General features: G+C 36.6%; 3 protein-coding genes across 8 annotated transcripts; 2 read left to right on the forward strand and 1 right to left on the reverse strand.

Moving 5' to 3' along the window:
* Positions 1-18,164: 18,164 nt before the first annotated feature.
* LOC147479584 (tetraketide alpha-pyrone reductase 2-like) lies at positions 18,165-20,268 on the forward strand. The gene is made up of 6 exons (XM_086580562.1): positions 18,165-18,452; positions 18,543-18,715; positions 18,826-19,014; positions 19,149-19,311; positions 19,464-19,653; positions 19,806-20,268. The coding sequence occupies exons 1-6, from the start codon at positions 18,347-18,349 to the stop codon at positions 19,945-19,947; spliced, it is 963 nt and encodes a 320-aa protein (XP_086436688.1). The 5' UTR covers positions 18,165-18,346; the 3' UTR covers positions 19,948-20,268.
* Positions 20,122-22,472, reverse strand: LOC147479585 (signal peptidase complex subunit 3B-like). Its single transcript, XM_086580563.1, has 6 exons — positions 22,249-22,472; positions 22,104-22,151; positions 21,859-21,921; positions 21,138-21,191; positions 20,548-20,634; positions 20,122-20,427 (listed from the first exon to the last, which is right to left on the reverse strand). The coding sequence occupies exons 1-6, from the start codon at positions 22,375-22,377 to the stop codon at positions 20,302-20,304; spliced, it is 507 nt and encodes a 168-aa protein (XP_086436689.1). The 5' UTR covers positions 22,378-22,472; the 3' UTR covers positions 20,122-20,301.
* A 1,970-nt stretch (positions 22,473-24,442) lies between these two features.
* Positions 24,443-33,554, forward strand: LOC147479586 (DNAse I-like superfamily protein). Of its 6 annotated transcripts, XM_086577799.1 has the most exons (15): positions 24,443-24,672; positions 24,703-24,760; positions 24,860-25,027; positions 25,183-25,244; positions 25,342-25,394; positions 26,638-26,719; positions 29,098-29,144; positions 30,100-30,172; positions 31,115-31,207; positions 31,316-31,348; positions 31,434-31,531; positions 31,647-31,743; positions 31,984-32,069; positions 32,159-32,243; positions 32,987-33,554. In XM_086577799.1, the coding sequence occupies exons 1-15, from the start codon at positions 24,520-24,522 to the stop codon at positions 33,053-33,055; spliced, it is 1,257 nt and encodes a 418-aa protein (XP_086433925.1). In that variant the 5' UTR covers positions 24,443-24,519; the 3' UTR covers positions 33,056-33,554. The 6 variants fall into 6 exon arrangements, 5 of the variants coding, with proteins under 5 accessions (XP_086433925.1, XP_086433924.1, XP_086433923.1 ...); XR_015204843.1 differs by having other exon boundaries at positions 24,443-24,760; positions 32,159-32,438; XM_086577798.1 differs by having other exon boundaries at positions 24,443-24,760; positions 24,860-25,023; positions 25,179-25,244.
* The last annotated feature ends 38,535 nt before the right edge of the window (positions 33,555-72,089 follow it).

A 72,089-nucleotide genomic window follows, 5' to 3' on the forward strand; every position in this document is an offset into this window, starting at 1 on the left:
TAAACAAAAATTAATTAGTTGCTTCCGAAAAGAAAAAGAAAAGAAGTTTCCATCCAAAGAAAAGAAAATAAAAATAAAAATAAAAACAAAATAAAAACTCCAAAAATAGAATAAAAGGAGTCAAAAAGCCAAAATAAAAGGCTAAGGATGGAAACAAAGTGTAGAAGTAAAAGAACAAAGGTTTCTCTAGTTAGAGAATATGAAGATTCTATTATCTCAGATTGGTTCTTTTTGAATATCCATTTCCTTCATTCTTAAACCATCACCTAATCCCCACAATACCTAATAAAGACCTCTAGCTCAATTAGGAATAGGTTAGTGTGATAGTAAGTGGCAGATGTGTTTAATCGACTTTGGCTTCCTTGTGTGTCATTGAGATTGTAAGGTAAAGTGTGTCCACTGCACATTGAAGTAGCTAAACTTGAGCGGAAAAATCAATGTTTTTGTGTTGACATTTATGTGAGGATCTACTTAAGGATGCTATTCCAAAGTTTTATAAACGGACCTGTTAGTGCATTTCATAGTATTACTCATTATATTTATGTTTATTCGTAGATGATTTATTATTATGCATATATTAGCTTAGGTTTTGACTTGATTATTCTGTATTTATTGCTAATGAAATGTATAGATTATTGAGACATAAATAAGAAAACAATAGTTTTATTTCTTAGTCGTTGTAGTATAGATGAAGTTTGTAAGTACCTTCACTAGAAAACTCTCACAAGGCTATAACTCGTCCACTAGGGAATTCCTAGTGGTTGAAGGCCTTGTTGCATATAGTCAATGAAATCGCACTCGGTGAAACGAGATTAGTTAGAACTCCATTTTTGGTCACTTATGCTAATTTCTCATATTTGCTTGAGGACAAGCAAAATGCTGTTTGGGGGTGGTTTGATAAGAGCCCAAAACTGTAGTTTTAACCCCCTTAACAATATCGTTTTTGACCAATTATGTGATTAATAAGTAAGAGTAGTTAGTGCTTTTTATCGTGTTCTTATGTATTTCAGGCATTGGAGTCGGATATGTGCAGAAATGCGCCCCTTTTGCGAGATAATGGAGCAAGGGTTGGTTGTTAAGAAGTTCTATGATTAAAGGCCATGATCCAAGGAGAAAAAGCCCATTTAAAGCCCGGTCAAAGCTAAAAAGGCAAAGTCAACGCAGGCCGAAACAGCGCACAAAAGTCAGCAGAACTTTCGAAGGCCATATATTTAAACTCCGACCTCGGAATTGGGCCTACCTTATGTCAAAATGGCCATCTTGGAAAGAGCTTTCCAATAGTCTAAGCCTTAACCTAATCAGAGGAGTAGAAGTGGACAAAAAGGCTATTGAAGTCAAATCTAGCTGAAAACCCCTCTGTGGACTGAAGAAATTAGGTTTTGGGCTCGATTTTTCGGCCCAAAACATGGCTCCTCAGCCCATGCACGAAAAAGTGGATCTTGTCTCCTCCATTTGAAGACACAAGACTTAGCTCTTAAGCATCTAGTTTTTTTAGTTAGCAATTATCCAATAACTTGTTGGAGACCTAGTTTTTACTTCATAGAATTAGTTTTTCCATTCCAATAGATTAGTTAGAACAAAGAATGAATATTATTTATAATCAGATTTAGTTTTATAATAAATTATTAGTTTTTTATTTCAATTTAGTTTATTGATTCAATTTTTATTTAGTTTTAGTTGTTTTAAATTCATAATTAGGTTGTCTTAATTTGATAATTAGTTAATCATCATCTTAGTTCTAAATTATTTTTAAATCTTGTTTTAATTCATTTAGAATCATTATTATTATTGTTAAATTAGATTTATAAGTTTAATCATTTATTCAATAATGGGTTGTTCTATGTGTTCTTGTATTAGAAATGATAATGTAATAATTCAAGGCTAAAACCTCAATTGGAGGGGTTTGAAGAAGCCTTGATGAAAACTTGATTGTTGTTAGCGTAGAATAGTTCGTAATATTCTATTCCATTCTAGAAAGTAATTAGTTCACCATAAGAATGGGTTTGATTGCTTCACATGCTAGTTGTTAGTTGGTAGAGATTACCATGAACAATTAGGGATTAGAAACACCCAATTTTTATGCGAAAGCATTACAATTCGGATTATGACAATTCCTCGCTAGTTGATTAAGTCGAATTAAGGTGGAATCAAATCCCCCTAATTCATTATCATATATTCAATTTAGTATTTCCATATTTTTTAATTATCGCATCTTGATTATTATAATTTCCATTGTTACTCTCATCGACTTTGATAGAACCGATAATCTTAGTTAACGTGAATTCTAAAGAACTAAGAGTGGAATGAACTTTCTATTCCAACTATATTGCAATAGCATCGAGAGTAGAGAACTTTGATAATATTAAGCGTAAGCTAGAAAATAGTTCTAGTTTTACTTGCGGTTGAGTCTCGTTACTTATTCATAGGTAAAAATATCGGTTTTACATTTTATCATTCATCCTTGAGATTCTTCAGAAAAAGTTAGACAGCAAGAAAGAGCAATGGCCGACATAACTCGAAAATGTCATATGGGCACTATGAACCACTACTCGGGCCAGCACAGGCGTATCCCCTTTCTCCCTATGCTTTGGAACCGAAGCCGTCATACCTTATGAAATCACAACGACACAATTCTTACATGCGACATCGATCTCCTTGAAGAAAAACACGACCAAGCAACCCTCCATCTGGCCTGCTACCAACAAATTTTGTGCAAATCATATAACCAGAAGGTACACCCACGACTCTTCCAAATCGGAGACCTGGCCCTCAAACGAACGCTGGAGGACACCAAGCTCGCCCCTAAATGGGAAGGCCCATACATCGTCCACAAAGTCGTTGGCAATGGCTCGTATTGGCTCCAAAAATCCACAGGTGAACTCCTTCCCCGCCCTTGGAATGCTGCCAGGCTCAAGTTATTATATGTTTAAGTAATCAATACTAATTTATCCATACATGCAAGACACATTTCTCAATCACCTTATTGCAGAATTTTCTCCTACTCATTATCGGCAATCCCTTTGAAAAATGCCCACACAATTCAACAATCTATTCGCAAAATGTCACAATTTCTATAGGTCTGCAATCCCTTCGAAAAATGCCCACACATTTCGACAATCTGTTCACAAAATATCACAAGTTCTATAGGTCGGCAATCCATTCGAAAAATGCCCACACAGTTCGACAATCTGTTCGCAAAATATCACAAGTTCTATGGGTCGACAAACCCTTCTAAAAATGTCCCACCAATCATACAGGTCTCAACAGCTCATGAACTCGACTGTTCCCCACAAGATGGGATCAGTCTCAATCTTCACCTGAAGCCTTCTAAATGACTTCTCCACAGAGTCGATCGACTATCATAATCTCAAGTCTTCCAAAGACCTCTCAAGAACTCGATCGTCCTCCACAAGGTAGACTATCACAATCTCAACTCATACAATACGACTTGCAAAGGCTATCCAGAAGATTCATAGTCTCAATTCATAAAATAAGTCCTACAACGACTTTTCAGGGATTCAGCCATTCCTCAACACACTGAGGGCTGCCACCCTTTCTTTTACATTCGTTCAGTCGAACCAGCCGACCACGCGATAACAAGTACTCAACAAACAACAGACAACTTGGACAACTACATTATTCATATACAAGCAGAAATTATTTTATCAAGCACATATAGAAGACACAAAAATTCTCGTATTATTTTCATAACATCATACATCTTTTAGATTACATCTCTCAGATTATATCCCTCATATTACATCTCTCAGATTACAAGTTAGCCCCTCACTTTTTACATACACTGAGGGCTAGTATCGTCGTGATCAAAAGTTAAAGATTCTCCCGCGATCGTCGACATGCATCACCAAGTCTAGCAACGCAAAATGGCCACCTCCCCAAAGCAAGTGAAGACTACGCCTTCATCCCAGACTCAATCGTATCCCGACGATCAAGTATCCCAACAAGCCAGTAGGAAGTGATTCAAAGGCATTATAACACCCCATTTATTTTCTTTATATTTTTCCCTATTTATTAGGGCTTAAAAAGTAATAATAATATTTTTTTTTTTAAAGATAAAGATAAAGATAAAATATGATAAGATAAAAACATGGGAGAGTTAGAAGGGTTTGGTTACAACCGAACTTTCCCTCTTTGTTAGTATTTTTCGGATTTTTGAAATATAAGAGAAAAACAGAGAGACGTACAAGAAAAAAAAACAGAGAGAGAGAGAGAGAGAGAGAGAGAGAGATTGAGAGAGAGAGAGGGCTTGAGAGGGCTTGAAAGAGAAAGGGGCGGAGGAAAATAGCACCTTGAAGTTAGTTTTCGAGTTCGCCGGATTTCGAGTTTGCTACGTAAATAAATGTTTTCGCTTTTCGATTAATTCCGGTAAGTAGTCTAAATCTTTTCTTTACAACTTTATTTGATTGATGAGCATATAACTTCTTTTATTATTTACTTAATTTATTAATTGGAATTTTGGGATGAAAAATTATTAATTTGATCAAAAGAGATAAATGGCGTTCTGAGTTACTAACTCAAGGTTTACTTCTGCTATATCTAGATATTCGTGGGTATGTTGTTGTAGTTGTGGGTGTTATGTAGGCTATTGGTTGCTTTGAAGTATTTCATTATATATGTGAGAAGTTTAGATTTCTTTCGTAAGGCTTTGACTATAGCTACTGTTGGAACTATTAATGAATTGTATGAGTGGTAATGATTGATATGAATGCTATGCATGAGATGGCTACAGGTGCAAACCTTACCGAATACTATTTCAAATAATGATATGTGATCATGAGTATAAATGATTTACTGATGTACATACATTTTATTCCGTTCCATGAATTTATTCAATGTTGTCTCTTTTATTTTGACACACCATATGGTAGAATGGCGCTAGTGAAGTTGTAAGTAATCATTCTACCAATTTCTTGTGGATTTTGAAATTTGAAATTTTGGGTTTACATATATCATTTGCCTTTACCTATATATGGTTACTGTCATACTGAAACGTGGATTGAGGTGGAGATGGTATTTGAATCAATGAATATTGCTTAGTTGGTTTAATTGTTTGAGTTCATACATATAGTTTCATCAAAACTGGAACATTTATACTTATGTCCTGTTTTGGAGCTGATTTTCTTATACTTCGAGCTTAAGTTAGATTTTCCTCTAAACACGAAAAAATAAGGTCTGAAAGTCTTCTTTCTAACCCAATTGACCTCGTTGCATTCTGAGGTTTGTGGATATGGTTACGGTGTTCGGAAGTTAGCATGTCAGAATTTTCTGACTGCAGAAGTCCGGTCTGGTTTGGAATCGAGTTTTCATATAGTTAGGGTCAGATTCAAACTCTTGCCAAAACATAAAAAAGTGAGTGTTCTGAGTCTTCTTTCCAACCCAATTGGCATCGTTGCATTCCGAGGTCTGTGGAGATAGATATAATGTCTGGAAATTTGGTTGACATAAAACAGTACGTTAGAAATCAGTTTATGTGCACTGTGTTCAAGTCCAGTTTTAAAATAATTAGGGTGAAAGTTAGAATTTTTATAAAACTTAAAAGAGTAAGATTTGGAAGTCTGATTTCTATTCCAATTGGCCTCATCACATTCGAAGGCCTATGGAATTAATTATGACATCTGGAAGTTTGACTGGCAGAAAATAGTGTATCAGAAATCAGTTTCTGTGCATTGTGTTCTAACCTAGTTTTCGTACACTTAGAATGAGAATGAGTATTTTTGTAAAACATAAAAAAGTAAGTTATGTGTGTTAGCTTTTCAACACAAAATTCCTCGATGCATTTGGATACTTGTGGAAAGAGTTGTGTCATTCAGAAGATAGTCTGTCAGAAATCCAATTTGCTAAAATTAGGATTTTTACCGTTTTCAACCTAAGTTTTCTTTTAGATAGGCTGAGGTTGGGACTTCGAGTTATACATGAAAAAGTATTTCTACATACTCTAGTTTCTAAATAATCAAGTTACATGTCATTTGGATGAATGTAGGAAAAACTATAGCATTGACAAGTTGGCTAGAAAACCTACCATGTTATCTTTTATGTGCATGAACCTATTTTGGGAAATATGTCTAGTAATGAACTAAGAGTCTCTTAAACTCTTCTTGGGTGTTTTATATAGTGTTTGTAGTCTACTTTTAGACTATGGTTTTATTTGGAACCGACATGATTCATAAAAATCGTTTTGTTTAGAATCAAAAGTAGAGAAATATCCATTTGTGAGTTTTTGGATTTAAAGGTTCATAGTGTATCTCTGAGATATGAAACTTTACGTACATGATTGTGGGAGTATTTGAAACTTATTGTATGTGATTCTATACATAGAAAAAAATATATCGCGATATGGCGAAATATCGACTCCTAAAAGTATGATATATATCGTGGATATTTCCCTTTCTTTGTCGATATTTAACACTGTATGATCTGCAAACTTCGATGATATGTTAACGATATACTGATAAATATCAATATTATCGTGATATTTTGATAAATATCAATTTGGTCGACATTTTCAAACAAATAGAAACGAGGGGTTTCAAACTTCCAATCCATTGAAGAAATCATGAATAACAATTCCATATTTTCTTCCATGTTACAAGTTGAAAACATACTATGGACACTCACCCCAAATTAAAATTGATTCTACTTACTCCCTCTCTTTTATATAAAAATGTTGTCACTATAAAACCATCTCAATTTTCTTCTTTGATTTCACTTCACAGTCTTCCATCTTGCATCTATTTTCTTTGAAACAAGTATTAAGAATGAGAAATAAGAAAGGAGGAAGATGAGCTATAGAAGAAGAAGTTTTTTTTATCTAAAAAACTCTTTTCTAGATAGTAAAGCCTCAAAAAACGACGTGGCTGTAACTTTCTCTCTCTCAATAAAGCATAGTGGGCAATTTCCCACGTCTTGTTATTAGTTAACAAAGTCAACATATCGTGGATATTTTGAATTTAGTAGGTTATCGCGAATTTATCGACGATATGTACAGTTTTTACATGAGATAATATCCTTGACATATCCTCGACAAAATCATATCTTTTCTTAAATACTCGATAAATATCGTGATATATCGCGATATTTTGTACTATGTTTCTATATAGTATAAATTGTTGTTTTCCTTAAAGGTACATACAAGGATGTTGATATTTATTGGTTAAAAGCTATGTAAGGCTTGATTCTAATCTTGAAAGATTAGATACGTAGGCAGCCTTATGTACAGGTGCAACCACTATATTATATATTAGCTTTTGTGATAACTATATGTGTATAATGTTATCATTTAATTGTGTACGTGATTGTGGTTGTTTGAATTGTATTTGATTGATGACCATTCGTGTTGCGTTCCATGATATTTAAATGTGTGATTGATTTGCATTGATGCGTGAAAATAACTATGCACGTGTGATCAATTATTGTGTATGATTAATGCTAGTACAATGATAAGTGAGCTGAGAATAATATTTTCAACAAGTCGACCACACCTTTAGAACTCTCCACGCCTCAGGATTTGGTAATGATATATTATAACTTGAGATGTCATGTGATAGGAAGGTATTCATTGAATGTGTCATGAATGACCTGTTAGTGTTATGATAGGTATTCCTTGAATGTGGCGGGAATGACCCAAGGTATTCATTGGATGTGCCATGAATGACCCAAGGTATTCATTGAATGTGCCATGAATGACCTGAGATATTGAATACCCATAAGAGGTTGTGATTATGCGAATGGAAAGCCCAGAGATGGCTATGACTCACAAGTTATGAGTTTGCAAGATGTAAATATGTTCTTGGAGGCGATATCCCCGCTTGGGACATATGTCTTGTAGTGGTAGTACTCGGTGTGAGAGAGGCACACGGGTATGTGTGATTTGACAAATGTGTGAAGTGCAAATTGTGGAGTAGGAACTAAAGCTGAGGTCAGTAAATAAGTGATTAATAAACAAGATGCATTGTGGAATTGAGCATACTAAAAGTATATGAATTTGTGTGATGTTATAGATGTGAAGTGTGACTGTGAATAATATTAGTGAATGTTGGTGATCTTTTATGTGATTGCGAAATGACTATAACTTGATATGTTATTATGAAAATATTAATGACTTGTGATAGTCTGAGATCTATGGTTATGCACACAGAAACTTTATGACGTAATGATGTCATGTGAATGACTACCATTGATATAGGTATTATGATAAGTGGTATTCCCCGAATATGCGAGAAGAACCAAGTTATATAAATTAGACTTAAATGTCTTAAATGAGGTTTGATTAAGAATGGAAATTTGACTGGCTAAGATAAATCATTTTATTGTGATGTCTAACTCTGTTTTGCAGGAGGGTAGGATCTATTAATCTTTTATGTAGGGACGTAAATATCCTACCCTACGACGACGTGTTGGCTTAAAAGTAAGGTGTATTAAACTCATATTTAATTAGGTTATCATATGTGCATTTACTAAGTGGTATTTATGTTGTGAGTTATTTTGGAAAGTGAAATGATGAGTACTGTTATATGAGATTCTTGAAATTATATATTGGGAGTAAAATCTTACTTAGGAAGAAACTACATGCCGTTTTGAGAAACATAACTAACTTGTCTTCCAAGTTGAAATGATTGTAATAATATATTCCTTTATTTGAAATATTGAACATATTGTTTTTATATTTAGTCTTACTCATACCAGCAAATTCAATTTGCTGACCCATATTTGCTTTGTTTTGCAACGTGGGTGTGTTCTTGGAAACATAGATGGTGGAGTGTAGTGGATGAGGACACATGATTTGGATTTTCTCTTGGAGTCTTTTGGTTTAAGTTTTTCTGAAGTGTACGGTTTTGTTTTTGAGACAGATATAATAAAGTTTGTTAGTTTCTTTGTAGTTTTATAATGTGATTGAAGGATTGTTCCTTTTGGTTTTAAATTTGATCTTAGATTTTAATATCGTGGTTGATAATAGGCTATTAGGGTTTCGTTTCATCCTAAGTTTTCAGATGATTGAATAGGGTGACGATTGAGATATTTATATCTTGGATAATTCCCTATTTTAAATTTTCTAGAAATTTGGGATGTGACAGGCATAAACAAGTGAAAGTCGCTGCTAGCTTCGGTCAACTCTCTCTAACCTTGAGACCGACCCAAGGAAACTAGGGATAATAACACAACCCGCTCGAGGCAAATTACTAGGAGCCATGAAGTCATCTCCATGCCCGAAAACGCCATCACACTAGACAAGGTGTCGCCAAAACCAAGACATCCATCCCCTGCCGGTGTCCCTCTGATTTGCTCCCAAAGCACACCGGCAGTTGTCAAGACAAAACTTCTAAACAACCGAGTCAAGATAACCTACTGAAGCCGGCATTCCACTAACGACCCAGCCACAATAAGGCCATCTCTTCCCTGATCGCTCCAAACCTTCCCCTACACAACCGCAGCCTCGCTTTATTTGAAGAACCATACACCATACATCAAGACAACTGTATGCCCCCCCCCCCCGAACGGAGTTCCCTCGGGGGATGTAGTCGGGCATCATTTCCCGAAACCACCCATTCCTAACCACAACCCCTATAGGGGTCGAGCAGAATATCACCTACCAACACCACGAGTTCGCTACACATTCGCAACTCTCCCTCCACAATCACCACCACCACCTGCATCAAGCCAAACAATTCCCTCCACCACCCCTTCCACCAACAAACCACCATCTCCCGGCCCAGAAACCAAAAAACCCCCCACCACCTGATACAAACTCCCACCGGCATAATCACAACGCCATTTCTTTTTCTTCCTCATCTCTCAACAGCACTACAAATAAACTACTACAACAACTACATTACCAACACCTCAACACTGGTCACATTACAAGTCCAAGAACTCCACACAGAAACTGGACAAAAGACAAAACATGAGAACAAAAGAATAAAACACAGCAGCAAATTTTGGCAAAATTTCTCCAAGTATACAAATGACAATGACTTTAGATACCACTTTATATAGGCAAGCTCGCTATCCTCCCAACCCTCCAATCTACATCAGCCTCAAGGGCCACAATTTTAACAAAATGTGTGCAAAATCTCAACCACATATGTCAAGTCCAATTTTCTTGATTTTCATATCTCAACATGCCATCTATGACCCTCTCCTCTCATATGACACCTCGCAAACCTGGCTTGATAAGTCAAGTCTAACGTAACTCCAGCATTTAACAACTGCAGGTTTCAAAGTGACAATTCCACTTCCCAAAACAGCAACGTCCAAGAAGGACTAAATATGTTTCACCCACAAATGTGGTAAAGTGACAAGGTTACCTTTTCTACTTACATTCTTTATGCTTACAAGCTAACATGATATGCAGATCACAAGAAGACAAAACAACAATCGCAATATACATTCGAAAGCAATAAGCAATTCAAGTGCTCCCTGCAAAGAGCTATACTGGACCTCACCCAGTGGAAAATGACTCGCTATTTCTACCATGGAACAAGAAACAAGCAAGACGAGCAGCACAAGGCATACTCTATTGTATCACTTAAAGCCACACCAACCTCACTAACACTCGCCAAATACACAATAAAATCAAGAAGGAACAAGCACCGCACCACCATCAGCCATTATCCTCTCGCCAGCCACATCAACCGCTTCAGTTGCTTGCACTTCAATCACAATCGACACTACAGCACTCGTCCCCAAGTGGAACATTTGAGTCTACTATAACTTTTCATTTCCATGTATCAGCGACTGCATCCACAACTGCGACAGAGGACACCTCCGCATCACCATCTCGATCGTCCTCTTCATCATCATCATCATTGCATCATCATCACTTTGGGAAATGGCAGCAATCTCCGCACCAGGCGCCGGCACTAATTTCCCTTATGCTAGATAGCTAGCCAGACGATTCCACTTCGAGGTGCACCTTTCCGCTAGCTTCTGGTACTTGTGCCCGTCCCCCCTCGCAAACCAGCTCCCTTTTCAAACGCTCCAGCTCTAACGTTTGCTCATCGAACATCTTCTTTAACTCTCCATGCAACATTTTCTCATTATCATACTGAAATTTCACTTCATCTAACTCTTTCAACGCACGCATCTTCGCTGCTTTAGTTGCATGCAAATCCCCGAGAACAATGGCATCCATAGCTTCCACCTCTTCAAAACGCGCCCTCAAGTCATCAATCTTAGTTAATTTCGATTGCATCTCCCTATTAGATAAAGCCGAAACATAAGAAAGCACTTCCAGTTGTTGCACGTAGAGCATATTATACACCAACACAACACGTCAAGAAATAGTTAAACCTAATAAAGCATACAAAATGACTCGTACAAATAGTTGAAGAATGAACACTTACCCAGTACGCGCTCACCGGACTTTGTTCTCGCAACTTTATAGTAGTCATCCTCTCCACCAACTTCCGATCAGCATCTAGCATAATCGAATCAACTAAGCATCTCGCTATCGGCGCTTGGTTATAGGCTGTGTCCGTGCGCCTCACACGACTCATCCTACGACCCTCCACAAACACAGCCTTCCCAACATAATCCTCCTCTCTATCTTTTGGCAGCCTAGGCACTGGCCTACTAGGACCACTCGCCCACTCGCTAGCAGATACACGACTAACATCAACCACCTTCTTTGAAGGCACTGCACATACACTGCCATTTCCATACCAGCCTCACCACCACTCGGCACCAACACTCCCAGCTCACTCATCCCGGTCACAATAGACACTTCACCACCACTCACAACAGGGCTCCTAGTCGCCTCAATGACTCCACCAGCGCCCTCGCCTCCAATCAAATCTACAACCTTCGTCCCTCCCAGCTTCACAAAGGCGATCTTCATTGACCCCGGTTTTGACTTCTTACGACTTCCCCTAGACAACTCTGCACAAGCCACACCCCTTCCTCTTGTCCCCGACACCACCATCCATCTCTTCAACCAAATCCCTTATCAAAATCACCGACCGTCTGTTATGACTCCTCGCACGGTCTTTCTTCTCGTCCTTCTTCTCGAGTGCAACAATCGACCACCGTTAGTCGAAACAGTCAGCAATCGTCAGCAACAAACACTTCTTTTCCTCCCTTCCCAAGCCAGCTGAAACCCTCTATCTTACCACACCGCTACGATGATGGCACTGTAAACTTTGGAATCTCTACAAAACACAAACACATATCAGAAACCTTCAAACCCAAAACAAAAACATGTACAAACATCAACCACCCACTCTTACCTTCATTATTACACCGATAATGGTTCGAACCACTACCAGCTTTGCAAAACAAACTTGTAATAAGAACCAGATACTCCCACCACGCTTCCCGATTCGATAAATCCATCAACTCTGACGCACCCACCCTCAAGCTTAGGGCACACGTCAACACTGTCCTATCCTTCGACCAATTCCCATTGACATACATATACTCCAAAATATCCTTTAGAGTAATCCCACAACCTTGCGTCTCATTCAACAAATCAAAAACCTTCAAATACCTCTAGCTATTACTAGTAAACTGGTAAGGACTCTTCTTACAAAAATTCAAAAACTCGACTGTTAGCTTTGTGAAAGGAATTCTCAACCCAGCCATCATCTGCCCAGTACTCACCACTACTGTCGGCATTAGCAGCTCGTACTCAGGACGTCTACAAGCCGGATAATCCTTTCACAGGTCAGCAATCACCCTAAACTTCAACTTTTCTAACCCCATCATCTCTCTCACTATGTGTTCCAGCGACTCCACACTACATGAGCCACGATGAACTTTCCCAGCCAGTGACGTCCCACAACTCCCTGGGCACCACTCACGCGACTGCCCGATTCAGTTCTATCCTCGCTACTCTCACTACCCTCCTCTCAAGTCGGCGACGATTGTTCCATATCCAACAATTATTTTGTACACACGCTACCTCCACACTTCACCAACTACAACACTTCCTCCAGACAAACACTTCCTTCCTCACTCAACACCTCTTCTTCTCCTACATAAGTGACATCAAAGCTATCACTGCTACTATTCAAATCACACCCAAAAATCCACCCATAACTACCTACCATCTTACCAATCCGTACAACAAAAAAGACCTATCTTTTTCATCACCACTTTGGTAACATACTCCTACCCTCCCCAACATAAACAAAATAAACAAACCAAAACAAATTTAAGAACGTACCTGGTACCGTACAGATCGAAATGCTCGCCAAAGATACTCTTGCTAAATCTTCAATACAGGCCTCTACACCGATAGTCGGACGTTTTTTCTTTTTTCTTTTTTACAAAACAGCAAACAAATACTCTATCCACCAACTTTTTTCCTCTTATATACCACAACCAGACAATCCCCATCCGTTCGATCCCCAAACCGCTATAACCTATCAACGCTCCATATAATGTGACCTTTCGCCTACTCTCTTTTGAGTGCCAGTTTTCATACCATCAACACAATCAACGGTTCAATTCGCACGATTTTCATCCAACGATCCTCTGTCATTACGGCATATACAACACTTACCTCACATTTCATCCGGGCCACGAACCTACCTTGAGCTCTACAACCGTCTCTTCATATGCAAAACAATCATAACCGCAGTAGTTATTACTTCAGACCAGCCCACTTCACTTTTCGTAACCGTTGCATCACATGCCTTCAGGTCTTTTACCTTATTTTTTTTCTTTTTCTCATCAACACGCTCTTTTCAAGAACATGCTAACAAGAGAGGGCTTTGTAAGGGACATTCCATCAGTCACGTGATGTGCACGCACAACGACTCCCCCCAGCATAACGCGACTCCTAGACTTACATACACTCGGCAACACTCGCACACTCATCAACATTCGCATACTTAGCGGATCGGTGACTCGTCACTTGACTTTATCATGACATCATCACCTGCTACTATCATCATTATCAGCTTATCCTTAAACATCTTTTTTGTCGTAATACATGCATCATTACAGCCACACACCATCATTACGGAGAACACCATCATTACATCCTATGCCAACTCAGCTAGACCTATACAACTGCTATCCATACGCCTCTCATAGGCACATGTCATTTATCTCAACTACACACCTGTACTCATCAGTACACGTGTCGCACCCGATGCTCATTCTCAATGACTATAAAAGCCATCATTCAAAGCTACGTGTGGCTTGATTCCAGTCTCACTAACACAGTGCTGGATACGTAGGCATCTTTTTACATATGAAAAGCAGCCATTAATACTACTCAAAAACCATCCCCTCTTGATTATCTACACCTAAGAGCTAAGAATTAACTAATAATCCTTTATGTAAATTAAATTTAGACATTTATAGGATCCCTTCATGACGTGTGATGATTTAAACATTTTAGAAGCCAAAAAAAAAGTGATTTCCAAGTAGTGTGGCTAAACAGCTTGTCAAGAATTTCTGAATTTAAACGAAATATTCCCAATCTGAATCCAAAAGTTTCACCACAACCTGTGAGTATGCGGAACTACTGGAGTTCGAGGTAAGTTAAGAACCAAAGATTTTATGCATATACAAATTACATGCCCCTCTGACTTATTCTAGATTTCCACACGTCAAGTCCTTGTTTAAAATTAGTGCACTTCCGACTTCCGAGTACAAAGTGCATGGTGACATGGACAAGGACCAAAATATCACCGATATATCGATTTTTGAAGTGTCCAATATAGATATATTGTGATATATCGGATGTATATATTGACACATTTTGTATCTGAATCCGATATATATCGACTGATATATCCGATATAGATTGTTGACTCTGTTGACTTTGACCAATTTTTGACTGATTTTTATTAATATATCAACGATATAATTGACGATATTTGCTTATATATCGACATACAAAACAAAATTTTGACCAATAAACAAAAAAATATATATTCATCGATATATCCGATACATATCGGTTTTTGGAAAATCCAATATATCGCCAAAATATATATTTGGCCGGGGTTATATGAAGCATGCTCGTTTCAAAGAACTTGATATTTCAGCAGATAAGTTACACTAAGTTTCAACTTTCAATCCTTGATATATGGTACAGGGTCGTCCTTATTTTTGTAACTAGATCGGATGGTCCTTGCAAGTTACAAACTTACAATTGGACAACAAAGCAAGAAACACGTTTGTTGCACCGGGAATAATGAATAACTAGTATTTTGCGTGACACATCTGTCACTGAAGAGTACAAAACCCAAGTTAAGTTCATGGATAGTGCGGAATACATGAAGCCCAAAATGTTTTTTTATTTTTTTTATTTGTAAATTATAAATAAATAAATATATAGTTAAGGGAGGGATTCTAAAAACATATTTTTTAAAAACACATAAACAAACTCAAAATAATTAGTGTATTTATAAGTTTTAGATTAGTCTAATTTTTTGTAGATATGATCTCCTAACTATTTTAAATATTGTCATAAAAAATTATTTAAATCCAAAACTTGTAATCCTATACCATCAAATGTACTCGACAAATTAAGAATTGTGGACCGTTCATTTTCACGATTCTTGATACTATATTTGGCAAGTTTAGAAATTTTTTATTTTTTTTTTTTTTTTTTTTGTATGACAATATTTAGAATAGTTAGAATAAGATATCTACAAAAAAAAAATTAGACTAATTTGAAACTTATAAATGTCCTAATGATTTTGGACTTTTTTAAGTGTTTTTTTAAAAACCCTTCCAGTTAGTTAAATTTACTTTTCCAACCAAGAAACTGGGCCTCGAACCCTAATTTTTGTCCAAGTAGGTCTATCTTGCAGATAAGCGCTATTATATGTCAGTACTCAAACTATTGCAGTACGTGCAACTGTGTAAGCCAGAAATGAGTCAAACCCGAGTCGATCCCGAATAGATTGGTACTGGAGCCGAGCCTAATCGACCTTGCATGTAAAGGCTAAAGTAGTTTTCAAAACAACCTTAAAATATGTTCAGGCTCGGCTCATAATATAACACGAGTCAAGTTCGATCAAGCCGAAAAAGAGTCGTGCCCCAAAGGTGAGCTGCTTAGAGCTCAACTAGTTTCCAATTAAGATGAATGCCCTATTGCCACTAACGGGAAGTGAGACGCTCCTTATTCTCATACAACATGCATATTTAACATGCAGCATTCATATCTCAAATAATCACGATCACAATGAATGAACTGGTAGTTCATGTTCAAATTATGCAACTTAATTACTTAAGTATATAAGGTGGCCAACTACCAAGCCAAACCGTTCCCTCCATATGAGCACTTAGGGGAGAGACGAAGTGTGGTAGTATTATTTTATTTTTTTTGTTAAAGGGTAATTTTGATTATAATTGAAAAAATGTACAAAGAGAGAGATGCCACCAAGCTTTAGTCCTTGTTGCCAGTATACATCCTTGTCGAGCACTTGTCTCCACTGAGAAATTAATATCCTTCCAAGTATGAGTGATGTTCAACTATTCCACTTTACTCTTTGTTTTGTGCCATGCACTCTTGATTCTCCAGTGGATTTCATCAAACTGAAAAGCATTAACTGCCGCTTTTGATTGGGATTTAACCCATATATTCCTCAATCCCATACTGGTGGCTTGTGTAACTCCCTCAAGAATAGTTTGGCAGTTAGCATTATGGGTTGTATCGACGCCTATTCCTCCAGCCCCAACACCATGAACCCTCCCAGTATGATCTCTGCAGACAAATCCCCATCCTGCGATACCAAGACTATATGCTCTGTTTGGTTCGATGGAAGCAAGTGCAAATAGCAAATGAGTACAATTACATTGTAATGCACGACAAGAAATTGCAATGACAATTCACTTTACCTGTTTGGTTAGAGTAGTGCAAAAGCACCCTATATTTTTTTCATCTTCTTCACAAATACATAACTAAATAACCAGATGATTTTCTTCTCTCCATAATTTCAAATTCTAAATACACACTTTAAGATTAAAACAAATCTTTAAATGCTGAACAATTTTTTTTAAGATCTCATCCATAAAAACTACCTAAATTTTTTTTTTTTTCAATTTTTTATCTAATTTCAACAGAGATTCAACAAAATTAGTTGATTTGAGTTGGTTTAAATCTTGATAGAGGGGAGAGGGGAGAGAGGAGAAATTGAGATGAAAAAACTAAATTTTTATTTTTCTTACTAGTGGCAGCTACAAAAGAGGAGGAAGTTACTAAAAAAAAGCTGAGAGAGAGATTGCAAATAGTTACGCTATTTTTTTGGCTGCAACAAGTTGCTTCCTAACCTATTTATACGGTGCACATGAGTGCAACTTATTTGCATAACTGCCACTTTGTATTAGTGGGCCAAACACTAGTAAATGGGTAGTTAGTTGGAAATGGGTGCAAATGCATCCCATTACAGTGAACCAAACAGAGCATATAGGACTATATCTTATACTTTCAGGTGCACTAACTTTTAACACTCCAATGGTTAATAGAAGCCAGTAATACTAGAGTCAAATGAATAGATGGGTGCTGACTTTGAATTAGGTAGTATTACAAAATCCTACACTAAATCCCCCCTCCGCGTCTCGGTCCTTAGTCGTTGAAGGTATGTACTATGTACCATGTTCACTGACAATTCAAGTGATGACTCATGACACCACCAGAGAACGAGTTTATTCCGACTTTGTTCCACACTCCAAAACAGTGTGGATGTTCCACCTCCCTAGTTAGAATCCACCATTAAATTGGATCTTCCATTCTTGACTTTAATTTTTCGTTTTATCAAAAATCAAATCCACGAACTACATATTGTGACGGAGACACTTATTGGATCTTCCATTCTTGACTTTAATTTCTCGTTTTATCAAAAATCAAATCCACGAACTCCATATTGTTTCTGCATAGCTTAGAATACGATATATTTTTTCCCCCGATAATAATAGCTTAGAATACGATATGACAATAACAAACTTCCTCTTATTAAGAATCCAAAATATCAGCAGCATATCCGGCCTGTAATTCTGTATATATTCCACTGGATATCGATATCTTGAGATATTAAATGTCTCCATGTGCCGTTTTCGGAAAGCCTAAAGCTTATGAGTTATGAGAAACAAAAACTTCCTTCTCACAACCTTTGTCACATAACCTATGTTACAAGCGATAATCTTATCAGTTAATATAACAATTAACATGAGGAAAGAGTGCCAGTGTCCCACTGGCATTCTAACAAATTGTTTAATTGCAATTCCAAAATCACAAGAATGACACAACCCAACAACTTCTCCACTGCCCTCATTTATATGAAGCACTCGTGAGTTCACTCACATAACAGTATAACACTAAACTTGAAGGTCGAGAAAGAGAATATAGTGGTAGAAACTAGACACAGAGATGCCAGAGTATTGTGTAACAGGTGGAACTGGATTCATAGCATCTTACATAGTGAAAGCATTGCTTGAAAAGGGGTCCACTGTTAGGGCAACTGTGCGGAACCCAGGTCTGTTTTCAGTCTCCTCTTCTTATCCTTCTTCTGCAATGAATAAACAAAATAACTAGATCTGATGAAGGAACTTCCTAATTTTTTTAGGGGACATGGAAAAGGTTAACTTCCTTTTAGAAATGAATGGGGCCAAGGAAAGACTGAAGCTCGTAAAAGCTGATCTCTTGGAGGATGGTAGCTTCAATGACGCCGTACAAGGTGTAGATGGAGTCTTTCATACAGCATCTCCAGTTCTCGTTCCCTACGACACTAACATCCATGCAAGTAGTTTAACAGACACAACTTTAACTTTGTTGATTGTTGAAGAAAATTATTCAATTCAACTAACTACTCAGTAGTCAAGATGACTGAAACATTGTTGGCATTACAGGCAACTTTGATCGATCCATGTATTAAGGGAACCATAAATGTCCTGAGGTCCTGCTCCAAAGCAAGATCGGTGAAGCGGGTTGTCCTCACCTCTTCTTGTTCTTCCATAAGATATCGCAATGACGTCGAGCAAGTCTCCCCTCTTAATGAGTCTCACTGGAGCGACCCTGAGTACTGTAAACACAATAATGTACTTGTATTTCTCAGAATACTAATTATTGGAAAACCATATTGCATATATATGATGCACAAGCACTTCACAGTTTGTAATCTTAGAAACTTAGGAAGGAATCGGCTGACAGAGTCATCTGAACTCCTATGCAGCTGTGGTATGCGTACGCAAAGACATTAGGTGAGAAGGAGGCTTGGCGACTAGCAAAGGAGTTAGGAATCGATCTAGTGGTGGTGAACCCATCTTTTGTAGTAGGTCCCTTGATTTCTCCACAACCAACCAGCACACTCCTCATGATACTGGCAATTATAAAAGGTTTGAATCTCATTCTGTCTATCATCTGCAATAACCAGACAGATCTACAAACACACCTGAACAAAGGAACAACTGAAAAACTGAACTAGATAACATGATGAGTGGTGATCCTTTTTCTTAGATATAATCGACTACGCCAATTTCTTGATCAGGTCTTCGAGGCGAAATTCCAAATACAACATTAGGCTTTGTACACATTGATGATGTGGTTGCTGCACACATTATAGCCATGGAAGAGAGCAGAGCAGCAGGGAGGATTATATGTTCGAGCTCAGTCACTCACTGGTCAGAGATCATTAAGATGCTAAAGGCCAAATATCCATCCTACCCATTTGAAGAGAAGTGAGGAAAAAACATAGATTGCAGTACCAGCACCTTTCTTTTCACTAATAACTGTACCCTAACTGTATTCTTTTACTTTTCACGTTTCATCTTTTTTGGATCAGTACCTATAACTGTATTGTTACTAAATGGATTGGGAAATTGTATTGTAGGTGTGGCAGCCTCAAAGGAGACGATACCCCACATAGCATGGACACAAGCAAAATCAATGAATTGGGGCACCCTTCTTTCAAAACTCTTCCTCAAATGTACGACGACTGCATCAAGAGCTTTCAAAAAAAGGGATTTCTGTGAGACCACCACTTCACCTGACATCTTGATGAAGAATTGAAGATGTGCTTGCTGCACAGATAGAACCTCATTTTCCTAATAGTGATGATTGTAGCAGCAGTAGTAAAGCTATAGTAAGGCTTCCCAAAGAGTAATAGACGTATTACTAATATAGTAGTAGCACCCAGCAGTTGAGCATAATAAGAACAAAGCACAAAAGTTTAGTTTTCACAGAGAATAATATCTCATGTATTGCAATTCAAAATCTGGCATTCACAAGAAACTGAATGCACAACTGTATGCAACCTTGAGTGTGTATCAAAAAAAAAAATCATTGCAAAGAAATAACTTAGCTGTTTAGAACATTAGCAGGTCAAATCATGTGTATGCTTCAGGTAAATGGAACTCAGACATTACTATATTTTCCTCAATCATCCTGCCTACTCTGGGCATGATGTACCAGTGGATAACAAGTTTGATCTGCTTACCACGGAGGTTACTTCCCTGAATCCACAAAAAAGGAAAAAACTAAATAAAAAAAAATATAAAAAAGAAAAAAAAAATACTTATGACATACTACATTGACAGATAATGACACAGTTTAAGGACTTCCACAGAAATTACCTGATCAATTAAGGGATACTTAGTGACAGCCTGTCTTACAAGTTTTGCCTGCTCTTTTTCCAATATAATATGGTCCCACAGAGAGATCTGTACTAAAAATAGTTGGGTGGGGAGGTTAATAACATGAATGCATAAATCAAACAACTTTTGCCGAAACTTTCTAAATTCTGAACGAAATAACTAAAATTATGACAACTACATTACTGAAATCACCGGATTTCCTACCACCACCACCCTAACATTTGGTCATTCTTTTTGTTACCACATCTATTCACACAACAGAAGAAATATTCGGCTTTGGGAAACCTTGAAGAAAATGGTAGTGGCCAAGATTTAAGTTCTATCAACTCTACCAATACAGATCATCTGCCCATGAGCACTAGGAATGTTAGAGTCCAATGAGTAACGAGAACTTGGAAATTGCTCTCAGAATTAGTGAGAGATAATTAGAATGTCGTGATAGTATTAATTCAAGAACATTTTTTTATGCGTATCAAGAATATCTGGGTAAGTCGAAAGGATAAGTTCACCAATATAAATAATCATTGTGACAAACCATATAGATAAAAGTGGGGAAGAAGAAACCTGACCTGATTCAGGGAGTTCTTATCAGTTTGATACTCAGCTGCTATAAAGACAAAAACCTGGACCAGAAAAAGAGTGAGTTAATACCTTGTTATTGGACATCAGGCAAACACTATCTCAATGAAATTTTATCTTCAAGCTGACCAGAACATATAGAATGAACTTCTTCATTGAATGTCTTACAACTCATAGCATAATATAGAGATACATGCACCTATACCCTAGTCCCTTTCTCAACCCAAACAATAGAAGCTCGAGTTCAAGAAACAGAAATGATTCAGAACCTCTTCTGATAAACCTTTTTAAGCTTAAATTGGTGTGGCTCTTATATGATTAAAAGTTTTCAAGCATGGAGTGGGTCACACACTGAACAAAGTGAATCACACAAGTGAACTTACTGGTACTCGTGTTTCCAAAGTTAAAATGTACCACTAAAGAAATATAAATAAATAAATATGCATGTTGAGGCAAGTTTAATTGCACAAGTGTAAAACATTATTTGGCAACAATACTTCTTGGTAGTATTGAGATATATACTTTATACATTCATTTTCTTATTTTCTCTTTCTTTCTATGTTCCCCCAGCATCTGCTTAAAAAGCTTACTTTATAATTCTTAAGCATTCAAAAGTTAATAAACAGATAAATTTAGCTAAACTCTGAAGTGCATGACGAAGGGAGTGAGTAAAAGAAATATATCTTCCTATATTACAACCACAATATATACCTGCTTTGTGTTCCACGTAAAAGCTGATTGCAAATCCATAGAGACATTGAAGGTTAGGCTGACCTGTGATAACATAATAGTCAACATCCAGTCGCAGATGTACATTAAAATAGACTCACACTTGATTAGCAAACTAATGCCACGGATCAAGCCAACCAAAACAGTGTTATTCACCATACTATAAATATTCACACGGAGGACCAATTATGTAAAGTAAAATATCAATTCGCTTAGAAACATTTGACCTCGTCATTCCCATTTAGCTGCTTCCGGAACCGGTTTATTTTCAAGACCTGAAAATAAATAATAGTATCACACGGATTCCAGAATTACTACATCAGAAACAACAGATTAACGTAAGATGAAAAATAAAAATGTTTGTTTGGTTACCTGAATGTGAGCATTAACAGATGATGGGGCATTTAAGTTGTCTGAAAGAGAAGCGAGCGTGCAAAGTATAGCGAGAAGAAAACCGGATAAAGTTAGTACAGTGTTGAAACGATACGCAAACGAATGCATTTTTTTTTAGACAGAAAGGCGGTTGGAATATTTGACTGTATAGCGGTTGAGCTGTCTCTTTCTTTCGCTTTCGTTTTCACTTTTCAGCAGGGGTGGAACTCGGTCGGGTTGGGTCGGGTTGAGACATAACCGGAGTTTCAAATGTTTTAACCCGAACTCGGGACCAAGTCCTACTCGATCCTTCAATTCAATAATGGTCAGCTGAAGCCCTCGCTCTAGCCCACCAGTTCGGATTGGGTCCAGTTATGTTGGATACTTGGATTGGTCAAATTTCTTGGGGTTTTTTTTTAAATTATGAAATAAAAAATACTAATAAAATTGAAATTTTCTAATGAAATCAAAGATATTTAATTGTTTGAAAGAGAAACTAACCTTGTTGATTATATTATTCTATATAAAATAGATATTTTCAATCTTACTTTTTACAAAAATAGAATTATTGAAAAATATATGTACATACTAGCTTGTACGCCCATGCATACGCACCGACTCTTTTAAAAACATTTAGATTTTTTTAAAAAAATTGGGACTACCATTTAGTCGCTAAGACGTTTTATTTTTCTAACAAATTGTTTTAAATTCAGTTTTAATTAAATTTTAAAAACTCATTTTTTTTCAATTGGGAGAGAGATCGTGTTTTAATAGGAGAATAATTTCAGTTTTAATTAGATATGTTAGATTTTCTTTTTTCAATAGGGGGATGAATTCCCATTTTAATAGAAGAATGATTCCCTTTAATTAGAAGTGCTAGAATTTGTTTTAATAGGAGGCTCTTTTGAAAACATTTAAATTTTTTTAGAAAATTGAGACTACCGTTTTAGTCGCTAACCCGTTTTAATTTTCTAACAAATTGTTTTAAATTAAGTTTTAAAAAACCGTTTTTTAAATTGGGAGAGAGATCATGTTTTAATAGGAGAATAATTTCAGTTTTAATTAGATATGTTAGATTTTCTCTTTTCAATAGGGAAGGAATTCTTATTTTAATAGGAGAATGACTCCCGCTTTAATTAGAAATGCTATAATTTGTTTTAATAGGAGGCTATTTTGAAAACATTTATATTTTTTTTAGAAAATTGGGACTACCGTTTTAGTTGTTAACCCGTTTTAATTTTCTAACAAATTGTTTTAATTAGAAATGCTATAATTTGTTTTAATATGAGGCTCTTTTGAAAACATTTATATTTTTTTTAGAAAATTGGGACTACCGTTTTAGTTGCTAACCCGTTTTAATTTTCTAACAAATTGTTTTAAATTAAGTTTTAAAAACCCGTTTTTTCAATTGGGAGAGATATCATGTTTTAATATGAGAATAATTCCAGTTTTAATTAGATATGCTAGATTTTCTCATTTCAATAGGAGATAAATTCTCATTTTAATAGGAGAATGATTCCCGCTTTAATTAGAAGTGTTAGAATTTGTTTTAATAGGAGGCTCTTTTGAAAACATTTATATTTTGTTTAGAAAATTGGGACTACCGTTTTAGTCGCTAACCCGTTTTAATTTTCTAATAAATTGTTTTAAATTAAATTTTAAAACCCGTTTTTTAATTGGGAGTGAGAGAATGATTCCCGTTTTAATTAGATACGCTAGATTTTCGCTTAATTTTCAGTAGGAGATGAATTCTCATTTTAATAGGAGAAGGATTTCCGCTTTAATTAAAAGTGTTAGAATTTGTTTTAATAGGAGAAGAATTATCGTTATAATAGAAGAGAAATTTCCGTTTTTCAAATATGAGAGAAATTATCGTTTTAATAAGAAATGATGTGGAATTTTAATAGAGCTCGAAAAATACCCCTTGTGGGAGCTTTAATATTAAGATATAGATATAGATATGCACACGAGTTCAAGTTTTTTGATTTTTTTATATTCTAACCCAAGCCTAATCCAAAACCAAGTTGGGTTTTGATTTTACAAAACCAAACTCGGACAATAGATCTTGCATATTATCCCAAGACTAACAAAAATTGGATTTTAGTCTATTGGGCTTGGGCTAACCCGACCCAAGTTCTACCCCTACTTTTCAGACTCTTGTCAAAGTGAGCGGAGCGAACCATCTAGGCAGAAGAGGCAAAAGTAAAAACTCAAAACCATCTCTTTGGCAAACTAATAACTTGTGTAAACTGAAAAATCTAAAAAAGAATAATGTTTGGAGACTTGGCAAAGAGACCCTCGTTCTTTAATTTAAGAGAGTGCTCTTCAATTACAAACAAAGAAGAAACCCAATCCAAGAAGAAAAGAAAATTAACAAGCGTTGTTGAACATGTCCAACACTTTCACACTTCCAAGAAAACAAAAACAACACCACACCCACACCCACTCCCAACCACAACTAGTCTTCGTCCGTGGGTTTTTAACTCACGTCACAATTGCTCCCACCTCCAAGGTTAACTTTTTACACCCTTTATATATTTTCAGCTTGGGCCTTTAGTAATATATGCCCTTTTTCTAACTTTTTTTTTTTTTTTTTTTTTTTTGTGTGTAGATAATATTGTTATAGTTTCGTATAATATATTAGGCGTGGAAAATGCGAAGAAGCATCCCCACTTGTATAATAATTTTTCACAACAGTATTTAAATTGGGAAAGGAGGAAATTGCGTATTCGTAATGAGCTGAATTCTTATAATGCTAGCATTTTATGTTTACAGGCAAGTTTTTCACATACTGTTTATTTATCACTAGTGCTTAATGTTTGTTTATCTATATACCACATTATTTGTTATATTGGAAAATGCTATTTTTAGTCAAGCTCCTACATACTAGCGCGTTATAGCATTGTTATTTGGTAATGTTGTTAATGCAGGAAGTTGATCGTTTTGATGATTTAGCTAAAATTTTGAAAATAGATGGTTTCACTGGGATATACAAGGTACTTACAGAAATCATAATTGTCGTTTGTTATCTGTTAGCTCTCACAGTGAACTTAATAATAGTAATATCTAAAGTTGGAAGAGCTTTTTTTCTAGGCTCGCACTGGGGAGGCGTGTGATGGGTGTGCTATATTCTGGAGAGAAGAATTGTAAGTATCTTGATACTTTTTCTTTTTCCAACTAGTGTAGTTTTCAACACCAATGTCATCATTGTTAGTATTAATGATATCGTTGTTTTGGACAAATAAACTTTAATGACAAAAAGGCTTAAAGAGAGGTCGAAGAAGGCATGTACAAGATGAAACAAAAGGGAAAGAAAAAAGAAAATACGTAAACAGTGAGAATAGAAGAGAAGAAAAAAGGGAGGAAGGAAAATGTTTTAGATTTTTGAGAAACCACATTCATTCTGTTGGCTGTTGAATAGGAATTTGTTTTGTAAGAATCTTGTCTTTTCTTTGAGCATGGTAGGTATCCAGTGATAAGCAATAGGTTTGATAATAAACTTTCATTTGTTAGGGACGTACGAATGTTTCAACATGTAGGCATAAAAGAGGTTCAAGTGTAGGGTGGAAACAACCTGCATCCATTGAATCTGTTACATCATGCTCACTCTGAATTTCGTACGCAAGGACCCCATGGGCTACGGGGACAGCTAAAGAACAAGTATATATGGTTACACTTACCTGGTAGCATTTGATGTAACAATTCGCAATTTTATATAAGTATATTACGTTATAAAAAAACCCTTTATCAAATTAGCTAAAGTACCAAGCTTCACATATTAGGCCAACCACTTCTCCCAAACATAGCATCAAGAATGCTCCAGTTAAAATTGTTATGTGCATTAGAAGTATCTAGTATGCTAGCTCTCAGAGGCTCAGACTTTTAGCTGCTGCCTCGATTAATTTAGTGTAATATAATCTATTTGATTATGCTCTCTCTTATGCTAGGTTTCTTAACTAATCATATTTCATCTATTTTATCTAAAGTGATTTATTTTTATTCAGTCTTAGTTATGGGTCTTAAAACTCTCTTTGTTCCCTCATATATAATTATCACTGGCACGGATATCAGAATTGTTTAAGGTTAAAGTGTCAAAAGATTCTTCGTTTTTCCAGTGTAGAAGAAGTGGAGTTCTCGCATAATGCCTCTATATGTTCAAATTTTGTGAAGCGCTCTTTTAGGATTTTTGGTGTGTAGGTTTTTCGAAATTGAACTCTTGTACAAGTAGTACAAATTGAGTACTTTGCTTATCTGAAAGTTAGAAGGAGTTTGCTATAAGTTCCGTTAGACACTTCGACAGTGGTATGAATATTTATTGGAACTATGTCCTTCATTTAATTTTATGTCTTGCTCATGGATTGATGGCTATCATTCATCTTTTGAATGCAGATTTACCCTTGTGCATCAAGAGAGCATAGAATTCAGAAATTTTGATCTCCGTGACAATGTTGCTCAATTTTGTGTTTTGAAGGTAATAGTCTTTTTTTGTTTTGATGCTAATGTTTTTCAAGACAAACCTCTGTTTAACTATGTTGAGAGTGACATCACTTTATTGGAATATTGTGCCTTAGGTACATCAGTTTTGAAAGCCTAGTTTTATTAGATTTTTTTTCGTATGTTATACATGTGGCATGCAGTTTCAAAGACTCAAAGTGGTTGAACTTTTTGTAAGTAGACTTCGTAGTTAGTCCTTTGCGATGTCAATGTTGTGGGTTTCTTTTGAAAAGAAATTCTGGCAGTAGAGTGTCCATTTGCTTAAGACTTCAAAGGCTTGTTGATGCACTCATGTGCAATAAGGATATGAATGTGACTTCGAAGAATCACGAACTAGTTGCTTGTGAGCCACTACGGTTGTTGTGCATGACAGCCAGGCTTGAAACCGACAAAATTGAGAAGGGAGATGACAAGTTATCGCTTGTAATCACCCTGCAAATAAACAAGGGTTAACTAGTATTACCCCCCCACTAGATGAGAAATTAGGGTCTCCCCCCTAAATACACACAAAAAAAAAAGTCAGAGTGGGTTGACCGAAAATGTTTTGTGTGTATTTAGGGGGGAGACCCTAATTTCCCATCTAGTGGGGAAATCCTAATTGGCTCATCTAGTGGGGGGGTAATACTAGTTCACCCAATAAACAATAACAATAACAATAACATACAAAGAGAAAACCGTTCTCACACAAACACAGAGTTTATTAATCAACTACCAAGTATGGCCAAAGGCCTACAACTCAATATATAGCTAAAGGAACTAATGAATTTAGAAGCTAATCTTCTAATTCGAATTTAGAAACTAAAATATCTAATTTTCGGAATTAAAAACAGACCGAAAAGAGAACCAATGCTAAAAACATCAAAAATAGCAACCAAACAATATTTTAAAAATCCCTAGTAATACATAAACTAATATGGACTAAAACCAAATCCTAGAATACATCACTTCTACTTCTAATTCCTCGTTGGCCCTCCCTTTTTGTTGGATTTTAGTTTTGTTTTTGAAAATTATAAGTCTACTATGAGTAAAAAGTCAAAAAATGTTTGGCATAGGAGTAACAATGCTATTAACCAAAGGGTGCACAAGGAACCATCCCAGGTAAAGGAAAGAGTTGGGAGGCATAATGTGAAACTAAAGTTTGATTTTGTAGTTGGAATGCAGATCACTTGGAGGTAGAATTCGACCTGATGGGATGTAAAATTGGAGTGGCTGAATACAGTCAATTGTAATTATATGAAAGAAATATTAGATTTTCTAATTATATATCTGGGTCAACAGTTCCTAACGGTTATTATTATTATTATTATTATTATTATTATTATTATTATTATTGTTGATTGTTACTATTTTTTTTTTTTGTTAATTTCCTTTAGTTGTATAGAAGCATTAGAAAAGCAGTAAAATTTAAGCAAAAAAAGGGAAAACAGTTAAAAGAGCTGGTGCTGGTCTGTTGGATCTAGATATGTGGGGCTATGCAAAACTAATTCCCCCCACCCCCAAGACACACAAAGAAAGAAGAGGAGACGGAAAGCGAGCATCCATTTTGGGGTCCAATGCTCTCAAGATTGGTTATGATATTTCCAATCAAACTATGTATAATTCCAAACACTGTCACTCTCTTATTGAGCACTTTGTCCATCCTGCTCCCTCTTCAGATCGCTTATGCATTAAGTAGATTGTCTTCAATTAGATTGCTGGTAGAAATAGTGTACTCTTGTTATGTTTTAATGTTCTGTCTTTAGGGAGCCTTTGACCCACCTCTTTCTTGATGAGTTCAGTGAAGAATAAAGAAATATGAGGAAGGAAAGAAAAGTGGGAGAGAGACAAGAAGAAGAGCATGAAAACATAGAATCAAGGGGTTAAACCAGGTTGCACCTCCCTTATAGTACGCTGATTACACCCAGTACGTACTACACCACAGTACACCCACATTCTCAAGTACACACACAAAATTAATAAATAATAAGTAAATAAAAATGCTACAATGTTCTGATCAACGTCATACTTTCTTTGGAATATCTGGGGAACATTTTCAAGTTCTGCCTTGTTGGTTGAAGAAGGTTTTGTTTCTGAGGAAAACATGGGCCTATCCATTGGGTTTGAAGTGAGGCATGAGTGCAGTTGTGTTATAAATACTACATTGCTGTGACTACTTCGTTTTTCTTCCCTCCTTACTTTGTGTTTGTTTCATTATCTGGTTTTTTTGTTACTTTTCATTCTCGGTTTTCTTTTTTCCAAATGATGTCTTAGGACAGCATAAATGAACAGTGAATTCTGTCGAGATTGTATCTGGCATTGACATACCCTCGTACATACCGTTTTTTCCCAGTCTGATTGAACTTTTTTGTACTGCAGATGGAATCCAATTATTCAAATAAGGTTGCGAAAGGCCTAACCTCACGGTGAGTTTGATAGAATTTGCTCATACCTGACGTGATTTCTTTCACGTAAATTATTTTTCAGATAGTACATATACATTGTTGTGCAAAATAACATTTTAAGCTGCACTATAAGTGTATAACTCAATGCTTCATCCCTCATTTCTTACTGGATCACGGTCAGAGTTTACAAACATACATGAGGTCACTTACAAAAGAAGAAAAGGTAGAGGAAGAAAGGCTTCCCAGATTCACAAGATCCCCCAGCTATGTCCTTGTCTCCGAGGCAACTCAATAACTAGCATAGTTTATTTTGCCCTTGATAATGAAGCAAGTGGTGGGATAAAAAAAAGATGAGTGGGCGGCAACCTATTCAATATAAATGTCTGCAATCCCCTTGCTTGGATGTGTTGTAATGTGCTTCTTCTATCAGAATTATATTTTATGAATTCAAGAATTGGGAATATTGAAAACTCTTTTGAAATGGTCCTTACTCATTAATCCTTATTCTCTTTCCATGTCTCGTTTCGCTTGAATTCTCCTAACAAATGACGTAATATATTAATGTGACTTTGAAGGAACTGCCCTTCGATTTTTCTTTAGGGAAATTTGTTTACCATCTGTGGATTCTACTGTGGCATAACAGGAAATAGGAAATAATCTAGAAGTGCACATTGTATATTGGTATAGTTGAATTTTGTAAGTCACTATTATTGGTCTGGATGCATGAATAGTCGAATAGCATGCCCATTTATCTTAAAGAGTCATAAACTTATAACATCCTAGGAATGATAGCATGAATGAAATCATCCTTTCTTTTTCCCTTTGCATCGCGAACTTCCTAAGATCATAAAAAGCTGATATAGTTCAGTAGTTCTGGCATATGAATCTAAGTTTTCATCCATTTGAAGCAGATTGCTACATTTGTATTTTATCATTTAATATTTTAATCGTATAGCTAATATTTGTGAAACTGTAGGAGTCGGAATTTGCTTATCGGAAATATACATGCACTTTTCAACCCAAAACGTGGGGATATCAAGATTGGCCAGGTATGATTTTATAATTTATTTATTATTTGAAAATTAGAAGTCATGGTGAACTTTAAGGGTGGAACAAACTTCTCCAGGCATTCATGTGATGCACAGTTTATTTAACTATTATGCATGTGAGCTCTTTTTATGACTTCCAAATTTTGGAGCTTTGTATTACAAGTCACAAATAAATCTTAGGTTCGGATTTATCATGACATTGTGCACTCAAATCTAATTTACCTACCAAAAACAGTTGTAGGTTCAATTGAGAGGCTAATGTTAATCGTGACAAATGATCTTAACTTCATGTTTAAAATCAAGGATTTCTCTTAAAATGGTGCTTAAAACGGTTCAAAAAATAGTTCATATGCACCCGACTGATTTTTTATTTATTTGTTTATTTTCATCAAAGGGAAAGAAATTGCATATATATTGATATAACAACTGAATTCGGATACAATTGTAACTTGTAAGAACTGATTAACAGTAAACAAGAACAAACTTGAGCACAGGAACCAACTTGAACACCATAACCCCACTGACTTGGTTATGGTGGCATTTTCCTTTTGAAAATTATATTTTGGTATCAACATGGTTTTATATCTTTTTTATGAGATGTAGATTTAAGTGTTGTTGGAGCTGCACTCATTGTCGCATTCCTTTCTTTGTGCACAGTACCTAGCTTGCCCTTAGTATCTCCTCTAGGTCCGTGAAGTGGTACTAACCAGTATTGAACTGAAATTCTAAAGCCCCATCCTAACGAGTCAAGTGTGCTCACACGGGTAACAGTGTCTGATACGTGTTGCCATGGATTTTTTCATAAAATAAGTGTTGATTTTGTAACAGGATAATTTTTTTATATTTGATAATAGCATGTATCTTTTTGCATGTGTATATTTATGTCTGTGTGTTTATCAGTGTTTAGAAATAACATGACTTTCACATCACGATATGGTGTAGATCAGATTGTTGGTTGAGAAGGCCCACGCTATATCAGTGGAGCGGGAAAACATCCCTGTTGTAATTGCTGGTGACTTCAACAGTATGCCACAGGTGATATCTTCCTATTTTTGTTGTCCATTGCAGTTTTTGTTGCATTTCAGAAATAAATTTTGATAATAACAGTATAGTGAAACCTGTCTCGTCATCTTTGTCTTGCAGAGTGCAATATACAAGTTTCTAGCTTCATCTGAGGTGAGTATTTCTTTTCCAAGCAGTCAACCTCTAGATGTCATTTTTAAGCTTGAGAAGATGACCTTGCCAATGAAATTGAGTGCAGTTGAATCTCCAACGACATGACCGGAGACAGCTCTCAGTGCGGATTGAAGCTCAATCAAGATGGAATACCTTTAGAGCTCATACTAAGATGGCAAACAGGTATATGTTGTTCACTGCAAAAATGCCAGAATCAAAATGCCAAAATCATGTGTGCCAAACACTTCGAAGTTTCCACTGGTTACGGTGTATGGAATCTTAATTTGTGTTAATGCAGATGGAACGAGGAAGAATTACAGCTTGCGGCTGGAAGAATAGGAGTTACACATCTTAAGCATCATCTGCAACTTTACAGTGCATATGTAGGAGTTCCTGTGAGTGTTTGAATTAATACGCCAATATGTTTTATTATATCTTACATGTGGCTCCTGTTTCTGTCTGAAAGACTGAAATTGAATAATCATTTGTCATATAGCTCTTTGAAGAAAGTTCCTTCGAGACTACTATTCTATTTTTGTGTTTGGTTTATGATTTCCTATCAAGACCTCAGTTACCATACTTCATTATTTTGTTACCTGTCTATATATATTAATATATGTTTCAACACTGCACAGGGAAGCTCTAGCACAAGAGACAGATATGGGGAACCATTGGCGACATCATACCACTCCTTATTTTTGGGAACTTCTGATTATATATGGTGATCAAATTACTCTAAAACTTACTTTTTTTTTCCTTTGTGGTGTTTGTAATTTTTCTTCATTCTGACTCATTTTCCAATTCATGTAGGCATTCAAAGGAACTTGTTCCAGTTGGTGTTGTTGACACGTTATCAATCACTAATTTAAGGAAGACAAGAGGACTCCCAAGCGAGGTACTGTGACTTTTTTGACAATATTTTACTTGAAAGGGAAAACGTTTCTCTCACATGAATTATGAGGATAGGAGGACCAAGGGTAAAGGTGTTGATGGCTCTTTGTTGGGCTGAAAGGAAAATGAGCATTTTGAGATGACTGATAACACGATCAGTGGTATGCCATAAAGTTGGGTGTTGCACACTTGCATAACGGTATGCCATAAAGTTGGGTGTTGGGAGATTACTTACTTTGAGTCCTCTCCAGTGCTAAATGTTTAAAGTGTATGAAATTATTTAGCAATGCAGCCAGGTGTTATTTTCAGTTGTAAATCAGTATGCTTTCAGAAAGTAGTCCCATGTTTGGAAACTTCTGTCATGTTCCCAATATGCTAACATAATCTGTACCTCCAACTTATAAACGTAGCGTTGGGTCTTACTATCTCACTATTATTTCATGATAACTCTAGTGTTTTCCCAAAGTTCTCCCTCCCAGTATTTGGAGCCCTCCGTAATCAACGTACCTCTCCTCCCCCCTTCTTCTAGCACATCATTCCAATATATTATATCACTCGGTTCAAAGGCGACAAACTGGGAAAGCAGTAAAATATTAATTCCCTAAGATGTCACAGCAAAAACTACATTTATTTAGCGTACCATACAATTATGTTTTACTTTAATCTTCTTCATAACTTGTTCAGGTTTTGAATGTTTTATGCACTAAATTTTTTATGTTCTGAATGTCATTAACTCATTCTTTGCAGGAGTGGGGCAGCGATCATCTTGCTTTGGTATGTAAACTGGCCTTTGCAGATGATAACAATGGGACTTGAATGGAAACTCGTATTGGAATTTTACAACTTGGAGGGTGAGCTTATGAGGAAAAGCTGTCATATATTTTTCTCTTTGAAAGAGGAAGTGTAGCTTTTGATGCTGCAGAGGTGGTAATAACGTACGAAGTCATAGATGGGGATGAAATCGAGGAATGAAAATGTAGGGTTTGCAAAGAAACCAAGTACCAAATGTAAGCGGGTCCAAACTCTGCACTGTTTGCTTGAGAGAGAAAAATAGAACATTCGAATTTGATCTGTCAAATCAATTGCTCTCGTCCCAAGTCAACAAGCTTCCAGAGTGAATCAGAGTATTTTTGAACTGATCTGCAGCTCTTGTATAGCAAACATCTCCCCGTTTTTAGTTCAAGAGAGATTGTATTCAGAACTAGCATTTGTATATATACAGGCGGCGTAATTGCCATTCTACTTTTGTATTCTGAATTATCTTTAAAAGTGAATCTGCAATTTAATATTATCGTTAAGACTATTATTTGTATTCCACCTGTTTGAGTATGTACAAAGACTGATACCCATTGCTGAAAAATTAAGATGTTTCAGAAATACATGTTTTTATCAATGGTATGAAGCTCCCTTTTGTAACTAAGCAAGTTTTAGAACCAAGATATTAATGCATTTTTGGTAAACAATGGGATTGTATAGCATTATATATTTATATGAGGTGTTGAAAAATAATGCTTCTTAGTACATCCCCCGATAAAAGATTAAGAAACTTCTTTTCGTACTAACTGGTTTTTTTGGTTTGGATACAAGTATGTCCGTATGGTTAAACTCGATCAACACATCTGTGGCGTCTTAGGAAGCGCAAGAACTAAGTTTCAGGTGTGATCATTTTCAGTCTTTAACAACTCGAGCTACTTTCATAGTTCTATTGACATCCAGCTCTTCCACTGCATCGGCATTGCTTAAATTTTGTAAATGTAATACTGTAAGCAAACTAGATTCAGCCTGAACAGTTAGACTGGATTCAGCGTAACAGTGAACAATTGTTTATCAGTTCACCTATGTCGCTCAGCCACAAAGACTCCCCCTACCGACCAAGCACACTGGGCACTGGGCAGATATTAAGTATCCTGCTTGGGTGTCAGGTCGTCTTTAAGATGCTTATGCTCATTGCTTTTACAGACCAACAAATAATACATATAACTAGCTAGCAATGGAGGTTGCATATGGCATATATGACAATAATTTTAGTGAAAAGTAACAAGTCACTTGAGAGTTTTGCAATGCAAATGGGCCTTCCTGTTCTTAGACATTCAAATATATCAAACAAAGAAAATGTTTTACTCCAAAAACTCACATGTTCTATGTGATATTCTGGATTGGGTTTAGTCTCACATCTCTTAGGAAACCGTTTTGGATTCTGGTTATATCGGATACCACTTACTAATGTCTAGACATTTTCAATGTAAACCCCACACCTATGTATAGATAGACTTTGGACCTGAGTGGTGGAGATTGGACCTGGACTTTTGAGTGACCTAAATGGAAACAGTATTAACATATAATGAATGGTGGGGAGCTACATTCTAAAACTATTCCCATTAATATAGTTATATCCGAAATGAAAGTCAATAGAAAATAGAAAATGATGTTGGAAAAAAGTTGATTCAATATGCAGCTGCAAACTTACTAGTAGAAAATTCTGCAAGCTGAACTTGTCTTCATGTTGGCTCCATTTAAACGTGCAAAGAGATGTCATAAAATATAGGATCTACACGAGAAACAGATCCTCGTGTTACAAGAATTCACATGAATAAGCTAGCATAGGTCGTTCGCAGCATACCCTATTTGTTTGGTATATCGAATTTTAATAGTTGGAATTCCCCTATAAGGTAATCATTGCCGTAGAAGGAATATCTAATCCACTAAACAACAAGGATACATGTACGGTACGTAAAAGATGTTTTTCAACTTGATACTGAATCTTGTCACGACTATATATAAACTCTAAACATGTATATATGCTAATGAAACGAACAAATTGTTGGGAGAAAGGACGACTATAAAATTACAAAGAGACCTATTAAATAGATTCCCATAGTCTTATACCTCAAAGACTTGCCTAAGACAAGTAAATGTCACTATTATACCTATAAAATAGTCCTAATGATTATTGATATTTACCTTCACATTTAGCTTACTCATTTCCCATTTTGTTCATATATCAAGAAACAAAGAGAAACTCTCAAGGACAAAAAAAAGAAAAAATCACTCTCAGACCCATCTTTTCTTTATAATCACTCACAATAACCGGATAGATTTTAAAACAAGTATAATTCTGACGCGAAATTAAAAACAGGAAGGGTGGTAAAACGAAGTTTACTCCTGATGCAAAATAAAAAAAGATCCGACCCAACCAAAACGACCCGACATATGTAGTATAAATATACCTCAACATAGTATATGATTAGTGAAAACACCTATTGGAGTATGAACAATGATGGTTCATATCTATTTAGTGAGGTAGAAGGACTGGATATCTTAACTTGGCAAGAGTGGAAAATACATAGGTAGAAGGGCTGGACATCTTCATCTGACAGGAGTTGAACCGAGGCCTCTCATAAACCAGAGGCTCTGACACCATGTTAAATTGTTAATTTCTCCATAAGCTCGAATTTATGTGAATAATCAATTTTATTAATATGAAATGATGCTCGGGAGAGAAATATGTTAGAATAGTTGTATGAACACATCAACTAAAGTAGAAACGAAATGAGAACAAAGAGCAATGAAGAAACAAGGACATCAAGAATCGGAATAACCAAGGCTGGATTAGTCAGTCCTTAAGGAAAGATTTCGCCCCTTCCAATGGTGCGAGAAAAAGGCAATAGTGGCGCTCTTCCTCACAAGATTCAATGGTTAACAGCTGACTGACTTTGCACTAGAACGGACTACCCCTCTAGAATCAAAGAATATAACTCTCTGGGGTGACAAGAAGAAGAGAAGAAGAAAAGAACTGGTTTGAGTTTTTGTTTCTCTAAGTTGAGTTTTTGATCAAGTTTTTTTTCTCTATGGACTCACAGTCCTATTTATAGAGGTTAGGAGGAAGAGAGACCAACTCCTAATAGAACACCAAAACTTGTCGCTCCAAGAAAAAGGCAAAACAAGTTTAAAGCTATTGGTCAAACCACTACCCACAACAAGAAGCCCACAAGCCCAGGCCAACCCTACCCGATGTGGTGGATAACCAATGTGGAACTATCTACTATGCACTAAAGTGGAGATAACACCATTTGTTCATCTCCTCCACTTTGCACACACACACACACACTAGTATTTAGAAATACACAAGAGATTCCAACAATCCCCCACTATTTCAAAATATTAATAGTCCCCACTATTTTGGAATAGGATATTACAAAAAGAAATGGGTTAACGAAAATGCCGGAGAGAATCGAAAAACAATGCATAAGATAATCGGTGCTTTTACGGGCTTGGACCAGTCATAGGGTAACATGTCTTATAATACGTGAAAGTGGTGGATTAAAAAATCTTTGAACCAACATTCCCTTGTAGTAAAATAGAGGACATGCACCCACATTACTCTTTCATTATATGCATGTTCTGCGGTGTTGCGCTTTTTGGCCCTTGTGCTGCCTGTGTTCCATGGATGCTCTAGAGTACTTGCCTGAATACTCATAAGAACCGACGCCAGTTCTACATTCACGTAGGTGGATATCCATCAAGTGTACATTGCAGTTAAAATACACTATCTCATTATAAAAAAATGGACTATGGATTCCAATAAGAGTAAAATAACTCATCCTTTCTCATTGCAATTCAAGTTATACTAAGTATACAAAAAATGCTATCTAGTCATAGGGTGGGGCGTCTCAAAAGAAAGACAATAGCATACCGAGCTTAATGAGGTGACTTGTTTTTCCCTTTGAACCTAATTCATGGGATCTCCAATCATATAGGTGGGGTTGCCGTCGGTGTAAGCCTCTATCTAAGGCAAAAGTCCCATCCCCGACGATAACCACTTGCCTCCAAAGAAGTGGTGCGGTTAGACATGTGGCCAAACTAAGTCCAACCTAACATAATCTCTAGCTAGCACCGCTTGATTAAGTTATATCTCAACTTACATGTATTTTTTTTTCCCATTGCACATAAGATAACATGTCTTAGCTATTGCAATGAGACAGTTGCAAAGCATATACACATCAGGAGGCTGTTTAGAGCCAATAGGAAGATTTGTCAAGAGGTTGCTAACCCACTCAGCATCATCACATGCCTTTTCTAAGGCAATTAGCTTGGATGATATCCAAGACACTCAATTTCCACCAAAGGTAAACACATAAACATTACTGGATCCAGTTTATAACATATTACCCTTCTAACAATGATGGAAATCTACTAAATATTAGTCCATAATCAATGGCTCTGCTATAGTACTTGGATAATCTGACAATATACATCAAAGTTCCTTATAAGGACACAATGGGTTATCAGCTCAGTATGTCATAAATGTAGGCAATGTCATGTCTCACATTCAGTATCCATCAAGTACAATAGGCTACCAATGATATTGACATATTTAGTATGAGAAAACACAAGGAAAATATTTTTCATAAGATGGATATTTGCCACAAAAGGTGCATTTTTGGATAGGCCCAAGACCTTTCCATACTTTGTAGTTCAGTGTCTTTCCAATTATCTTATGAGATGAACTATGATAAAACAATGTTATGCATATGGGTCACCACCCCCTACAGTTCAATAGTTACTCAACCTAATCAAACTTACATGCAAAACACATTATACCGCTACAAACACTATAAGAAACAACAACAATAAAATGCACTCTTATGACAAGAATATACTTTACTCAAGTCTATGATTCTGGATCATATTAAACATAGTCATATTATGTTCATGTTATCTATATGAAAGGAAATCCACAAAAGATTCTAATGAATCTTAAAGAATAGAAGAATTAGATGAAAAGGATTTTACACGAGATAATATCATTATCATCCTTCTTTTCATCATTCAACATTCCAACTGTCATAGAGATACAATCCACGCACTTGTACATCACCTTGGCTATTTATCCATAGTCATAGGAGGATAATGCCTAATAAGACAATCTACAAGCGTTACATCTCCTTGTCTAAAATAGTCACTGAAGGATATTGTCTAAGAAGACAAACCATTACCTTACATCTCCTTGACTAAATTAGGTTTAAGAGGATACTGATTGTTTCCCATATTGTTTCCTCTCGTAGACAACGATGCTCATTACTTAATAATATATGACATGGTTAAACTTCATGTCAATGTTAAATAATGCATTCATACCAAACATGGTAAATATCATATCATAGGTTTAGGAAAAGTAAACTTTTTAACTGCACCCTCACAACAAAAAGTATACGATATTTAAGCAAATCTAGCCACTGAATATGCAAAATAACTAAGGACTCCACCTCCTCTTTTTACATGAGCTCAAATAAGATAGAATACCCTATCAACAAGACCTCAAGTACTACCACAACATCTAATGGCTCAACCCATTAATGTCTTCAACTAGAAAAATTTACCAATAAACTATTATCAAGTTTAAAGTAAATCCACGGTGATTAATATCCAAAACTAGCATGCTACACAACTTTAACATATGTTATATTGGATATACGCTACAAGTTACTTCATCTAACATGTATTTTCACAACTATACAATTATAACCATCGTCTAACAATACGTTCACTCAATAAAGGTAAGTAATTATGCATTGAATACATTATAATTACTATCCAAGATTTGAGTGTCGTTGATATTAACTATCTTAAGGTCTCTCTTAGACCATCTACATACATCTACATATGTATAAAGAAAATTAATATCAAACTACTTCTAGTCAAACCAATTAATTCCTCAGTGATAAACACGTATAATTTGTTGACTAGGTTATTAAAGAAGTTTAAACTTAGGGATTTCCCTCCTAAGAAACTAGCATGCAACTCAAGACAAGAATATCACCATATAATTAAACCAAAAGAATTGCAAAGAGTGAAAGAATACGATACCTAACCGATTGAAAAACCGGATTACCATATTTTCCTCCTTCTAGAAAAACAGTTCAAAAGAATTGTAATTCTAAACCAGCTCAGGACGAATTGGGTATCAAGTCTTATACCACTGGAAAGCTCTTTGAATCAGCTATCCAACACAAGAAACGGATTGCAAAACCGAGCTCTGAGCTGAAAGTTATAGCAGTTTCCGTAACGAGTGACGCAGCTGTCAAAAAGACGAACTTTGACGTTTTTCTTGATAGAAATCTCATATTTGACTCCCACAAACGTAGTAGAAAGGTCTACAACCATATAGGGTTTGATAAACCACAAAAGATCAATAAATATTCAATCTTTAATTGGTTTCCCTACCAAAAATGAAATTATTAGAAAATTTCTAAAGTCATAACCCAATAACACAAACAATAACTCAAAGTAAAAGACTTATCTTTTGATTGTCGTATTAAAGCACTTTCATTTGTTCTACTACAAAATTCTTTCCTTAAGATTGTTAGAATAGTTGTATGAACACAGCAACTAAAGTATAACAGAAGGAACAGTAGCAATGAAGAAACAAGGACATCAGTAATTGGGAATAACCAAAGCGCGGATTAGGTCAGTCCCTAAGGAAAGATTTAAGCCCCTTCCAATGGTGCGGCAAAATGGCAACAAAGGTCTTCCTCACAACGATTCAATTCAATGGTTAACACCTGACTTTGCACTAGGTTAATGCACTACTTTCTAGAACAAACCCTCTGAATATAATATAACTCTCTCTGGGGTGATAGTAAGTAAGAAGAGAAGAAGAAAAGAACCGGTTTGAGTTTCGTTTCTCTAAGTTGAGTTCGATCAAGTCTTTTTTCTCTATGGACTCACAAATCCTATTTATAGAGGTTAGGAGGAAGAGAGACCAACTCCTAATAGAACACCTAAAACTTGTCGCTTTCGAAAAAAGGCAAAACAAGTTTAGGCTATTGGGTCAAACCACTACCCATAACATTAAGCCCAAGCCCAAGCCCGAACCCTACCCGATGTGGTGGATAACCAATGTGGGACTATCTACTATGCACTAAAGTGGAGAGAACACCATTTGTTCATCTCCTCCACTTTGCACACACACACACACTAGTATTTAGAAATACACAAGAGATTCTAACAAAATATGCGGGACACACTTAGAAATTGGGGTAGAATAATTTCAACAGTTCATACCTCAACATAATATATGATCAGTAAGAAAACACCTATTGGGGTTTGAACAATCATTGTCTATACCTCAACATATTAATGTATAATCAGTAAGAACGTAACATCTATTAAAGTATGAACAAATCATTGTTTTTACATATTTTGAGTATGAACAATCAATGTTCATACCTCAACATAATATATGATTAGTAAAAACACATATTGGAGTATGAACTCTCATTATTCATATATATTTGGGATTCATATCTCAACATGAGTTATGAACAATCACTGTTCATTCCTTAACATAATGTATGATCAGTGAAAACACATATTGGAGTATGAACAATCATTTTACATATATATTTGGGGTACTTCAACATAAGCTATAAATAATCTTTGTTTATACCCCAACATAATGTATGAGGTATGTTCACTTATTTGGGGTATGAGCAAACATTATTCATACATAAGATATATGATGAGGTACCAAAACGACAGAAAGAGTAAAATCGAAATATATTAATTTCAAATCTAGACTATTTGTTTTAAAGAGTTATTTTCACCCGAAAATTAGGTTTCCGGGTTATTTTCACATGAAAATTAGATTTGTAAGCGATTTCGAAAAAAAAAAGTTCTTGAGAATGATTTAGGCCCGGAATTGGTCTTCAGGACTAATTTCTTGATCAAGAAAAATCTTGATCTTGGCATAATTGTTAAGGTATACAAAATGACATGATAAAATCCCCTTCCTTTCCATATATATATATATATATGAACTTTAGAGGCTTATAGCAACTGTGTTTGAGCAACAATGAGACGGTGAACTCATCATTGGCGAATCACAGTTGTGCACTTGTGCATGTGTTCTTGATGGGCCAAAATTAGTTGCACTTGAGCCCCTTGGAGCAAGGGTACACTTTCTTTTGAAGATAATAAGCAACAAAATCCAACAGAAAATAATGAATTATTTGTAAACGTACATCTAAGTATCTAACGGATCCAAGTAAATAACTACGATGTGTTTATCACTTTTTCTTGATATCCACAATCCATTGAAGGAGTCACTGTCATCTCAATTCCCATACTTATAACCCATACTTTAACCAGTGTTCAAGATTCAGAATGGAATGTCAGAATTCTGCCGGATATTTTGGTTTTTAAAAAAATTAGAAAATATAAGATAGGATCAAAATATTAAGCATTTTGAAATTTTGTCAAAATCGAATATTGACATGGGTCGAAATATGATCAATTTCGGTTTTTGGATTTGTCAGAATTCCAAAATTCCAAAATCCCAAACTACGGTTATAACAAGTATTCACGATTCCGAACAGAATATCATAATTCTGCTAGATATTTCGATTTTTCAAAAAAATAGTAAAAACAACATAGGATTGAAATATTGATGATTCTAAATTAGTCAAAATCACAATATGACATGGGTCAAAATATTGTGAATTTTAGTTTTCTAGATTTCCATAATTCCAACAATTCCGAAATCCCGAACTATACTTATAACAAATGATCACATGATCACATCATGTGCCTAACAAATTAGCAAGATAAGCATCCTGAATCCATTTACTTTTCTGGTATCTAACCAAATCCTAATAAGAGCATTCCCCATGCAAGTCACTCATATTCACCTCCACGTAGGCTCAATTCTCCCTCTTTTCCACCGTTTTGGTGAAAAACAAGGTGAGAATGCCCAATGCAAATGTGACTATTATTCTCGGACGGGATGTTTGATTCTGTTTGAATGTTAAAATCGAAAAAAACGCGCCGAACGGAATGAAACATTTCGTCTGAAGTTAAAAAAAAAAAATTGAAAAAACATATGGGTGTGAAAAAAAAAAAAAAAAAAAAAAAAAAAAAAAAAAAAACACGAGACGTCCGAAGTTCCTAACTCAACTACTATCTCGGTCACAAATTTCACTCTCATTTTGACTTAGTGAATAAATCACGCCCATAGTCACCCTTGCATTAGGCAAAAAATTTTAGCATTTGGAGGTCAAAATTCTTAATTCTCCCTCATATTGATTTGTATTGGGAATGCTCTAATAAGTAGAAATTAGAGCACTTTTAATATTTTCTAGATGAAAAAATCCAATACCATCCATTTTTAATTCAATGCGAAAAAATCTGTTTATGGCGAGGCATCACTTGACATAAATAATACCATTTTGTTTTCGCATGACATCATTGAGACAGCATCACGGATGTGGTTATTAAGGAAACCAATTTTTCCACGGAACTTCCATGAATTTAGTGTCAGGGACTCAGGGCCGAGGGCTCCACTTGAACCAAAGAATTTCACCTATCATATATTCCTATCCAGCTTAATTATGTTCAACCAGGGAAGATTAATCTGGAAAATTTGAGACAACTAGACAACAGTACAGTTTATCAACAAACTCATGGCTTATGGTTCGTCCCTTACTACTCCACGAGGTTTCTCCAGTTGAGTTGTTAGTCTCTTTAAAGTTGCACGAGGCATCCAGTTTTCTTTTTTGTCTTTTTATTTTTAGCTGCACGTTGGGTGGCCTGAGGGGAGTAGGGGACCTCCAAATCGATTTCCAGCAAATCAAAGACAAGAATCAAATCTACTGAAAGGGAGTACCCCAGATTGAACTCTTTGGTCCCAAAAACAAAACAGAACTTGATTGAAAGGTTACGGGTTGTGCCACAGAAAATCGCTCATTAGCAATTGGATAAGTCCGGATATATTGTCAGTTAATAACCTTAATATCTCGTTTGTACTCATTCGTCTATAATATGATTTATTATCATAAAATTGGAACTGTATCAGTGTGGGAAATAGGCACCATACCACACCACACCAATCTGGCATCACCAGTATTCCCCAAAAGAACCTGAGATACCCTGGAGACTCGACCTGAAACCTACCTGAAGCGCGCGATCTGTATTCGGAAGTTCCGAACTAGCTGAGTTGCTCTTCTGTTTACAAATGAAGAGGTCAATATGTTGGCTTGTGTATCTTTTCCCGAGAAAGCTAGTCCAAGTGTACTCAAGTGCTCAACGCTCCAGTTAACAGTAGAAACTAAAAGCTAGCTTACCACTGACCAAGTTGAACTGTAGAAGTGCAGAACAGAGCAGCCTGTCACTTCAAAAAGTCTGATTCCCCCGACCAAAAACAATGAAAATTCTCCTCCAACCAAAATATCACGTTGTTAGACTGGTTACGACTTACGAGAGAAGATTAATTAACAGACTCGTCTTTACGGGATAAAAGCTTTAGTTCCAGAGACCATGTAATCGTGAAATGAACTTCACGTCTTCACGAAAGGCCTAAGGAAATCTAATGTTATTCTTTATATGTCTTATCGAAATGACTAGTTAACAATATTGGAAAAATGTAAGTGTGAATAGAAAGTGGTCCAATATAGAAAAACAGTGATTGTACTTTATTAATTCGATTGAGTTGGTCAAGTAGTATATATTTTGAAATTCAAGTTGAATGTGAAGTGATAAAACCCACTCCCAACTCCCAAGTATATAGATGAATAGGATATATATATTAGTTTTCGAACTTGTCCCACGAACAGGTAGGAGTTTAAAAAAAACCGTTGACCCATCATCCGGTAGGGTACCCGGTTTTCATCCGCCACCCAAACCCGTACCGACCCGAAAACCGCCCCGCCCCACCACTGTTTCTACGCGGTCAGACTATGGGTATAGATTCTATGCTCAAACCCGACATGTCAAGCCGCCTGACCCGCACACCCAACCCTATTGACCCGCACAATTTTAAAACTCTAACTCTAATATTTTTGTATTTTGTTTATATTTTATTTTAACTTTTGTAGGAATTTGGGAGATATGAACACAAATTTATGAGTTCAACATCAATTTCAAATATTCAAGTTTGAACATTGTGCAAATATCAAAAGTTTAAATTCAACTTTCGAATTTTTGAGAAGATGAATCATTCATTTTTGTATTAATTTAGAATTTTTTTAGTTTATATTTTATTGTTTTGTACTATAGATTCTTGCTCCCATCTTCATTTTATCATACTATGGAAAATAATCAATTTACAAATGGTAAATCACAAGAAATAAGTTTCAAATTTACAGATATGGTTTTGGATTCAAGTTCAAGTTTTTTTTTTTTTTTTTTTATTAATTGATTCAATTTTTTTTCTCTAGGTTGTGAATTGGAAATATATTACTTGCAGAATTAGAAAGTTTTTTTTGGGTGAAATTGGGTTAAAATGATAATTTCCACCCGATCCGGATGACCTGCCCAAAACCCACCCCGTAAGCTTACCCAACAGGCCGGGTGATGGTACTAAGACATGACACTTCAACCCGCCCCGCCCGGCCCCGTCGGGGACCACTGGATTTGTATCCCCTAGACCTGCCCCGACCCGACCCATCACTATTTGACCTGCAGTTGACCCGGCCAGCCCCGTATTACATCCCTACAAACATGTGTCGTTATATTAAATTGCTAGGTATTATATGTGCCTACGGCACGGTTTATTAAAAGGTGCTTATTATGTTGTTTCTGGTATTAATCTTGGTATACCCTAATATTTTCATGTGTGGCCAAAGCACTTGACACAAAAAATTAACATTTGCATCAATCTCCAGTCCCGTGTAAACAACTAAGGCATCAAACAAAGACGATAAAAAGAACTTCCTAAAAGTTTACATACAATTAGTAAATTTTGCCATGGAAGAACACATTTGCATCTTGGATAGGATCGCGTGATCTCGCTTGCATCTTGAAGTTAGAAATTCTGACACCATCTAGAAGTGTGTCAGGTTCGTGTCAAAATTCCACAACAAAACTTTGTCACATAGTAAAGGGACTCAAAATGACAAAATTGAGTTTATGAACATATGCAGGAAGTGCTTTAATAGCCCTGAGACATCATTCAATTTTTACTTAAGGCACTTAAAGTCTCACCACTGTCTCTGTAGGACTGCAGCATGCAGAAAATAGAAGTTCCCAGTGTAACAATAGTTCTAGACATTCTCTCTCCACATATGACACTGTCGATACCTTTGACCACCTGACACACCTTTGGCAATCGAAGGCATGCCCACCCAAAGCTATGACCACTTGACACTTTTTCTCCACTAAAAACTTAATTTTATTGCAGGTAACTAACATAATACATTTAGAAAATGTTAAGACCTTCACATCACATTCACCTTCTTAGAGATTGAAACCCACATAAACAGTCATTAGAAAAATAGAAGTGCAACACATGAGGTAAAATAAAATAAATTAGTGTTGTACTATGGTTCAAAACAAAATTTACCGAATTGAATCACATTTTGTATTCTATAGTTTGAATTATCAACAGCCTCATTTCGGCACGGATATTGGTGATTTGCAAAAGTTGAATTGCTATATTCATTGTTTTATCAGTGATGCACACAAATTTGAAGTTCTAAGCACTAATGTGATCATCATCATCATTTATTATTATTTTTTTTATCAGTTGAAATTCCACTAATAAGTTACAGTAACATTACCACTCCCTGGCTCCTGGTCCACATACATAGATTTTTGGCCCCTTTCAATTGCCAACTTTGTAGTAGCAAGTCTAACATGTGCAGAAAAAGAAAGAAAGAAATGCAAGCATAAGCCTCCAGTCCACAAAAGTATTTCTATTCGCAAAAGCCTTCACCACTCCATTTGCACGTTCTTCTATTACTGCTATATTGTCTGCAATGCAATCCACGTTGAAGGTTTGTTGGCTTTGTAGCCTAAACACTTAAGTTGTTGCTTCCACCATCCTAGTGATCCGAGCACGTACAGCAAGCCATATTTTTCTTTTGTCAGTAATACCACAAAACATTGAGCTTGTAAATGGCTTGCAAAGTGCCAAAAAAAATCTAACTCATCTAAAAGAGTATGCTCCTCCATTCTTCTTCCCAGCAAGTCCTAAAAATATTGCAAGATATACATTAGTTCCTTTATCTAAACCATCAAGAATAGATCGAGCTGATTCTTAACCCAAAACATAATTCAAAGGCTGTAAATGTATGTGACCGTAACACGCGAGTTTATGGACTTAATTGGAGTTGGCAGTCTTTAGAGCACAAATCCATTCTCTGTTAAACAGACATACACTATTTCTACTGAACGGAATAATCCAACCTGGCTCGATGAATCCACCTTGAAGCAAGAAACAATAATCACTATAGAATACAAATAGAACAAAAATCTAACATAGTTATGTTTGAGAAAACCTGAAAAACAAAAATCCAATATAGTTTTGTTAATGTGTGTGTGTGTATTATAGAAAATCCTTCTCTAAAAAATAGCTACTTAAGTTAATTTAAAATAAGTACGTTAGTAAAACTTCACCTAGAAAATAAATTCAATCCTAATTTTTTATGGATACGATATACTCAACACATTACGATCATCTCCACAAAATTTCATCTCATTTGGAAACCTCTAACATTAGCAAAAAATGATTGCAAAAACTCGACATTTCTGGATCGTTAGATTTCTTTTAAAGATGACAACAATTTTTATTTATGTTAGAGGTTTCCAAATGAGTTGAAATTTTGTGGAGATGATCTTTATGGCGAGTGCTTCATAACCACACAAAATTAGGGTTGAATTTATTTTCTAGGTGAAGTTTTACTTACTTACTTATTTTAGGTTAACTTAAGTAGTTAATTTTTAGAGAAAGACTGTATATATATATATGAGCAGGTTCTGCTTATCATACTTTTTATACCATAGTTTATACCACACCCCTCGACAAGATGAGTTAAGTGCTAATAATTTGTAGATATGATCTATTAACCATTGATAACATCTCCATAAAAATTGCCTCATTTAGAAATCTCTAACCTAGTTAGAAATCATTCTCAATTTTGATTTTTTTTAAACGGCTCAGATTTTATGATTTTGCAATTATCTTTTGACATAGTTAAACATTATCAAATGAGTTGAAATTTTATAGAGGTGATCTTCATGATTAGTTGAACATATTTACAAAAAACTAGGTTATAATTCATGTTGTACTTAAAGTTGTAGGGAATGGTATAAAAAGTGTGGTAAACGAAACCTGTATATATAGATCAGATTTAATTGAGGTTGTCAAAGTAGGCATTGCTATGACTTATATTGGAATGTGGGGAACAACGGTAGACGGGTTACAGTTTAAGACACTCGTCAATATGGACAGCCTAGCCTCTTGTGGAGATAATGGGAACCTATGTCAGTCACCCTAAGTGGTGATCTGGTTTATGTTCAGCGGGGAGAACTACTCTTAGTTGTCTTCTAGAGATATTATTTGCATGAGTTGGCTACTGAATGATTTAGAGTAACAAACTGAATCAATCAGAATACTTTTATAGACCCAAAATCAATATATTATTTTTTTACAGATAATGCGGAAAAATCACAAAATCCATCCCGAAATCAAAACCATGGATTGTCTAACCTTTTACATAATAAAACCCAATGCCCTCAAATATGTTTACACTATGGTTATAGAACTTGTTGAACCCTGGCAATGTAGACAAAATATAATTTTGATTTTATTGAGGTGTAAATGTGAACAGGCATTGCGACAACGTAAGTAGTAAAATAAAATATATGCAGCCAGAGAAACACACATGAGAAATTACCGATTCAAGGGATCTAACCTTTCAATTATGGCAAGTTGAACGAAGTCCTAATAATTCTAACCATGCACTGATGACCTACTCAAGAATGAACAAATGACCTCGTCAAGATGCTACATGAACCCATTTCAAAAGCATAAGGAGGACCAACAATATAATGCAACTTATAAAATCATATTTAACATATGCATTTGCCCATAAGGTTTCCACTGATTATATCACTTACCAAAAACTATTTAAAAGACCATTGTTGTCGTTTATAAGCAATTTCAGTTAACTTGTAGTAGCAATAGAAATATTTGAGAAAGGTGATTTCCAGTTAATGGATCTTGACTTCTTGCTTCATTTTTTGGTGTAGCCACCCTTGCATCCCACTTGTCCTTCCTATTGGAGTTATTCCTCATATGAGGGAGAATAGATAAACATGTACTGTTCGTGTGAAGAAGTCGAGTCGCGTGCGCGGCTTTGATTGATCATGCCCAAGCCCGCGCCCTTGCGCCCTTGTCATGAAAAAAAGAAGATAGTTTTTTTTCAGCCTCTTACGAAACATGTCTACTGGAGTTTGGAAACTTGAAAAATAAGAGGGCGCGCGCGCTCAGATTAGCCTTGCCAAGAATGCGCTCGCGCTCATGCCTAAACATGTTGGGTTCTGTTTTTCTACAGTAAGCACGAAATTTTGCAGACGCGCCGAAATTTTAAATTACTATAAAAACAAAAGTTAGGTTTTAGAAAACCAAGTCTTGAATAGAAACCCAATTTTGAGAGCAACCAAAATTGAAAAGAAACCCTTGCAAAGATAAGAAACTTGTAAGAAGATAGGAGTGATTTAGTAAGTTTGGATAGACTTTAAAGGAGTGATTGTAATCTTCCTTTCCATACTTATAAAAGGATTAGCTCTTATGGAAGTAGGCATCATTGGCCGAACAACGATACATCTTTGTGTTGTTGTATGTTTTACTTTCTCTATATTCCTATTGCTTGTTTTGTGATAGTTATATCCATAGTTTAGGATTGTGGTCGTTAGTTGTAGTAAAAGATTAGATATTTTTATTAGAGTAGTAGATTGTCCAAGTGCAAGCTATCTTAGTGGGGATTGATTGGTATCGTTTTCCCTAACAAGTGGTATCAGAGCTGTGGTTAGATTAATCACAAAAGATAGTTATCCAAATCTTGCCCAGAAGGTGTTTGATAAAATTCCTGAGAGGAGGTTTAAGTTGAAATAGCTTGTTAAGATGGATCATTCTATAAATACTCGCATGATTAGTCTAAATAGAGATAACTACACTATCTAGAAAGCCAAGATGGAAGACTTTCTCTATTGCAAGGACTTGGTACAACCCATTGAGAATGGAGGAGTAAAACCAGACGCAATTACCATAGCTGAGTGGAGCAAGCTTGACAGAAAAGCTATTGGGTACATTCGACAGTGGATTGACGATAGTGTCTTCAACCATGTATCCCAAGAGACTACCGTTTTTGGCTTGTGGAAGAAACTCGAAGACTTCTATGAGAGGATGTTGGCCGGAAACAAGGTACTACTCATTAAGAAGTTTGCTAACACGATGTACAAAGAAGGTTATTCAATGTTTGAGCATCTTAATGAAGTACAGAATACCATCAATCAGTTGCATTTGATGAAAATTGATATGGGTGACAAAGTTAAGGCTTTGTTACTATTAAACTCTCTACCCGACAGTTGGGAGCTTTAGCAGTTTCTCTTGGCGGAGTCGCTAAGGATAGAATTATCTCCATGGAGATGGCTACCGGGGCCTTATTGAATGAGGAGATAAGAACAGGTTCACGAAGCAGCTCCTCTAACTCAGAGATCATTGTCACAGAGAAGCGAGGGAAAGGTAAGAGCAGAAAATCATCTGATTCTAGAGGTGATGACAGAGGCAAATCTAGGAGTGAAGCTAGAACTCCTAAGGTAGAGAGACAATGTTACTATTGTGTCACCAAGAGTAACTTTAGGTATGAGTGTAAAATACTAAAGAGGGATGAAAATAATAACTGTGTACATGAAGACATGATAAAGAGGAATGGAAGCATAAGCCGAGATACTACCGCACTAGTAGACGATGGTCTAGTGGGAATTATGTTAGATTGTGGTGAGTGTTGTATTAGTACCTCATGTCAGGATACAGAGTGGGTGATAGATACAGGAGCATCTTATCACGTCACACCACACAGAGCTTTTTTACTACCTACAACTGTGGTGAATTTGGTGAGGTAAAGATGGGTAACAGTGGTGTCTCGAAGATTATAGGTATTGGGGATGTTCATATAGAAACCAATGTTGGCTACACCTTGACACTCAAGGATGTAAGACATGTCCCTGACATTCGGCTAAGCCTAATTTTCGCTGGGAAGTTAGATGAAGATGGCTTTCAAAACTCGTATGGTAACGGGGTATGGAAACTGAGTAGAGGTTCCATTATAGTAGCCAAAGGGAAGAAAATTTGCTCGCTTTACAAGGCACAAGCTAGTTTGTGTAAAGCAGAGTTAAATCGGCACAAGAAGAAGCTTCCTCCGATGTGGTTGAAGGTCATGCAAGATGAGATGAGTTCTTTGCTTAAGAATCACACTTATGACTTAGTTGAGAAACCGAAAGGAATGAAAATTCTCAATAATAAGTGGATCTTCAAAGTCAAGCATAAGGAGAATAATCCACACCCAAGGCACAAAGCTCGTCTTGTTGTGAAGGGATTCGGTCAAAGGAAATGTATTGACTTTGATGAAATTTTCTCTCCTATAGTTAAGATGACTTCTATCAGGGTTGTATTGGGTCTGACCGCAAGTATGAACCTAGAGATTGAGCAACTAGATGTCGAGACAGCTTTTCTTCATGGAGACCTTGAGGAAGATGTCTACATGGACCTACATGGACCAGCCAGAGGGGTTTAAGGTCAAAGGCAAGGAGTACCTAGTATGCAAGCTAAGAAAGAGTTTGTATGGATTGAAACAAGCACCGATATAGTGGTACATGAAGTTTGAGTCATTTATGGTGAAGCATGGATACAAAAAGTTTACTTTCGATCATTGTGTGTTTGTTCTAAAATTTCCAAATGGGGATTTTATAATGCTCTTGCTGTATGTGGATGATATGTTAATAGTTGGCCAGAACATCAACAAGATATCGAAGGTGAAGAAAGACTTGAGTAAGTCTTTTGAGATGAAGGATCTGGGTCAAGCAAAGAAAATACTTGGGATGCGGATCACTCATGACAGAAAGAGTGGGAAGTTATGGCTTTCTCAAGAAAGCTACATTGAGAAGGTGTATCAAGCAAAGCCAGTTAGTTATTCGTTTGGTGGTCAGTTCCGCATGACAAAAGATATGGGTCCAAAGGGTGAGCATGAGCAGAAATAAAATGCAAAAGATTCTTTATGCATCCACAGTGAGCAGCTTGATGTATACAATGGTGTGTACAAGATCGGATATTGCTTTTGCCGTTGGTGTTGTAAGCCGATTTCTGTTAAATATGGGTAAAGAGCATTGGAAAGGTGTTAAGTGGATATTGAGATATCTCAAGAGCACTTCCAAGGTATGTTTGTGTTTTGGTGGGAGTAAGACCTTGCTTGAAGGCTACACAGATGCAGACATGGCAGGTGATGTTGACTCGATGAAGTCCACTTCCGGTTATTTATTTACTTTTATAGGGAGAGCAATTTCTTGGCAATCTAAGTTGTAAAAATGTGTTGCCCTTTCCACTACAGAAGCCGAGTATATTACAGCCACATAGTGTTGCAAAGAGATGTTATGGATGAAGAGGTTCTTCGATGAATTAGGGCTAAAGCAGAAACAGTTTGTAGTTCTATGTGATAGTCATAGCGCCATCCATTTGAACAAGAATCTGAGTTTTCATTCTAGATCCAAGCACATACATGTGCATTATCATTGGATTAGAGAAGTTCTCGAAGACAAGCAATTGTGTATTGAGAATATCCATACCGACAAGAATGGGTCGGATATGATTACCAAAGTTTTACCGAAAGGTAAGTTTGATGTTTGTTGTGCTACTGCCGAAATGGTAGCACACTCCTCCTGTTGATTTGGGAATGCATGGAGGTATCCTTCCTCATTATTCGGGAGGGGGAGATTGTTGAAGTTATCCCTCATATGAGGAAGAATAGAAAAATAGGTATTGTTCGTGTGAAGAAGTCAGAGCGCGAGCACGCTCAGATTGGTCGTGCCCAAGGCGTGTCCGCGCCCTTGCCGTGAAAAAGAAGATAGTTTTTTTTTAGTCTCTCACGAAACATGTCTATTGGAGGTTGGAAACTAGAAAAATAAGAGGGCGCACACGCGCTCAAATTGGCATTGCTAAGAGCGCGCCCGCTCTCATGCCTAAACATGTCGAGTTCTGTTTTTCTACAGTAAGCATGAAATTTTGCAGACGCGCCGAAATTTCAGATTACTATAAAAACAAAAGTTAGGTTTTGGAAAACCAAGTCTTGAATAGAAACTTAATTTTGATAGCAACCAAAATTGAGAGGAAACCCTTGCAAAGAGAAAAAAACTTGTAAAGTAAGAGGAGTGATCTAGTAAGTTTGGAGAGGCTTGAGAGCAATGATTGTAATCTTCCTTCCCATACTTATAAAAGGATTAGTTCTTGTAGAAGTATGCATCATTGGTCAAACCACGGTATATCTTTGTGTTGTGGTATGTTTTACTTTCTCTATATTTCTATTGCTTGTTTTGTGATAGTTATATCCATAGTTTAGGATTGTGGTTGTTGGTTGTAGTGAAAGATTAATTTTTTTTATTGGAGTAGTAGATTGTCCAAGTACAAGCTATCTTAATGGGGATCAATTAGTATCGTTTTTCCCAACACTTCCTCATTCCCGCCAATAATAGCAAAAATTGTAGATTTTCATCTTTTACCATACACAACTTCAAAATTTAGTTCTATATAACCTGGTTGACTTATCTATTCCTCATCCCTATGTGTAGCATGTTGTCCCAAGACATTAATTTGGCACATGACTTCAACAATTTTTAAAAGTGTATATTTTTATGAGTTTAGCAAAAACTATGGCATGAAACATACAATGAATGAATCAAAATTAAAATAAAGCTACAAAAGAAATAGGTATAAGTAAGAAACTTAAAGTGCATTATTAAACAACGGTCTTCCGTTTCTACTTAACAAAGACAACATTAAGGTTGCAAGGTTGAATCAAGTGTTAAAATGATGGCATGGCCCTTACACACAAAGCAAACACAAAAGCAAAATTCTTAATCTAAAAACAATTGAACAGATGCTAAAAGGTAGTTTATCAAAACATTACATTATCTACTAAACTAAAAAAGAACCAACCAAAGAGTTAGTTGTGGGCACACCTACCTCTATTAAGTTCAGGTTTGTTGTCCCTATCAACACAAAAGTCTATGTTTAATGCAACACTTTTTAACCTCAAACTACCATTTAGAAAAAATATGTTACTAAAAAACAAATTCTTTATATGCGTCAAGTGGGTCAAAGTTGTGCTCGCAACATTTAAGTAGTAATGAAGCAGATAGTAACTTTAACTATATCTACTTAGTTGAAAAAAAAAATTGTAAGGCATCATATTTAGTATATAATAGCTAAGAAAAAACCAACTGTTGCTTGGGAAAATGAACTGAACCAACCAATACAGACCACCTGCCTATTTCCCTCTCCACATGTTTGTTGGAAAGAAAAGAGGCAATCCTTAATGTACATAATATTGAAGAAATGAATTATAATTGAAAATACAAAAGATGGTAACGACTTAGAAAATATGTACAACCTTTTGATGGTGATTACTAACCAAGAGTGGCTTGAGTTTTTCTGACATGGTGCATTGTAGGATAGATCCCATACATAATGAGCAAATTCATCAAGAGCAATTATTGTGTCTTTTATTTTTTAAATTTGGGGCTTCAGAAGTGCCCTTATCTAATTTAGTGGGGTTTCAAAAGTGGGCTTAATCCCCCAAGACTCGCATTAACTGACCAATGAAATTAAGGGTAATTTCCTAAATAGTAACCCATAATGTCAATTTGTACCCAAGTAGTAACCGGTTTACAATTTTAACTTGTCAACTTAGTTTTGGACATTTTTGCCCTTCTAGTTATTTTTTTAGATTGCCCACGTGGACTTGCTAATATGTTGCAACACTCTCTCTCTAGTTTTAGTAATGATTTGAAATGATTTGATGGGTGGGTGGAAATTTACCACATATTATCTTAGAGATGAACAGATGTAAATGAACGGTCAAGAATATAATGTGTTTTGCAGTTTTGAAAACTATACATTCATCGAGATTGGTAAAATTACGATGGACGGTTTACATTGAGACTGTTTATATTTTTATTACCAAAAAAATATTATTAATAAGTAAAACATAAAGATTAAAACCTACAAAAACATAGAAAAATAGCAAGGTTAAACCTACAATATAGAAAAATAACATTAATTAAAATGTATTAGCTAGGGTAGTAAAATTGATTAAACCTACAATATACATATTAAAACCATAAGAGAAGGCATGTTCTTAATTACAAGGTTCAAGAGACAGACATATTCTTCTTCCAAAACCATCATCAACAAAAAGAACAAAACCTACACAAACTCTGACAAAACATAAACACAGTAACATAAACTTGAACACAGTGACAAAACCTACACATTAATCTTCTTCCTCATTGTCCTCGTCCTCATCGCCATCATCACTGTCGCTACCATCACTTGAACTCAAACTACCATCAACCATGTCTTGGTCCTCCTACATATATTCAGGTGTATCTCCATCATAATAAGGGTCCCACATCCTTTCACCATCTTCTTCTTCTTCTTCTGTATAATCATCACTCAAATATGTATCCCACAATTCCTCCTCATCTTAATAATCAGTCGTTTCACCGCCTGACCAGGCTGGGAATCCAAGAAGAGGCATTAAAAAACCAATATAGATCAAACTTTTGAATGGGATTATTGCTAACAGTGAGAAGATTACAATGTGAGAGATGAAATTTGAGATGACTGTTACACACTGTTATTTCCATAGTGGTTTTAAAGATAAAATTTTGCGGGAAACGAGGCAGCGTAATTATGTGGGGTGGTTAGTTTACCTTACCATACTGTAAATGGTCATCATGACAAACATAAAAACCAAGGGTCAGCCAAAGACCAATCCGAATATGAAGTGAATTTTGTCAAATGTAATTCATAACAATTTGTTGCCATACTAGAGGACATGCAAGTATGCAACTCTATAAATGAATTGAATTAATTAATAATTATCAATGTACAGGAGAGTTACTGATAGTCCTAAGGCCATAATATAGTTATTAATTGGATAGAGGAACATGAATATCACTATTTTGGCAGGAAATGTGATGATTGACATGTGTGCCCTATTTATTGAAGACCTTTTATTTATTTAAAGGCAAACAAACCTATTTTTCAAATGTTTATTTCATGATATTTAGTGGCAAGCATGTTTCGGCATGTTTCACCCTTCATGATATTTAATGGCAAGCAACAACCCAGTTATTTTCTTTATTTTATTTTTTTGTATTAATTATTTAGACAATGTATATGAGAGTTGCTGATATTACTAGGGTCGGAATATGTTTATTAAAATGATAGAGGAATCAACATGGACATCACTATTTTGGTAGGAAATGACCTTGGCACGTGTTAGTAACCGAAACTTAAATAAATCAAGGGAATTAGGGGGAAAAAACCATCCTAGTGAACCTCAATTTAGAAACCCTAACTCACCCTGATTTTAGTTTCACTTTAATTTCCATATTCTAACCTCTTTTACGGTTTGATTTATTGGTGGAGAAATGAGGAAGCTTAACCTGACATGTAGAATGTCATTAGATAAAATGCAAAAATTATTTAGTGGATTTAGTAAGGAAGAAAATGAGGATTTTGAGAAGTCCTGTTTTCGAAGTTTTTTGCAAATCCAAAAAAACATGCACGCAACAACTACACTTGTTTGTGTCATAATTAGCCACAAAGTTGGTAGACTTTTCTATCGGATTGGTAACAAAGATTTGGTGTTCAAGAAGAGTGATGTTGGATTATGGGTATTAGTGTAAACTCTGTTGCTAACTCATTCTACACCACTGACGTGAAGAACAACACACCGGAATTTCATGCTAGATTTTCCAAAAGAAGCACTGTTAGTGAGACAGAAATATTAGATGTTTTAGTGGTGGCGAAATCCAGTGGTAGTGAAGATAAAAGTGATATATTTAGGCTCAATAGGTTGTATGTGCTGCTCCAAGTTGTGCTTCATGGATCTTCTAGGACTATAGATGGAAGGTATGTTGATTTTATAACATAGTTGCTTTTGATCAGTTTCCATGGGACACACCTTGCTTTGAAATGTTGGAGTACTGTTTGGATGATATTTACAAAAATGTGTTAGCTGAGAAGGACTCCTTTGCAGTTTATGATTGTGTTATTTGTTTTGATATTTGGGCATACCTTCACATCCCCTCTCTTGGGGCTTGTAGGGTATTTAATGGTAAATTCCCAAGGTATGCCAAAATATCAAAACAAATAACACAACCGTAAACTTCAAATGAGTCATTCTCAGCTAACACATTTTTGTAAATATCATCCAAACTGTACTCCAATATTATCTCAAAGCAAGGTGTGCCCCATGAAAATTGATCAAAAGCAACGAACTAGGTCCTCTGCAAGATCAACATACATTCCATCTATAGTCCTAGAAGATCCAATTCAAGAAGCACAACTTGGAGCAGCACATACAACCTATTGAGCCTAAATATATCACTTTTATCTTCACTACTACTGGATTTTGCCACCACTAAAGCATCTAATATTTATGTCTAACTAACAGTGCTTCCTTTAAAAAACCTAGCATGAAATTTCGATGTGTTGTTCTTCACGTCAGTGGTGTAGAATGAGTTAGTAATAAAGTTTACACTAATTAAGACCCATGATCAATGCAATATTAGTCTTCTTGAACACCAAATCTTTGTTACCAATCTAATAGCAAAGTCTACCAACTTTGTGGGTAACTATAGCACAAACAAGTGTAGTTGTTACGTGCATATTTTTTTGGATTTACAAAAAACTTCAAAAATAGGATTTCTCAAAATCCTCCCTTTCTTCCTTACTAAATCCACTAAATAATTTTTGCATTTTATCTAATGACATTCAACATGTCAGGTTAAGCTTCCTCATTTCTCCACCAATAAATCAAACCGTAAATGAGGGTTATAATATGGAAATTAAAGTGAAACTAAAATTAGGGTCAATTAGGGTTTCCAAATTGAGGTTCACTTGGACGGTTGTTTTCTCCTAATTCCCAATTGATTTCTTTAAGTTTCGGTTACTGACACGTGCCAAGGTCATTTCCCGCCACATGTCAAATGTCATTTCCCACCAAAATAGTGATGTCCATGTTGATTCCTCTATCAAATTAATAAACATATTCCGACCCTAGTAATATCAGCAACTCTCATATACATTGTCTAAATAATTAATACAAAAAAAAAAATAAATAAAGAAAATAACTGGGTTGTTGCTTGCCATTAAATATCATGAAGGGTGAAACATGCCAAAACATGTTTACCACTAAATATCATGAAATAAACATTTGAAAATAGGTTTGTTTGCCTTTAAATAAATAAAAGGTCTTCAATAAATAGGGAACACATGTCAATCTTCACATTTTCTGCCAAAATAGTGATGTTCATGTTCCTCTATCCAATTAATAACTATATTATGGCCTTAGGACTATCAATAACTCTCATGTACATTGATAATTATTAATTAATTCAATTCATTTATAGAGTTGCATGCCCTGGAGTTGCATACTTGCATGTCCTCTAATATGGCAAAAAATTGCTACGAATTACATTTGACAAAATTCACTTCATATTCCGATTGGTCTTTGGCTGAGACCCTTAGTTTTTGTGTTTGTCATGATGACCATTTATAGTACGGTAAGGTAAACTAACTACCCCACATAATTACGCTGCCTCATTTCCCGCCAATTTTTATCTTTAGAACCACTCTGGAAATAACAGTAGGTAGCAGTCATCTCAAATTTCATCTCTCACATTGTAATCTTCTCACTATTAGCAACAATCCCATTCAAAAGTTTTATCTATATATTTTTTTTTAATGCCTCTTCCTGGATTCCTAGATTGGTCAGGCGGTGAAACGACTAATTATTCAGACGAGGAGGAACTATGTGATACATATTCAAGTGATGATTATACAGAAGAAGAAGAAGAAGAAGAAGAAGAAAAAAGAAAAAGAAAAAGACGATGAAGGGATATGGGACCCTTATTATATATGATAGAGATACACCTAAATATATGTGGGAGGACCAAGACATGGCTGATGGTAGTTCGAGTTCAAGTGATGGTAGCGACGGTGATGATGGCGATGAGAATGAGGATGAGGATGAGGATGACAAGGACAAGGACAATGAGGACGAAGATTAATGTGTAGGTTTTGTTACTGTGTTCAAGTTTATGTTACTGTGTTTATGTCTTGTTAGAGTTTGTGTAGGTTTTAATTTGTTCTTTTTGTTGATGATGGTTTTGGAAGAAGAACATGTCTGTTCTTAAACATTGTAATTAAGAACATGCCTTCTCTTTTGATTTTAATATGTATATTGTAGGTTGAATTAGTTTTACTATCCTAATACATTTTAATTAATGTTATTTTTCTATATTGTAGGTTTAACCTTGTTATTTTTCTATATTTTTCTTATTAATAATATTTTTTTGGTAATAAAAATATAAACAGTCTTAATTTAAACCGTCCATCGTGATTTTACCAATCTCGATGAATGTACAACCTTCAAACCACAAAACACATTCTTGACCATTCATTTACATCTGTTCATCTCTAAGATAATTTGTGGTACAATTCCACCCACCCATCAAATCACTTCAAATCATTACTAAAACTAGAGAGAGTGTTGCAACATATTTGCAGGTCGACGTGGGCAATCTCATAAAATAAAAAGAAGGGCAAAAATGTCTAAAACTAAGTTGACAAGTTAAAATTGAAAACCGGTTACTACTTGGGAGCAAATTGACATTATGGGTTACTATTTAGGAAATTACCCTTAATTTCTTTTGTCGGTTAATGCGTGTCTTGGGGATTTAGCCCACTTTTGAAGCCTCACTAAATTAGATAAGGGTATTTTTTTAGTATGAAAATTAAATAATAAATTAATTAACCGTTATAAATAAATTAGGACTAAGAGTTAATATGGTGGAGTGCGCTTAAATAATAAGGGCATAATATGGTATTAGAAAGGTCTATGGAAATCCCAACCGACACATGTCCTCCCATCGAATGCAGATCTCTATGTGATCCCATGTAAATGTAGTATAACAAATAAATAAATGGAAAAGGAGAGAATCATGGTTTGTTGTAAAAAAAACAAAAAACATAACAGATGACCCAGGAAAACAAAAATCCCAAAACCGAACCAATATGTTGTAATTGGCCAGAGATGAGCACTTGAATCTGATGAAAGATGTATTTTCCCTTGAAATATCCTAGGCAATAGGAAAACTGATAAGAAAAATAATGTAATGAAATAACTTATGAAAGAGAAATGGACACTTGCCTTTGATGAAAGACATATTTTTCCATGAAATATCCAAGACAATTAGAGAGACCTGAAAAAATAGTAAGAGAAAGATTGTAAGGCACTACTACTCTCCATAAGGGAGTAGAGACGCTCGGGAGGAGGGGATTAAAACTTAATCCACACTATTCAACAATTAAAAAAAAAAAAAAAAAAAAAAAAAAAAAAACCCAGACCTTTGACCTTCAAATTTGAATAAAATTCAAATTCTACCCCCGAACAAAACCCCAACCCCAAGATCACACCATGAACTTTTGTTCGTCTTCAACTTAATAATAACCTTTTTGTTTCTTTGTGTTAGTACTTTAAAAGGTCTGGTACGTAAGGCAAGTTAGACATAAACTTGAATAAAACAAAACCATTGAACCCAAAATCAAGCCCAATGACGACTCATACCTTTAACACATAATGACGCGACCTATATACTATTAAGGATAAATTAGACCAAGTGTTATAGTTCCATCATATCGTCCATAAAATATAATGTACTTATTAATAACATATTAATTTTTTTGAAATAAGATAAGATTTGTGGATTAACATAAACCACAAATATTGTATTACTTGAAAGCTCACCTCATATGAAGCACCAAGCCGTATCTTTCGCACTTTGCTAACAACACCATGCATGATTAAATTAAGTTGCTATGATCAACTTGCTCAGGCTTATGAGACATATCATTCAATCTGTTGATGACTTCCCATAATCTCCTATGGGATAAGACCCACGTTGATAAGAAACATGATCCCTTTGGCAGGTGTTTAGCTAATATAGTGTTAGGGGAATTATTAAAGATATCATTTCTTTAAAAAATCTTAATGAATGTAACTTGTGCATTCTTATACTGTCCACCACCATTTAAACAAACGAAAAACCTAACAGATCCTTAAAAGAAAGATAGGTCGGAAAACCTCTATAAACAAACTAAAATGGTGAACCAAATAAAATATATCTATATCATATGGAGAATGAATTAAAGAAAGTTCCACTTAATGTGGAGTATGAACTAATGCTCGTGGTTTTAATAAAAAATGTTCTTGATAGTCAAATAAAAAAAAATCATTGTAATATATGATTAATAAGGAGACTAAAATTTTCAAGATATAGTACAACCTTATGGTGCATGTGTTAATGCTTATGACAAAATTGAATTCCTATCTCTTAACCAAGACCTGAAAAGGAAAAAAAAAATGAGCAGATGAATAAATAATATCTTCTTTTGCATTCGAGATAGGAAAACGGAATGCTAAATTCAATGTACCATATCCAGAAAGATGCATAGAATTTTATAATTGTCATCGGTAAAAAAAAAATTAAAGAGAGAAACAACTCACCTGTTGTTATGGAAACTGAAGTGATCTCACTTGATATCGACGACACTCAACATGAGTGCAAGAAGGGTTTCGAGAGGAATGGTAGAGAAGAAGAGAGTGGAGAGTGCATAGGCATTGGTTTTACTAAGCGAAACACATAGATGAAGCATTTTGGGCATTTTTTTAGGGGGTTTAATTACTGGTTTTAAGCAAATGTAACGTACTTACTTAATTACTTACGTACAGCCTTCTCAATTTTTGTTTAATACTAACTGCCAAATGTTTTAAATATTTATTTTGTTATAATACATGTGTGAAGAGTTTCAAATATTTATTGTCATTTATCACACATTCACACCCCTTGATTTGAAGTGTAACCCCTCAAAAAATCATTAAGTGAGTTAATAAGAGTAACAATATAATTCGTTTTGAAACAACCTCACATGTGTCCCTCATCAAATTTAAAACATAACCAATGTCTTGGGGATTAATTGAAATATTGATTACTTTAGGCATCCAATGTATAACCAATGCAGACATTGAATTTGTATTTAAAAACTCTCTCTATGGAAATCCCCACGCATATCTAACTGATCAGATCCCAAGATGATCCCGACCACCCCTTGTCTTGCCATTTTGTTTTGTTATAATAGATTCTGAATAATATTTACAACTATGCATAGCTATGACATAAGAATATTATTTTGATTTGATCACACATCCAAATTTCTTGCAACGTGAAAACCCCACTCTTCATAAATAGAAGGAACCCAACCTTTATAAATGTAAAACTATACTTGTCGAGACATTCCCACTACATATAGTACAAATATGTTTTGAGGTTAGTTTCAACGTATTTGGAACCAATTTCTGATTTTTCGTTATTTATTCTTTTAGGTTTGTTCAATGCATTTGCATCCAGTTTCTAATTAGTTTCAACGTATTTGGAACCAATTATTCTTTGATGTAATTAGTTCAATGCAGTTGCATCCAATTTCTGATTTTCCGTTAATTATTCTTTGAGATTAGTCAAATGCATTTGCATCCAGTTTTTGATTTTCTGTTAATTGTTCTTTGAGGTTAGTTTAATGTACCTTCATCCAGTTTCCGATTTCTTATTAATTATTCTATGTGGTTAGTTAAATCCAGTTTCTAATTTCCCATTAATAATTCTTTGAGTTTAGTTCAATATAGTTGCATCAATTTTTCGATTTCCCGTTAATTATTTTTTAGGTTAACTTAAAATAGTTGCATCCATTTTTTGATTTCTCATTAATTATTATTTAAGGTTAGTTCAATACAGTTGCATCCAGTTTCTAATTTTTGGTTAATAATTCTTTGAGTTTAGTCTAATGCATTTGCATATTATTCTTTGAGGTTAGTTCAATATAGTTGCATTCAATTTTTGATTTCCCATTAATTATATATTTTTTAAGGTTAGTTCAAAACAGTTGCATCCAACTTTTGATTTCCCATTATTAAATATTCTTTGAGGTTAGTTCAATGCATTTACATCTAGTTTGATTTTCCGTTAATTAGTCTTTGAGGTTAGTTCAATGCAGTTACATCCAGTTTCTGATTTCTCATTAATTATTCTTTAAGGTTAGTTCAATATAATTGTGTCCATTTTTCTGATTTTTTGTTAATAATTTTTTAAGTTTAATTCATTACAGTTGTATCCAAATTTTGAGTTCCTGTTAATTATTCTTTGAGGTTAGTTCAATGCATTTGCAACCAGTCTGATTTTCCATTAATTATCTTTTGAGGTTAGTTCAATGCATTTGCATCCAATTTTCAATTTTTTGTTAATCATTCTCTGAAGCTAGTTCAACGCATTTGCATCTAATTTTTAAGTTCCTCTTAATTATTCTTTGAGGTTTGTTCCATGCATTTGCATCTAATTTCCGATTTTCCATTAATTGTTCTTTGAGGTTAGTTCAATGCAGTTGCTTCAAGTTTCTGGTTTGTTGTTAATTATTCTATGAGATTAGTTGTTGTATCGAGTTTCTTATTTCTTGTTAATTATTCTTTGCGGTTAGTTCAATGCATTTGCATCCTGTGTCCGATTTCCCATTAATTATTTTTTGAGATTAGTTCAAAACAATTGCATTAAGTTTCTGATTTCCCGTTAATTATTTTTTGAGGATACTTAGTGCATTTGCATCCAGTCCGATTTCCCGTTAATGGATTTGCATCTAGTCCGATTTCCCGTTAATTAGTCTTTGAGGTTACTTCAGTGCATTTGCATCCAGATTCCGATTTCTCATTCATTATTTTTTTTAAGTTAGTTTAATGCATTTGCATCCAATTTTCAATTTTTCATTAATTACTTTTTAGGATGCATTTGCATTCAGTTTTCAATTTTCTGTTGATTATTCTTTAAGGTTAGTTCAATGCATTTGCATCCAATTTTTTATTTTTCATTAATTATTTTTTAGGATGCATTTACATTCAGTTTTCAATTTTATGTTGATTATTCTTTGAGATTAGTTCAATGCATTTGCATCCAGTTTTCGATTTCCCATTAATTATTCTTTAAAGTTAGTTCAACGACTTAAAAATCTTAGTATCATTAAAACCTTGTTAGTAATCAACTCCAAATCAAACCCCTTTATATAAGACACTTCTTAGAAGCTCAAAAAAATTTCTTGTTATAGAGGGTCTGTGAAATTGCAATAAGTGGCATAGCCCATAGCTCTAGTCATACTTTCCGCATGTGTCTTGCTAATAAGAATTATACTAATGGCCAGTGGTAAAGACGACGAACATCAGCGTTTTCACTATTAATCAAAGTTTAGAACCAAATTATGTGTACTTGTGATGCCTTCTTTTGGAAAGGGGTGCATAGATCTTATGCCCTCTTGAAAAAAGGTATGATCTGGAGCATTGGAGATGGTTTTCCTACCTTTGCACTAGATGACCCATGGCTCCTAGTAAATGGAAGACCATCTTGTATCAGGGAGATGGGTTTTTATCATGCAAAACTGGAAAATATGTATGTGAAGGGCCTTATGATGGAGGACAGTAGTGGATGGAATGTTGAGTTCCTCAATAATCATCTACCCCTTTTTCTCAATCAAAAGGTCCAAGAGATACAAATCAAGCCCCAGAAGGCTGGGAATGATAAGATTATGTGGAGTGAATCTAAGGATGGAAAAATTATTGTTAAAGAAGCTTACCATTTCCTCTGTAAGCAAGGCTGGGAATGTCATGCATCAACCTTTAATCTGTTGACCATTGCCAGAATTTGGAAGGCTCATATTCCTGTTGGAACTCAAATGCTTTTACAGGAAGGATATATGGAAGGGCTTGCTACTGGAGACTTGCTAGATAAAAAGAACATGGTTGGAGACTTTGAATGCCCTTTCTGTAACAAAGAGATGGAAAATCCTAACCATATTTTCTGTAACTGTGGTTAGTCCAAAAGTGTCTGTTTGCAACCATTGGCATAAGGGTGGATCTGGTACCATGTCAGTCCATGAGAGAGTGGATTGATAAGATCATGGACCGGTGATGTAGTATATATATGGGATACCATAACAAAATGAAGTTTGAAGGGGCAAAAGGAAGTAGGGAAGGAGTGATTAGAAAGAGCCAAGCATAAAGTCTTAAATGTCTTGAAGCTTTTCAACAAATGCCAAATCAGAGACTGGGCCATACAGGGGCATCCTCTTCACAGTCTAATTCTACTTCTAGTTTTGAACTTTTAGATGCTAATGTATGTTTTCCCCTTAACCATGTCAGAAGTACTTATATCAAAATGGATGTTGCTTATGATAGGAGTATGGGATGGGCTGGAGCAGGAGTAATAGCTTGGAATGGGGAAGACAGAGCAGTAGGAGCAACTATCATAAGGTACAAGGCACGCAGCACTGAGGATGTAGAGTTGATTGCAGTGGAAGTAGTAGTGAAATTGGCTGGCTTAAGGCACTAGGTGGAGTAAAGTATATCTTTGAGGGTGATAATTCCTATATTATACAAACTCTGCAAAGTATTACTAGTCCATGTAGTTCGTTTCTTGCTGTTGTAAGAAACTCTATTTTGAGATCCTCATCTGTGTTTAAGTGTTGTACTGGATTAACAGGCAGTTTAATGGGGAGACGCATGACCTGGCACAATGGGCTGGCCAAGGCCAAGGCATCAGGCCTCTTCCAAATTGTATATTAAATCATAACTTATTTCCTTGGAGCTTTTAATTTATAAGATTGGGATGGTTTATACCAATTTCTAGTGTTAAAGTGTAAAGCTGGTCCAAGACAAACAATTTGGTTCATAAAAGCAATGAACCTAACTTTTCCTTAAAAGTCTCATATTTTTTTTGGATATGGAAGACTCTGTGAAGGCTCAAAAAATAGAGCCAAGAAGGTATAGCTATAATATATATCTAAGGATAAAGATTAAATATTTTATGGTTTGTGATTGGGCCTTGGGGGTTTTGGGTTTGATTTGTGGGACTTCATTTTTTGAAATTCGTTTTGGCAGTTTTGACTCAAGAAAATTTGAATTTCATTTGGTCAGTTATTAAAGAATTTACTAGCGGTTACTTTTTTTTCTAACAGTCATAAAACTAGGGCTGGCAATGGGTCGAGTAAGAACTAATACCCGATCTGTTCTGAACCAATAAAAGTGGGTCTGGTCACTCTGGTATAGGTAGTTAGCATTTTGGACCGGTTATGGATCTTCAAAATAAAAACCGGACGACTCTTATTAGATTGCTTTTGGATTAAGAATGTATCAAACCGTTATGGATCCAATCCAGTTGAAATTTTGACCAGACTCTTTTGGTGACATTCACCATCATAAAATTTTATAATAATAGTTGATAGAGTTCAAGGTTGTAAGCTCTTGTAATGGCTTTTGATTAAGTAATAAAATCTTTCTTCTTTAATTAATCTGTTATGCCTTTTGGGTTTATGTACCTTGTATATATTTAGCAAAAAAAAATTAAAAAACCCGATCCACCCAATTTAAACTGAAGTCATTGGTTTGAAACTAATCGGGTCCGAAATCAAGAAAAAGTTTTCGATTCGGTTTAGGTTTTTGTGTTAACCAAAATTACACCCTAAGAACTCACTTCACTCTTTTACAAATATTCCCTCTCCTCTTCATCTTTTCGTTTCCTTCTTTCTCTCTCAATCTCTTTCTTATAGTCACCCCTTTCTCCTCTTGTTCGTTAAGTTGATCTCATTTCCAATCCCTCGATCGCTACCTGCCCACCTGTCGCTTTAGGGTTCTGCGGACTTGCTACAGTGCTTCATGTTTCTATCTCCTTATTCTGCCTTCCTCCGGGTCACAGGAACCCTCCTGGTTCATCTATTCTTCTGGAGCCCACATCCCTTTAAGGTTCCGTGGACTAGATCCAATGCTCCCTGTTCCTTATCCCTTATTCTACCATGGGCTAGCAGACATGCTACCTAGTAGGTCATAAATTAGGCCAATACAGATGCCTCCTCTCGGCCCCCGAAACTACATGGATAATCCTGTTCAGGGGACCGAGACCCACTCTGCCAACTTGGTCCGCAATACCTTTCCTTTTGACATTTTTGTGCCTGTGTAATCTCTCTCCCTATAGGCACGTGTTCACCCTTGATCTGAACGCGTGCGTCCCACGTTGGCACATGTCATGAGCACCTGCAGAACCTTACTCTTCGATTTTGGGATCGACGTGTCATTCATCCTCTACCCCTTTTTAGACTTTTCGGTTTTAGCACCTTGGAAATTCCCTTTGTACCCTTGACATTTCAAATCCTTCTCATACTCTCTCTTTTTCTCCAAACACCTCTTCAACTCCTCACTCACTTTCTTTCAAACCAAAAACCAAGTTCCTCCTTCTTTGCTCCCTCTGTTTCGAACAACACTTCCACTCTACTCCTCCTTACCGGTGATATCTCCACTTGTTTCCGTTCAAGTTCTCTAAGTTTTCTCCCCTTTTTCCCGATGTTGCTTCGTACATCAGGTTCGTTATTTGCTTTATTTTCTCTTTCATCACTTTTCATACTCTTTTTGTTAGTTTCCGACACTTTTTGATATCTTCCCACTTGCCCCTTTAGATCGGTTTCTCTCTTGTATCCATCTTAGGTGTTGTTTTCAACCAAGTCTGATTCTGATTTGGCGAGTTCGTCCGCCACCAGACCTGCTGGATCGGAGTCCCCAAAGTCTAGGTCTAGATCTACTAGCCCAGCCGTTGCTAGGTCTGAGTCCCCAGACTCTTCCACTTCGGGCAATGGTAATCCCACCGCGGTCCCCTCCACTTCGGGGATACATCATAACCTTCCTCCCCCTCCTTCATACTATCGTAGACCTAACCTAGACGTGGTCAAGGCTACTTACGGCACCCTAGATGATCTTAGAACATGTGCATGGCGTCACCAATTTCCCCCACCTGGTTGAACCGCGTCCAGGGTGTCTAGTGGCTACGGTAGGCCAAATAGTGGCCGACCTTTGTTTCCCCTTGTCTTTGCTAGACATGGAGGTGTGCAATCACTTCAACATTCTGCCATGTCAAGGCATTGGCAACTTCTCACGGGTCATGTATGCCGCTAACCACAATAACAAGACAAAATCCCCAAAAATCCAACTCTGCGACATGATCGCTCACTATTATATAAAGAAGAGCACCAAGTTTGGGAGTGTCGTAGGTTATCAGTCCAACTGTGTTCGTCTGCGGAAGAAGTCCTTTGTTCTTCGCCTCACTACTTCTAACAAAATGTGGCACCACTATCCGTTGTATATGTCTGGGAGCTCTCTTTCAGCGGACATACCTCCTGAAGTTTCTCTCAGGCATTATCACTTCCTTAAGAGCGGTAAGTGTAACTGGTCTGCTCATGTGATTTCTTACCGATCTTATTAGTGACCTACTTAATTTTCTTTGACGCAGGTTGGAAATCTGATTCTCAATCCCATATATACGCAGGCATTTCTTCGGAGATCTTCCAAAGGCTTCACGAACTTGGCAGTGCCCAGTGCAACGCTCTCAGTATTGATCTCGACAAAGGTACCCCTCTCCTCTTGGACCCTACCCTCAAGGACTTCGACAAATACCAAGGCCATTTCTATCGTCTGCCGCCGCCTAAGGAAAGGCTACCCAAACCTTCACCCCCCAAGGTCAAGAGAAGGAAGTTTGGTTATACAAAGAATTGAAAATTTGACATACGCTAGCTCTTGTTAAACGTGCGGTGGCCTCGCAGTCCCACCCCTCTACCCGTGAAACTTCTTCAGCCAGCCATAAAAACACCCATGCCTCCTACTCTTCTCTTGCTAACTGCGGAAGACGATTTCGAAGGCACCGCCTCCCTTCCACCCTCAACTGACATGGATGTCAGCAAGTTTAAGCTCTGGGATATCAACTCTGAGGAGGATGAGTCTATTGATCCTGCCGTGAAAGGGCCACCCACGAAAAAATGCAAGACAACGGTGACAGCAGCTACCCCCTCTGCCCCTCCAGCATCTGTGTCGTGACTCGTGGCTCCCGCATGTTGCCCTGGCAAGGATCCCGTGCCAATTGGGCATAAAGTCTGGCGCCCAAACTTCAAAGCTCGGGATCGAGCGGTCACCACCCGGGACTCCACCCTGGATAATGCAGCGGTGGCCGCAACGCTGTTCTTTAGCCCCTATCTCCCAAGGGATCAGGCCTATGGTGATTCTGGCTCCTTTGCCTCCCATAGAGCCTTCATCTATACAGGATGGGAAAAGGTACGACTCTTGCTCTTTTTTTCTTGCTACTCTTTTCTTGAAAATTATCTAATAGTTTTTTTTGTGCTCAGCTGAGTCTAGACGTTGGGTATGTTATCCACGGCCTGATCAGCACCCTGGACAGCCTAGAAGCCATGAAGCAAGAAATCAACAACCCCGAAGGGTGGAAAGCAAGGCACGCCCAGTTGGAGAAAGAGCGCGATGACTTTCGTATCGCGGATCTAAAAGCTCATAAAGATCTCCAGTTCATTGAGGAGACTCACCTCAAACAGGTAGTTGACCTTGAGGCTAGGTTGTCGAGTCAAAAGGAGTCAATGGAGACCGCTTCCAAAGCTGAACTTGACCAATCGCTGAAAGCTGCCTCCGAGCGCTTCCGCGACTTGGCAGAAAAGAAGATGGCTAGGGAGCTAAAGCAGCAGCTGGCCAATCTCTCAGCGGCTGGGAGACTCATTCCCCCGCCATCTACTGTCTCTGCTACCAATCCTGCTGCTTCACCAACCGGGAAGGTCTCTTCTCCAGTCACTGTCCCCCATGATGTCGTGGTGGAAATACTGGAAAGCTCTCCACAGAAGGAGGTGGAGGAGGAGCAATAGTTTAGGATTTGATCTTAGTTTTGATATGTTTTGTTTTCAAACATTCTGCATGTAAACTCTGAGTCCCGTATTTCTAGGTGTTCCCAGCGGGCGGTTTAGTAAATCATTCCTTTATTTGCAGTTCAGCGTGCCATACTAGAATTCTGAAATTATTATTCCCTTGAAGTTCACTCGTATCATTTTAAGCAAATCCATGCGTACCTAAAATATATCAGATCAAATTGCCCCTATATTTTTTTGTCAAACATTCATTTAGAAGTGTTCCCTTCCATTAAGCATAAGTGATCCTGACTCCTCATGTTGGTCTGTGGTTAGCTGTGGAGCTGGTTGGGGGCAACTCAATTTGCCCCCAAGTTGATTCGGATCTCATCGTCCGCGAAGGGCTCACCCCCCTCCCCCCTGTCTTTGTCAACCGTGAAGCTAGTTGGGGGCAGCTCAGTTTGCCCCCAAGTTGATTCGGGCCTCATCGTCCACGAAGGGATCATCCCCCCGCTATCTTTGTCAGTCGTGAAACTGGTTGGGGGTAGCTCAATTTGCCCCCAAGTTGGATTCAGACCTCATCGTCCATGAAGGGCTCATCCCCCCTTGTCTTTATCAGCCATGAAGCTGGTTGGGGGCAACTCAGTTTGCCCCCACGTTGATTCGGACCTCATCGTCCATGAATGGCTCATCCCCCCATTGTCTTTGTCAGTCATGAAGCTGGTTGGGGGCAGCTCAGTTTGCCCCCAAGTTGGATTCGGACCTCATCGTCCATGAAGGGCTCATCCCCCCTATCTTTGTCAACCGTGAAGCTGGTTGGGGGCAGCTCAGTTTGCCCCCAAGTTGATTCGGAACTCATCGTCCGTGAATGGCTCATCCCCCACCGTCTTTGTCAGCCGTGAAGCTGGCTGGGGGTAGCTCAGTTTGCCCCCACGTTGATTCGGACCTCATCGTCCGTGAAGGGCTCATCCCCACCGCTGTCTTTGTCAGTCGTGAAGCTTGGCTCATCCCCCGCTATCTTTGCCAGCCGTGAAGCTGGTTTGGGGGTAGCTCAGTTTGCCAACAAATTGATTTGAACCTCATCGTTCATGTAGGGCTCATCCCCCCGCTGTCTTTGTTAGCCGTGAAGCTGGTTGCAGGCAACTCAGTTTGCCCCCAAGTTGGATTCGGACCTCGATCTAGCCTGCAATTGGTTTCTCCATTAATTCGTAGATAACAATTTATTAACAAAGTGGACAAAGTTTGCACTCTATTCATTGATATATTATGTAACACAAAACATCACTACAAAGCTTGAATAACAATCTCTAGAGGCCACTGAACTTTTCTTTAATAGAAATAGCTATACAAGGAATCATTCATGGAACCTCTTCATCATTCTGGTGTTCCAAGGTCTCGCGATGTTTTCTCCTATGGGAGTCTACAGTCGATAGGTTTCGGAACTTCCCTTTTCAACTACGGTATAGGGTCCTTCCTAGTTGGGTCCCAATTTCCCATCATTCTTCTTCTTGGTGGCTAGGGTCACCCGTCTTAGAACACAGTCACCCACCTGGAATTTTCGTAGCTTTACTCGCTTCTCATATTGCCTCTGCAACCTCCTGTGGTACTCCTCCAATCTAATGCGCACTATGTCTCTCCTTTCCTCAGTAAGGTTCATATCCCCAGCTAATATCATCTCGTTAACTCCTTCTTCCACGACCCTAGTTCTAGTTGTTGCAACCACCATCTCCATTGGAATTACTGCCTCCACTCCATACGCCATTGCAAATGGCGATTCTCAAGTAGACAATTGAGTTTTTGTGTGGTATGCCCATAGCACATGGTTTAACTTGTCCACCCAGGCACCCTTTTGTTCCTCCAGCTTTTCTTTAAATTCTCCATTATGGTTTTATTTGAAGACTCTGCCTGTCCATTCCTTTCAGGATTGTAAAGGGCTGAGAAACCTTGCTTCACCTTGAATGCTTGGAGGAAATCTCGCACCTTTCTCATAGTAAACTGAGTGCCATTATCCGCGATTATGGTATACAAAAGCCCAAACCTACATATTATATTCTCCCACAGGAATTTCCTCACTTGTTCCTCCTTAACCTGTTACAGCGCCATGCCCTCTACCCATTTGGTAAAATAGTCAGCATAAACCTTCTTTTGCCGCTCGCCATAGGTAGCGGTCTGACGATATCTAGGACCCACATGAAAAATGGTCACGGGCTAAACACATTATACAAGGGTTCCGCTGGTGCGTGTATCAACGGTGAGAATCTTTGGCATTTCTCGCACCTCTTGGCATACTCGACTGCATCTCTCTTCATGTGAGGCCAAAAATACTCCTGTGATAACAACCGGTGAGTCATTGTTCTTCCTGCCAAATGGCTCCCACAATCCCCCTCATGAATCTCCCCCAATACCTCTTGTGCCTGTCGTGGCCTAAAACATTTCAACAGTGGTCCACTGACATTTCATCTGTACAGGTACCCATCTAGCAAGGTGTATCTTTGAGATACCTGCTCCATCACGCTTGTCTTTGACTTCTATTCCTGATAGGTAACTTTTTATGGGCTCCATCCACCCTGGCTCTTCCTCAGTGGTTAACCACACCCCTTTGTCCTCTGAGGTACTTGGCTTGCTCAACAGCCTAATCTCAATGGATCTGCCTTCCGTCCCAGGAAGTATTGTCGTGACATAAGCTAATGCATCGGCGTGTCTATTCTCTCCACGACCGAGATGAGCAAACCTGATCTTAGTGAACTTGCTAACCTTTCTTTGTAATACCTCCAAATACCTCGCCATCCTTGGGTATCAGGCCGCAAACCCTCTGATCCATTCACTTGACATATCACCAAGTTAGAATCAGAATAAACTGTCAGTTCGCTCACACCCAAATCCGTGGCCAATTCCAACCCTATTATTACCGCTTTGTATTCTGACTCATTGTTAGAAGTCGTGAACCCCAGCTTCATCGACAGCTCTAGACGATTATTC

The sequence above is a fragment of the Coptis chinensis genome, chromosome 8 (genome assembly GCF_015680905.1).
Source record: "Coptis chinensis isolate HL-2020 chromosome 8, ASM1568090v1, whole genome shotgun sequence".
NCBI classification, from domain to species: domain Eukaryota; kingdom Viridiplantae; phylum Streptophyta; class Magnoliopsida; order Ranunculales; family Ranunculaceae; genus Coptis; species Coptis chinensis.

Coding starts and splice junctions, on each gene's coding strand:
- LOC147479584 (XM_086580562.1), top strand. CDS start 18,347: ATGCCAGAGTATTGTGTAACAGGTGGAACTGGATTCATAGCATCTTAC. Junction 18,453..18,542: donor GGCAACTGTGCGGAACCCAG/GTCTGTTTTCAG, acceptor TAATTTTTTTAG/GGGACATGGAAAAGGTTAAC. Junction 18,716..18,825: donor CCTACGACACTAACATCCAT/GCAAGTAGTTTA, acceptor TTGGCATTACAG/GCAACTTTGATCGATCCATG.
- LOC147479585 (XM_086580563.1), bottom strand. CDS start 22,377: ATGCATTCGTTTGCGTATCGTTTCAACACTGTACTAACTTTATCCGGT. Junction 21,922..22,103: donor AGCTAAATGGGAATGACGAG/GTCAAATGTTTC, acceptor ATGTTATCACAG/GTCAGCCTAACCTTCAATGT. Junction 20,635..21,137: donor ATAAGAACTCCCTGAATCAG/GTCAGGTTTCTT, acceptor TTTTTAGTACAG/ATCTCTCTGTGGGACCATAT.
- LOC147479586 (XM_086577798.1), top strand. CDS start 24,520: ATGTTTGGAGACTTGGCAAAGAGACCCTCGTTCTTTAATTTAAGAGAG. Junction 24,761..24,859: donor CAATTGCTCCCACCTCCAAG/GTTAACTTTTTA, acceptor TTTTGTGTGTAG/ATAATATTGTTATAGTTTCG. Junction 32,070..32,158: donor GGAACTTCTGATTATATATG/GTGATCAAATTA, acceptor CAATTCATGTAG/GCATTCAAAGGAACTTGTTC.